General features: G+C 40.9%; 1 protein-coding gene and 1 long non-coding RNA gene across 4 annotated transcripts; one reads left to right on the plus strand and one right to left on the minus strand.

Annotated features, from left to right (window-relative positions):
• Positions 1-216: 216 nt before the first annotated feature.
• On the minus strand, positions 217-46143 carry LOC110304157 (uncharacterized). Of its 3 annotated transcripts, XR_002379021.2 has the most exons (6): positions 45884-46143; positions 42798-43020; positions 26225-26467; positions 23497-23635; positions 19113-19298; positions 217-518 (listed from the first exon to the last, which is right to left on the minus strand). It is a non-coding gene; the product is annotated as an uncharacterized LOC110304157 (long non-coding RNA). The 3 variants fall into 3 exon arrangements; XR_015045528.1 differs by lacking the exon at positions 23497-23635; XR_002379020.2 differs by lacking the exons at positions 23497-23635; positions 42798-43020.
• Positions 46144-66721: 20578 nt separating this feature from the next.
• On the plus strand, positions 66722-67097 carry LOC110289675 (SKA complex subunit 2). Its single transcript, XM_021156028.2, has one exon. It carries the CDS (start codon positions 66735-66737, stop codon positions 67095-67097), a length of 363 nt encoding a protein of 120 aa, XP_021011687.1. The 5' UTR covers positions 66722-66734.
• The last annotated feature ends 4992 nt before the right edge of the window (positions 67098-72089 follow it).

Consider the following 72089-nt stretch of genomic DNA (forward strand, 5'->3'; position numbering starts at 1 on the left):
AGAGTTTAGCATAACAGTATCTGTGTATTGATCTCTCAGTGCAAGTTAGCTTTCATCGTCATTGTTACACTAATTTATTGACTGAAACAACAAATCTCTCAAGGCAAAGAGAGTTAACAGATGGTCATCTAGCAAAGTGTTAGATGCGGTGTCATATTCCTGGACAGATCACACCAAGGCTGCACAGTTCTCACATGAGAGGTTTTCATTGACAGAGGCGCCCTGAAGAGGGGGTGAGGGAAAGAAGTGAGACGAGAGAGCTATGGATCAGGTCCATGTCTTTTATCCGGGCCGTGACGTAGGTAACGCAGGTGATGGCAGGTAAGTAATACAGGTGACTCGCAGGTGATACAAGTAAAGCATGCGCAGAAGGTGCCATGGCAACAGACACAGGAGGGTCGTTGTCGTTCAGGGCTGACCGTCATCACTGGGTTCAGAAGCTGACTGTAAACAGCTTCTGGCTGTCAGTGGATGGTTCTGATGCTAACAGAAAGCATGACATTTTCCCGTGTAAATGGCTGAAAGGGAGAAGAGGGCACAGTCTGGAATCAGAAGGCTGTTATAGTGTATAACATCCTAGCTCCACATCTCTCTCCATCATCTCTGACTCTTGGTCCAAACTTGAATGTGAAGCTCAACTCTTTCAGTGTCAATAACAACAAGATAATCTGTACACATGGCCTTATATAACTATAGTTATCTATATATTTATTTATTTGTGTGTAAGTGTGCAGGTTCATGTGTCAAGGTGAGAAGGTAGAGACCAGATGACAAGGAAGCGACCCATAACTCTCTAGTCTCACTTCTTTCCCTCACTCCCTCTTCAGGGGCGCCTCTGTCAATCAAAAACTCTCACCTGAGAACTGTGTGGCCTTGGTGTGATCTGTCCAGGAATATGACACCTCATATTGCAGGTGATGACTCTTTCCTTTCACCATGTGGGCCCTGGGGTATGAACTCTAGTTGTCAGGTTTGGTGGCAGGCAGCTTTACCCACTGAGCCATGTTACTTGCCCACGTGCAGCATTTTTTTTAAATATCTATGTATTTATTTATTTATTTATTTATTTATTTATTTATTATATGTAAGTACACCGTAGCTGTCTTCAGACACTCCAGAAGAGAGCATCAGATTTCATTACGGATGGTTATGAGCCACCATGTGGTTGCTGGGATTTGAACTTAGGACCTTTGGAAGAGCAGTCGGCGATCTTAACTGCTGAGCCATCTCACCAGTCCAGCATTTTTTATTTTAAGGTTGTGACACTTTTTTCAGGAAATAAAAAGGAGGTTCTTTTGCTCCTTGTGTCAAATCATTACTTTTCTTCTTTATTCTCCATAGCCTTCCCAAATATTCTATGATAATGATTGCTTTTCAATAATCTCTAGTATTATGTCTTTTCAGCTTAACCATTTATTTGCTGTGACTCATGTTAAACAAACAAACAATCTAGAATTTGAAACTATTCCTATTGGCTATCATAAACTTTAAGGTATATTTTAGGCTAATCAGAATAAGAGCCTCTTTAATCACACACTTGCTCTAAGTAGCATGTAAATGGACTATAAACAGTAACTACGCTCTTTGTTATGAAATGAGAAGGTCCTATGAGAAATATGCAAGTGGGTGAAATACACGTCACTCATTATCCTACCTTCTGTGTTTAATCAGGATGAACAGAGAACAGTTTTGTCAGAGCAAGTGTTATGACGCCAGTTAGTTCCCTCCTCACAGCCTTAGTTTGAAATCCTAACCCCCAATAAAATGGTGTTCAGAGATGAGGGCTTTGTGGGTAATTTAGGCCATGAGGGATAGAGCTTTCATGAGTGACAATAGTTCCTTTACCAACGGGAAAGAAATTCCAGGACACTTCAGGCTACGTACTGCCACGACTGTTTGCTTACAGGTGATCCTACTAGGATCCTCTCAGGGACCTAACAATGGCTTGCTTACGTCATTACCTACTGCCTTTATTTCCCACGAGGTGTGGTTGGTGCATGGGTGGCATGTAAAAAGGACTCTTTGCCACCCCATCTCTGTCTCTCTCTGTGTCTCTCTGTCTCTCTGTCTCTCTCTCTGTGTCTCTCTATGTCTCTCTGTCTCTGTCTCTCTCTCTCATGTGCACATGCGCGCTCTTGCTTGCTTACTTGCTCTGTTCTCACATGTTCCTAGTCAGCCTCTCTTTCTGTCCTTCCTGTCCTCCTCTGTCCCCCTTCTCTACCCATCTTTAGAGAAGGCTCTGCTCCCATCTGTCTGCCTCTATCCCTTCTCCAAGACCCCACTACCTTCCCTTCCCCCAAACAAACCTCCCCTATACCGAGTCTGTCAAGTGGTGTGATTTCTCAGGGGATGGCTTGGCCTGGGCCCGCTAGGTACCCCACTACCTGCAGACCAGCCGCATTGTGTCTCATAATGACAAGAAGGCAGCTGACATCTGGAATTAGTCCCTCCCTGCATTAGCTGTGTCATGAATTACAACCTTTAATTATGTTGCAGAAATCTACAAGAATTATTTTTGAGAACAATTACCATAGTCTAATTAGTATGGAAATGAAAAACGAAAAACAAAACAAAGAAACTCTACCACACCACCACAAAAAACCAAAGCAAACCAAACCAAACCAAAAAAACCAGTAGAACATGAACTGTTTCTTTTCTGGTGAAGTAGAGTGCACCCTTGAGATAAAATTGAAAAGCATTTCTGTCTCCAATGAGTAATTTTATGAAGTGATTGTGGCAACTGGAAAAAAAGAGGAAGAATGGAAAATTTTTTTCTTGAATCAATCTGAGTAGTGCTGTCTCTCAGCCTCACCATCCAAAACTGAAGACTTCCACATTCGGGAAATCTCAGTGTTACTCTGAGAGACTACGCCGTTAGCACACCACAAGGCACTGCTGTTTCCAGTACCAATTATCCCTTTTTCTTGAGGATGGGGTGCAGTCAAGTCTTATCAGGTCTGTGCTTATCACGTCTGTGGGCTCAGAAGCAGAGGCCACTTTCTAACACAGAAGAAAGAAGGGACTGGACAGATTCTTAGAACCAGTGTTCTATGGGAAGTCTTTCAGGCAGTCTCCTTTGGTCTTCATCTTAAAAGAACTTCTCTCATGGTTCAGCAAGTTGAGATAAAAGAGCAGACAGAGAGATAGGGAAAATTAAGGGACATGGCAGATCAAATAAACCCCTTCCTCTGACTAAGAATGTACAGCATTGGTTCTCAACCTGTGGGCTGCAAACCCATGGGGCTTGCAGAGCAGATATTTACATTATCATTCATAACAGTAGCAAAAGCACAGTTATAAAGTAGCAATCAAATAGTTTTAGGTTGGGAAGTCACCACAACATGAGGATTAAAAGATTAAAGGGTTGCAGCAATAGGTTGAAATGACTGACTCATAGCTTTAACATAACGGCAAGAAGTTGAAATTGCCTATAAAGACAGTGCTGGGCTTCTTGAAGGCATTCCAAAGATGAGGGAAATAATATGCTGCTTATGATACCCTGCCCCTCATGAAGTCACCTAAATATTTAATTTACAAGAGAAAATTCCTCAATAAAAATGAACCAGTTTGTAATTTTTTTAAACTTAAGCTTTAACTTTTAACTAAAATTAACAGACTTTAGTTAAATATAACATAAACATATTAGCATAAACAGACCTTTAGCATCCCTAATCCAATGGCTAAGAATGTCTTCAGAAAGATCTGAGGCCTGCAGCAGAGATATCCCCGTGTGTGGTAATCTACTTACCTGGAGAACTGACCAACCGCACTCTTGAAACTGCGTTGCTTTGCAAATTTGTTCCATTTCTATGAAACACTGATCTGATGATACATTGAAATGTGGCATTTGGCGTACCGTAAGTCTGTGTTCTTGGACAATGCTCATTCACATTTGGTTCCAGAATAAACTATTATTTCCTTTGAGGTGAGGTCTGGGAGTTTGCATTAATGACAGCCTCCTAAGAGCATTCCTCTCTCTCAACACACTTAAATCTGAACTCACTTTTCTGTTAGTAACCTCACTATTTTTGCTTCCGTCAGCTTGTCCAGAAATTCTTCTGTGCCAGGGAATCAAGGACTAGGCAGAGTGGGGGAAGGGAAGGGCCTCAGGTTGCTGTACCAGCAACTGCCTTTCCCCACTACTTCTTACAGGATGGTCACCATTGTGTGCTGAGAAAGAAATAGCTCCCATACAGAGTCCTAAGATAAAAACTGCAAACACCTAAAAATTCTAAAACAAAAGGTTCTCTGTAAAGAGTCCTGTGATGAAAGGATGAACCATTTAGAGACTGCTGTATCCAGGGATCCGTCCCATAATCAGCTTCTAAACGCTGACACCATTGCATACACTAGCAAGATTTTGCTGAAAGGACCCAAATATAGCTGTCTCTTGTGAGACGATGCCGGGGCCTAGCAAACACAGGAGTGGATGTTCACAGTCAGCTATTGGATGTATCACAGGGCTCCCAATGGAGAAGCTAGAGAAAGTACCCAAGGAGCTAAAGGGATCTGCAACCCTATTGTTGGAACAACATGATGTACTAACCAGAACCCTGGAGCTCTTGTCTCTAGCTGCATATGTATCGAAAGATGGCCTAGTCGGCCATCAATGGAAAGAGAGGCCCATTGGACTTGCAAACTTTATATGCCCCAATATAGGGGAATGCCAGGGCCAAAAGAATGGGAATGGGTGGGTAGGGAAGTGGGGGGCGCTATGGGGGACTTTTGGGATAGTATTGGAAATGTAATTGAGGAAAATATGTAATAAAAATATATATAAAAAAAAAAGAATACATACGCATTAAAACAGATCTCTTCCTAAAGCTTCGCCTTTCAATCACATCCAATGAGAGTGGATAGAGCAAGTAACAAGATCACTATTAACACCCTGAGTTTATGGCACTCGCACCTACCTTAAGAACTGGGACTTTTCCTGCAGTGCTGCCCTGTGCTATGCAGAATCTCATGTACTTCCTTTTGCTGCATATACCACTAGAAACTTCCCTTCTCAGACAGAAGAGGAAATTCCCCTGGAAAGAACCCTTGGAATTATATGACTTGTGAACAGTTAGGCACCAGGCCAGTAAGTGCTAACAAAGCACTGTATGTTGATTAGTTTTGTCTGAACCTACCTTTGGAATGGAATACACACTTCTTGAAGAGGGTATATGCTCTGGTAAGGATCCAGATGCCATTGTAAAGTTAAGCAAAAAAAAAAAAAAAAAAAAATCCAGAATCTCTAACTCTAGGATGTAAAACTTGAAGGACCTAGGGAAAAGGTTGCTTCAAAAAATTGAAAGTGCTGAGTCTGCAGTATGAAGATCTGAAGGAAAAGGCATGGGAAATGTTCCTGATGCATCATAAAGTATCATTCATCTCTCAAGCATTTCAGCCTGGATGCTTCCTGATCAAGCTGTCCCTGGGAAGATGCTCTAAGCAGATTTGGATAAGTTTCACAGAGACTGAGGAGTGTGTCTGCTTAGGACAATGGGAATGTGGAGTCTACAAGAGCATCCGCCCCTGCAGAAGTGAGGAGGGGAAGACCAGAAGATACAGAGGAGAAGAAGCAAAAGTAAGGGACAGAACACAAAGAACTTACAGATGAAGATATTAAAGCCAAAGGAGCACAGTACACCAACAGGGACTAGGGTATAAGTCAGCAGCAAAGGCAGGCCTAGAGTTAACACTGCTGGGAGGGCACCCTTGCTCACAGTGGCCCGTGAAGATCACAAAGACGGCAAGGACCAAAGAACAGGTGAGGGTGTACTGGTCCAAGACAAGGCGTGTGGCAGATGTCAAGTCTACTTATCTCCAGAGATAGAGGGCTTCAACGAGGCTATTTAAGGCAAGAAGAACTTGGAACTGAAGTGGAAAACTTGACTGTATGATGGGAACAAGAGGAGAAAAACAACCTCCACTGCAGATGAGTGGCCTTCACCAGTGCCCAGCTGAGAGGACATCTCTCAAGTCCAACTTGGTTACCAACTCCCCTTTGCTTTCAAAAACATGGTAGTGAACTACATGGACTTTTATAAGAGTCAATTCTTGTTTTCTAAGCTTCTCAAGCCCATTCTGGATTGAGAGGTAACCCCACTCTCCCCCTCCCCCTTTTCCCTTCTCCCTCTCCCTCTCCTTTTCTCCCATCCTTCCATACTAGTTTTCGGGGGCTTTAGCCAATGTTAGCAATGGCCAATTAATCAATGAATGATGATTCATCCTAATGAAACAAATAATCAATATCCTAAAGGCAATCTCACTGCTCAGTTCACAGTGTGATTGGCCAACCAGGAAAAGATTTGCTGTGATACTGGCAGAAAAAAAAAAATGGAGTGATTTAACTACTCTAGGCTTTGTTTTTCTCTGAAAAAGAATGATGGTAGTAAATTCTTCATATCATTAAAAAAAAAAAAAAAAAAAGAGTCCTGCATGCCCCCTTTGTCCTCTAAAAGGTCTTCCAAATTGTGGAGAACTTCGGGACCTTCTGGCTCATCTCTTGTGTATCCACTCTCCTTTTCACACCCTCTGCACTGGAAAGCCGATTTCTCCAGTTCTCCACACCCTTTCTCAGTGCCACTGCTCTCTGTAGCTGTTCCCTTCTCACAGTTGGATTTTTTTCCTGTTTGTTCATGACTTGTTAGCTGAGCAAAGGTTCCATGAGGCAGCTGATTGATGAAGGGAATGGTGCATTGAAAGGATTCAAGTACTATGACCTTTGCAGCCTCCACTTAGATGTCCAGTCCACCTGGAAGCCATCTGCTGAGTGGATTCATCCACGCACTGCCAGAGACCTATGCCAACACCTTCCAGTGACTACACTTTATTCCTCAAGTTCAGCTCCAGCTCTGGTCACACCACACCTCACACTAACACACATACACTAAAACACACACACACAAACACACACACACAGACACTCACACACACAGACACTCTCACACACCTACACTTGTATATATATGCTCACACACACATACACTAAAACACACTAATATCCACACTAAAAACACACTCACACACACATACATACACTCACACACACTAATACCCACACAAAAACCAAGACTAACACACACACACAAACACACACACTAACATTCACACTAATATACACACTCAAAACACACACACTAACACATACATACATTCATACACATGCACTCACACACATGCACACACACACACACACACACACACACACACACACACACACACAATACCAGAGATTCCTGATAACTGAGTCCAAACTTGTTCATCCTTATAACTTGTCAAGTCCTAGTGCTCAGGAATTTGCCAAGTAGCTGAAGGAGTCTACCACAATCACGAAAATAAATACTGAAAACCACCCCACCCTCCTAGTCTGCTCCAGCCTGAATATTACATTTTTATGACTTTTTGGATTTTTAGTGTTGCTGTTGATAGTCATTTAAAACATTTCTTCTATATTAGGTTGCACAATAAAATGTAATACATGCTTAATTATAGTCAACTAATTTATATTTTGTGTGCTTGAGTGTGTAGGCATTTATAAAGTGCTCCAGTGAGCTCGTGGGGGTCAGAGGACAGCTAGAGGTAGTCCATCTATTATATATGTATCTACTTAGTATGGGCACATTTTGATAGACAGGTTAAAATCTATTACTGTTTATGCTCATTGCCATTGACTTGAGGCTAAAATCAGTATCTTAATTTTGTACATCCACAGTGACAGCCACAGGGTTGGCATAGTAGAAGCTCAACAAAATACTTGCTGTATTGTAAAATATGCCAAGTGGGGGAGGAAACAAGCTCTTCCACAGGGAAAGATTGCCAAGCCATCTGGCTTCTTCAGACACCAGAGCACTTTACCATATCCTAGTAAAGGTGGTGCAGGCAGATGTGGCCTACATAAAGGCCAATAGCAATCAAGCAAAGCACGGACCGTGGCTACCTGAATACATTAATGAAATAGAGAATATGAGTCAATTTTCTTTTCTTTTTCTTTTTTTCATTAGATATTTTCTTTATTTACATTTCAAATGTTATCCCCTTTCCGAGTTTCACCTCCAACAATCCCCTATCTCCTTCCCCCCTCACCCTGCTCACCAACCCACCCACTCCCACTTACTGGCCCTGGCATTTCCCTACACTGGGGCATAGAGCCTTCACAGGACCAAGGGCCTCTCCTCCCGTTGGTGACTGACTAGGCCATTCTCTACTACATATGCAGCTGGAGCCATGAGTCCCACCACGTGTACTCTTTGGTTTGTGGTTTAGGGAGCTCTGGGGGGTACTGGTTAGTGCATATTGTTGTTCCTCCTTGGAACTGCAAACCCCTTCAGTTTCTTGGGTCCTTTCTCTAGCTCCTTCATTGGGGACCTTGTGCTTCGTCCAATGGATGGCTGTGAGCATCCACTTCTGTATTTGTCAGGCACTGGCAGAATCTCTCAGGAGACAGCTGTATCAGGCTGCTGTCAGCAAGCACTTGTTGGCATCCACAATAGTGTCTGGGTTTGGTGACTGTATATGGGATGGATCCCCAGGTGGGGCAGTCTCTGGATGGCCTTTCCTTTAGTCTCTGCTCTACACCTTGTCTCTGTAACTCCTTCCATGGATATTTTGAGCCAACTTTTCTTTCCAGATTATTCTAAAAAAAAAAAAATTAAAATGATAATATAAACTGAAAGTGAAATGTGGTACAAAACCTCCAAAAATAGACAATGTAATAGAAATAATGTCAGTAGTAAAAGGGTGTAACTTATTACCTACACCTTTGCTGAGAACAGAAAGTAGAATTGTTTAATAGAAGGTGATTATGATGCAGTAATGGAACCAGGTTTGCTCATTTCTTCAGGGTCAGCTTCTGATGGGTTTCAAGCTTGAGACCAAAGGAGCAAGTTTCTCTCTCTCTTTCTCTCTCTCCCTTTTTCTTTCTTTCTTTCTTTCTTTCTTTCTTTCTTTCTTTCTTTCTTTCTTTCTTTCTTTCTTTCTTTCTTCTTTCTTTCTTTCTTTCTTTCTTTCTCTTTCTTTCCTTCCTTCTTTCTCTCTCTCTTTTTTTCTTTCTTTCTTTCTTTTCATGTACCCTGTAATTATCAGAAACTCTGCTTTTAAATAGATTTCTTAATTTTGAGCATGCATTTGGAGTGGAAAGGGTGAATGATATATAATAAAAAATAGCGTGGGTTGAGACAAATAGAAGTTTCCACTCTTGTCTTCCTTTGGCCCTTTTAAAATATTGCTAATGACCTCAGCACCAGTGCCAGCTTCTCAGTCTATGCCAGTGCTTTCTGGTTTCACTCTCATTTCCGGTTTTCTATTATGACAAACAGTCTAATATCAAGCCCTTCTACGGGGAAAGATTGTCAAGCTATCCGGGCTTTTCCAAAGACCAGAGCATTTTACCACATCCTATTAAAGGTAGTGCAGGCAGATGTGGCCTACATAAAGGCCAATAGTATCCTACCAAAGCAAGAAGAGAACACAGATGATCCTTTGGACGTGAAACGCTCTGTTTAAAGAAAAATCGCATTTGGCTTCTTTACAGCAAGGGTGTTGTACCTCCTGGAATTCAGTGAGCTGCCTTGAGTGTGTTGCGATGTCCTGTTGCTGCTCTGAATTCTTTCGTCCTCATTGTCGTCCTTTGTGGCACACTCACGTGGGCATTTTCTGCCTGCTTAATGGACAATATGACTTTTCCAAAAGCAGAATGGTATGGAAGCACTTCCAAGGAATGCTGGGATGTGTCCAGCTCTCAAACATTAGCATGCATCCTGGTCACCTGAAGGCTTAAAATCCTATCTGCTGTCCCACTCTGGAGTGAAACCCAAGGAGGGACTGAAGTCTAAGTCTCATTTACATTGAATCCATTGTTGCCCCTGCTATTTAACCCTGATTAGAACTTTCAGGAGTATAGACTAAGTGAAATTCTCCAGTCTCATGCTTGTTTATTCTAGAAATGATGTGGTTATGGCAATGCCCATTTCTAACTATAGAGAAACATGGGTTTACAGTATTCTGTTGCTTCAAATTGTGTCCCATTTATAATTTTTGCCTTAGTCTTCTCTCCTAATGGGCTTGGACATCTGATTTATTTTATTTTATTTTATTTTATTTTATATTTTTTAGCTTATTTATTTATTTATTAGAGACAGCGTCTCACCATGTACTGTCCTGTATATACCAGGCTACCCTTGAACTCACAGAAATCTACCTGCCTTCTGTCCCCAAGTGCTGAGATTAAATGCATGCACCATGATGCCCATGTACTTTTTATTTTAATTTTTTATATACTAGCATATAATTTTACTCACTGATAGCTTCCCCTCTGGCACTTTTATGTAACTTTAATTTTTCAAACCTTATTTTTAATGATGGCTCTTAAAATGCTTTAACCTTCCTTGTAGCCTACCATCCACCAGTGGAAAAGAAAGGATATGGGGGAAGTGAACCTGTTTAGAAAGGTTCCTTAAAGTAACTCCAGTCTGGAAATCTGCAGTTTAGTTCACAGGTTAGCAGGTAGCGGCAGCTCTAGCCACTTGCAACCATTTCACTGATACACTTGTAGTCCAGTGTGGTAGATTCAGGTTAGCAACAGCAGTTATGCAACCTAGCAGAGACAGCCAGGCCTCAGCCTTGGCTCATGTCAATAGGGGGTGCGAACAGGAGTGCCAGGAAAAGTTCTTAGACAGGATTTCTCTGTGTAGTCCTGGCTGTCCTGGAACTCACTTTGTAGACCAGGCTGGCCTTGAACTCAGAAATCCGCCTGTCTCTGCCTCCCAAGTGCTGGGATTAAAGGCGGGCACCACCACTGCCCGGCTGCCAGGAAAAGTTCTTATCCGTATCTCTCTCTCAGGGAAATGAAGATCAGTGAAGACCAGATACCCACATGTTTTGTACCAGCAAGCCAAGCTCTGTCTCTGTTTCTCCATGGAGTCCTATTTATTACCCCCCACCCCCCAAACATCATGTGTCCTCCATGTGCCTTTCCTCAGCACGGGTCTTGCCCCACATGTCTTGCTCTGGCGCATGCATCTAATCAGCCAGAGTCCATGGAAGCAGCAAGAAACTGCAGCACATTACCAGAAATGTTTTGGTGCGTTTCTCTCTATGGAGTCCCAACAAATGCAGCTCAACTACATAATGCAAGGTGGACCAATGCATGCGTACAGTTAGCAAAGAATCCTTCACCACATTCTCCTCTCAATCCCATGCCCTATTCAATTCCATTGCTCTATGTCTGGTTTTATGCCAATATCACGCTATTTTGTTACTATGACTCTGTAGGTTTTTTTTTTTTTTTTTTTTTTTTTTTTGGTTTTTCAAGACAGGGTTTCTCTGTATAGCCCTGGCTGTCCTGGAACTCACTTTGTAGACCAGGCTGGCCTCGAACTCAGAAATCCGCCTGCCTCTGCCTCCCAAGTGCTGGGATTAAAGGCGTGCGCCACCACCGCCCGGCGACTCTGTAGTTTTAACCTGAAGTAAGGTTTTGGGATACCTCCAGCATTGCTCATTCTGTTTAAGATTTCTTTGGTTATGAAGATCTTTTCTGATTTAGTTCAAGATGTTTTATAGTTTTATGATATTTGCCAATGATATTTTGATGGTATTTCATTGAAGGATCACCTCTAGTAACATGACTGTTGTAAGGATACCTACTCCACTGACTTTCAACTTCTGTCTTCAGTGTCCAGTAGTTTTCACAGTAGAGGACTTTCTCCTTCTGGGCTAGGTTTTATTCTCTTTGAGCTATCATGAGTGAGATTGCTTTCCCGATTTCTTTCTCATGGAGTTCATTATTGGGATATAGGGAAGCTACTGACCTTTGTGTGTTGGTTTGTATCCTTTTGCTTTGATGAATTTGTTTACCAAGCTTAAGGACCTTTTGGTAGATTCCCTAGAATCTCCTAGTTATAGTATCATGCCACTTGCAAATAGGAGTTGCCAAACTTCATCCTTCCCTATTTATATCCCTTTCATTTCCTTCCTTTGCCTTATTACTTCAATTAAAGTTTCAAGTGACATGTTGGATAAAAGTGACAAGAGCAGATCTCTTTGTGCTATTTGTGATTTTAGATAAAAAGCTCTCATGTTCTTCTCATTCAGTATGATGTTGATGATGGTTTTGTGGTCTTTTATCATAAAGTACGTTGAATTTTGTTTTTGTTTGTCTGCTTTTTTTATTAATTAGTTTTATATCCCAATCAAAGCTCCCCTCTCCTCCTAGTTCCTCCCTCACATAGCTCCTCACTCTCTGCCCTCTCTTCTCCTCTGAGACCAGGAAGGCCCACCAGGGTATCACCCCATCCTGGCACATCAAGTCACTGTAGGACTAAGCTCATCCTCTCCCAGTGATAGCTAGTTAGAGGGGCAGGGTCCACAGGTGGGCAACAGATTCAGGGACAGCTCCTGCTCCAGTTGTTGGGGGACCCACATGAAGACCAAGCTGCACACCTGCTACATACGTGGAGTGAGGTGGCTAGATCCACCCATGTTTGCCCTTTGGTTGGTAGATCAGTTTCTGGAAGCCACCATGGGCCCAGGTTAGTTGGCCCTGTTGGTCTTCTTATGGAGTCCCTATCCCCTCTAGGTCCCTTAGTTCTTCTCCAAACTCTTCTACAAAAGACCCGGAGCTCCATCTAATGTTTGGCTCTGCATTTCTTTCCATTGGCTGCTTGCTTGTCCCTTGTAACTAAATACCTGATAAAGGCAATGTAGGGAAGGAGAGTTTATTTTGGTTCACCTTCAACACATAATCAATCTAACCTGGTGGGAAGATATTGCAGCAGGAGACAAGGCATCTGGTCACATTGTATCTGCGATGCAGAAACAGAGGGAGTTGAATGCTAGCATTCAGTTTACTTTCTCCCTTTCATCCGGTCCAGGATCCCAGCGCATGCAATGATGCTGCCCACATTCAAGGTAAGCCTTCCTGCTTTAGTCAATCTAATGTAGCTAATTTGTCAAAGCCATGACTAGAGGTAATCCTAATTTAGACCATTTTTCCCAGGCATGCCTTCAAGGCTTGTCTCCTATGTAATTATAGATTCTGTCAAATAGACAATTGATATTGATCACCACATCCATTTCCTTCAGGATACCCTTGAATAAATCTGATTTCCCTTCTACTAACAGTTATTTCCTACTGTCAGATTGAGCCACAAGTAGCTCAGACCTGGGTTGGGTAAAAATTATGGTATTTTTATCTTTTTCACTGCAGAGGTGGCAGAGCCCATTCTATGGTTGTGTTTGTTTATATAGTCTTTGTTGAACATTCTGGCTTCCATGTTTTGGCTAGAATGAGTAATGCTACTGTGAGAAATCAGAGACAAATTTTTTTGGATTTTTTTGTTGTTGATGATCGTGTCTGTGTGTGTGTGTGTGTGTGTGTGTGTGTGTGTGAGTGATATACATACAGGTGCCCAGGGAGTCCGGAAGAGTGCATTGGCTTCCCTAGAGTGAGAGACAGTGTGTCTAGCATGGGGACTAAGAATGGAACTCAGGTCCTCTGGAAGAGAGACAAGTATTTCTTCCTGCTGAGCCATCTTTCCAGCCCGCAAAGACAATTGTGTGTATGTGTGTGCAAATAATTGAACCCAGGGTCTCACACATGGGGGACAAATATTCTGTTTCAGAGATGCACGCCAGCCTATTTTGTTACACCAGCAGTTTATACCAGCAGTGTGTGTTGCTCAGCTGTCCAACCCTGTACAACTTGTTAATATGCATCCACCTCACTAAATAGACCTGGGTGCCGTTTTATTATGGTGTTGGTTTATTATGGTGTTGGTTTATTATGGTGTTGGTTTATTATGGTGTTGGTTTATTATGGTGTTGGTTTTTCTTTCCCTGAAAATGATGATTTGTTGACATTTTTCCTGTTCTTTTCTGTGATCTTCTTGAATGGATAAATTAATAGACAAAAACATTTATCTGTTTTAAAATTGAGTTATCTGCCTTTATTACTATTGTTCATAATCATTTTTCATAAATGTCTTTCTAGTTAACTTACAGTGTTCTGGAAAAGTCTATTTTTACAGTTTTGGCCAGTATTTTAACAACTTTTATAGAGGATCTGATTTTCCAAGTCTCTCTGCTGGTACAGAAACACTTTCCAGGGCAGAGTTTATAGATTATAGAAGCTTAGAAGCTTTCATTTCTTTCAAATACTTTTTTGTTTTGTTTTGTTTTTTTGGAGACAGGGTTTCTCTGTGTAGCTCTGGCTGTCCTCTAACTCACTTTGTAGACCAGGCTGGCCTCGAACTCAAGAAATTTGCCTGCCTCTGCCTCCCAAGTGATGGGATTAAAGGCGTGTGCCGCCACCACCCGGCATCAAATACTTTTTGAACTATGGAATTGTGGCTTTATTCTGAAAGTCAATCATGGTATTGTTTGCCTTTTTTTTTTTTTTTTTTTTTTTTTTGACTTTTCAAGACAGGGTTTCTCTGTGTAGCCTTGACTGTGCTGGAACTTGCTCTGTAGCCCAGGCTGGCCTCAAACTGAGATCTGCCTGCCTCTGCCTCCTGAGTGCTTGGATTAAAAGGATGTGTCACCATTGCCTAGCTTGGCATTACTTGCCTTTAGCTAACTTACTTTTCAGTGAACACAGGATTTGGATAAAGATGATGACAAAATCATCCAGTGAAAATATAACTTCTTCAGCTTACAGTGGAGCTATTGACCAGGAGGAAAGAGTTAAACAGAAGTCCCATGTTTTTGTGTTGATAGTAGGAAATATGTTTATTATAATGCTACCCTCATGAAAAGGAAAAACATCAGTACTATTATGTATTTATTTGAAAATATGAAACACTTTCTCATTTTTATAACAACAAGCCAAAAAACAAATGTCTTGGTTTTTTGCTTGTTTGTTTTTTGCATAGAGTAAAAGCAATATGAAATTTTAATAAAGGTTATAATTCTCCTATAAATTTACAAGTTCCACTATAATTAATTACCCTGTTTGGGTATTTTCTGCCCTTTAGAAGTATATGATTTTAAAAGCTGACCCAATTGGTTTTACTTAAGAAAATCTGTTGAGACGCCATTAGTAGGCCATTGGCCTTAAGCAGTCATGGTTTGCTTATAGAACTTACAGATAATTGGAAAGACACTATAGTCGAGCTTGCTGACATAGGTTGGGGAAAGATTACTTCCCTCTGTCCTTCAAGGTCTTTACAAAGATGTTTGTTTTGTTTTTTTGTGGGTTTTGGGGGATGGGGAGACATCGAGGCTATAAACAAAATGAACCTAAGATAGATTGAGAAAAGAAAAATATTTACTTACGTATATATACATGTAACTAAGTCTCTATTATAGAATTAATAAATTTCCCTTGTAAGGGGTCTGGGCCACTCTTCCACTTAAAGTATGAAAATCAAAGAGCCTTTCTTTGGAAAATCAGGGGAAAGTGGAAAGGCCTAACCTCACTTGCTTTTAGTTAGCTGCCTTCATCTCTGCTCTTAGGAGTTACTTAACTAAACAGTGAAGTAATGGGTCCATGCTTGTTTTACAATAAACACCTCCAACACTTGATCTGCTCAGTGATCAGCTGTTTTTCTTAGAAATTTGGAGACAACATTTTCTAGCTCGAACTGGATGAAGCCTCCAACTGTTTCTCATGACCAGAACAGACAGCCCTTTCAAGTCAAAGGACCAAATCGCCACCATGTTTTGGGGGTCATAGGTCTGACGGGGGGGGGGGGGGGGGGGCTGCGGTTGGGGCTCTCAATATATAAGATTTCGGTCTGAGCTTGATAGTCTAATCAGAGAAACGATGCATCGAATCAGAAAGGATTGAATTTGCACTGTGGTTACACTCAACAAAGGGCAGAACTAGTGACTACCTTTAAAAAGTTGCCTCTGAGATGTCTTTAGCCCTAGCCACAGGGCTGTGGCGTGGAGGCACGAAAGTAAGGAAGCATGGATATGTGGAATGAAACAGTATCGACCAAACTGAGGTTGTATTAGTCAGTATCTCAAGTCCTGATCTATAGGGTTCTGCTGGTGCTGTGGAAACCATTGATTGACAGGGAAAAGATCCAGAGGTGGAGAATAGAAAAGTAAAATGAAGTGAGTCAGAACAATGACTGTGTCCTCCTTCAGACTTAGGGAAATGACAAATGATTGGGGCTTCTAGGTGTCAGCACTGCTCCGTAACACGACAGACTCAAAGATGCTGGCTATAATGTTTGTGTAAGTCTTAAAAACATCTTACTCTCTCGTTGATGTCTTTAGTCTGAAGTGGGAGGAGGAAGATTAGAACACTTAGTACTGGCTTACAAACAATGCCACTAGACTCCTCCTAGGAACCTAGCAACCGTGGCCTAACAGCATCACCTGCTGTACTCTCCCCTTCTTTACACTCTTTTTGTCCACCTCTCTTCCTTTTTTCCTCTTCTCCTTTCTCTCTTTCTGCCCCCCCCTTCCTGGTCCCCTTCTTTCCCCGCAATAAACTTCCTTTATACTAGGCCTGTCACATGGCCTGATTGTTGAGGGGGATACCTCAGCCCCGCCCCGTGCTCATTATTCTGCATTATAAAACAACACTTAGGATAATCAACAACTTACTACCAGTCTTATAGTCCTTAAATAATTAACATACTATTCACTAGGCCAAGGAATATGGCCTAAAGTTTACAGGAATAAAAGAGACAGATGCAATTTTAAGACAGAAATGCAAAGCTCTTATTCTGTTTCTTGGGGTAAGTGAAGTCACAGCTTTTATCAAATGTTACTTCCACTGATCTTCCTTCCTTCCTTCCTTCCTTCCTTCCTTCCTTCCTTCCTTCCTTCCTTCCTTCCTTCCTTCCTTCCTTCCTTCCTTCCTTCTTTCTTTCTTTCTTTCTTTCTTTCTTTCTTTCTTTCTTTCTTTCTTTCTTTCTTTCAGCACATGTCCTATGAAAAGCCACAAAGTATATGAATTTGAAGACCACTGATGGCCTTACCTTTCCTTACCTACAATCACCCTTTCTCACACTTCTGTCTAACCTGTTCCTCTATCCTCTATCCTTTATCCTCTATCCTCTATCCTCTCAATACCCAATCTCTAAATGTGAGGTCAAATTCCTGTAAGAAAACGAAACTGAAACAACCTTTTACCAGTGTACACTGTGTTAATCAGGCTTTTCATCAATGTGACAAACACCAGAGAGACACCACTTAAAAGAGGAAGGATTTATTCTGTATTATCGTTTCAGAGGTCTACAAGTTGTCTGGTTCCATTGCTTAGGTCTAAGGCGAAGAAGCATCACGGCAGAATAGGAGTTATGGAGCAGAGAATTGGACCTCACAGCAGCTGTGAGCCAGAGGCAGAGGGTACTTCCTTCTTGGGAGGCTCTACCCTCAAGTTTCCACCAACCCCTAAAACATCCCTGTCAGATGAGCATCCAACTTCCAGACAGCTTGTAGGAAAACTTTCATATGCAAATGATGGCAAATGTTCTTTACTGATGTAAATTTTTCTTGCAGAAAGAGGTTACTGGACTGAAAGAGGATGTCTAGGCTCCAGCTTTCTTTAGATTTTCTTGAGAAATACAGTGTGGGGTGGAGTAAGCTCAGGATTGGGCTGCTATAGTTGACTCCTACTGGCTCTGGGCTATAGGTCTTCTCTCTCCTCCTGGTACCTGGTTCTAGCAAGAATTTTACTATTCCTATGAGTGGACTATCACTGGGAGGAGCTGTCTCTCAATCAATCAAGATTTTAAGATTAAAAAAGAAAACATGATGAAACATAGAAAACTTAAAAAAGGAACCGTGACCAATGCAAGCAAGCCAATCAGTTACTTTTAGTTTTAAGTTGGTTGTAACATGGTTGGCCTCAACACTCATTGTCAATGGCCAGGGTTCTTTAATGATGCTCCTTACACAAAGAAACCCCAGCAATTCCAAAAGAAATCTTTAAAGTTCTTTTTTTGTCTAAAAATATTTTGGGGGTGGGAACGGAGGTGGAGGGCAACTCTTTTTAAATCTGTAACTTTAAAGATATAATTAAAGCAAGGTTTATAGCAGTTGGACAATGTTTCTAAGATCAATAAAGAAAAATTTTGTCTGATTATAAACTTCATATTTTGTATTTCTAAAATTCACCCCATTCCCTTTCTTAAACAACACAGGCTTAAATAAGTCCCATGTTTTTAGAGGAATGTTCTTCTGGCTGGTTGTGCAATCAATGGTGTCATCTAGTGGCAATTCACTTCAATTTCAACTAGATGTCCCAGAGGGCTGTGCCAAATCACTAGAGTATGACTAAGCAAAACTGTCGAATTTAATGATTGTCAAATGACAGTGAGCAACTTTTGAAATAATCATAGACCTAAAGGACATTTTAAGATAATATTATGGAGAGGAATAACTAGCACTAAGGACACTTTGAAAAGTCATGTGGAAATATATAGAAACTTCTTTTAAAAATATATAGACATATGCATATATATGAATTTATATAAAGAGTTTAAATGGAGTTATCCTATAACAAGAAACAATATCCTATTTGGATATTATATGATACTAGCAAATCCTCATACCAGGAATGGGTGACTGCTTTTAAATTGTTGGCCACAGCCCTCTAGAATTTGACAGTAAGACCCTATTGCTAAAGTTACAACATACTTGAAGAAATCACGAAGAAAGCACAATCATGAGGAAAACATGAAGAAATCAAGCTGTCACTCATGCGGAAGCTTAATCCCTATTGGCTAGCTTTCATAATCCAGGAAGGTGCTATGCAGGCTCATGGAAGATAAAAGTAATCATCTGTCTCACCCAGCCACAAACCCTTTGACATACAGTAGTTATTGTCTGACAAGATATGCCTGATAATGCCATAGTGGTACAATTGTTATGGAGTCAACCACCCATAATGCCATAGTGGTACAACTGTTATGGGGACAACCACCCATACTCTAATTTGATCTAAGGACTGCTCCATGAGATGGAATCCATACCTTTCACTATTAAAAGGGCTAAGAACCTCTGGCTAAATAGGTCATTGGCTCCAAGGGAGAATCTACTACTATTAGTTTGTTAAATGGATGTGATAATAGAATGACTCCTAGTGACTTATTGCTATACTATGGACCACTGTATCCTTCAGCCCTCATTAGAGAACTTCTTGCTGTAGATGATGATTAACAACAGACCTCTCAACTGGTCAGTGTGCAGAGATGATAGACTAGGATGGTCGTGTTGATAAAGATGTTCCATCTACAGCTGAGTACTCAGTCTTCTCATCTCTTCTAAGCATTTCATCCACAGTCCATTTCTTCATTGACATCTGTCCATTTCAAGACGTAGTTACGATGACCAAGCTCGAGAGTAGCTCAGGTCTATGGGTATAAATATAAACACTTACAAGGCAGTTTGAAAACATGACTATTGAACAAAATAACAATAGGTTGTACCTTGTGGTCTATGACTTCTCTAGTCATGGGCTTCTGACCAGCATTATAATACAATGCATACAGTGCATACTGGGTAGCAGGCCTCAAATCCACTCAGAAAGTAGTTAGTTGTTGGGAGCTATTAAGACAACTCTTGATCTCTGAATTGGGCCTCTCCCCCCCAGAAGAAAAAGGGGTCAAAAGCGGGCCACCGACACATGGATTCCAAGAACAACCACGGGATGTTCCAGCCCTAAGTCATCGCTGATGTCCTGACCACACCCTGATACCACCAAGTTCCTGCTTCCCCGCGTAGCTGCCAAAAGAAAGAATTTCTATTGCCCCCCTCCCATAAGTACTTCTCCTTTTGCTTGTATTGCCCTACCCCTCCCACTGATAAGTATCTGTACTTCCCCTTTTGCTTGTGCATTTAAGCCTTGGGCCTTTCTCAATACATTTGGGGCTTTGATGCACTCCAGAATGGTTTCGTGTCGTTATTCGCACAAGGCCCCCATCTCTCTCTACCCCCCATTTGGTTCTTAGGAGAAGGTCCCCTCGAGACCCTCGAATAACTGGACCTGCTGGACGGGTCAGTTAGTTACCCCATAGTAGTTATGACACGTTTCATTAGTAGGCAGATACTGTCTGTAAGGTCAGTATTGTAGCACGCAAGTTCCCACACTTGTTAAGATCATTAAGTCTTTTTAGCACTAGAAGCCTGCATAGAACCTGCTGTGCCATGAACACTAGGGAAGAATTTCTCAGATTTGAGACTTATTTTGGCTGCTGTGTGCCCTGCAGCCAAAGTCTGTGGTATCCTCAGCAACGGGGTGTCAGCATGTAGTTATGATGAGTGACAAAGAATGATGGCAATAGCCTGTGTTGTTTTGTGACCCTCCCTGACCAATACTTTGTACTATGATCTTCCTAGTCTGGGACCAACACTGTTCACCCATGAGGAAAGGCAATTCTGTTTGAGCCTTTTGTTTTTAAAAAATTTATATTTTGAAGTTAGCTTACTAACTGGTAGGTAAGTGTGAGTAAATCCTTCTCGGACATTAGTTTTGATTAACCCATCCATCCCTACCACCTCCTTTTCTCAGTTTCCATACCACATCCCTGCTTGGTCCTTTAACCCTCTGTATGTTTCCCCTCTTCTTCATATCACATGCATTTTACTATCAGTATTTTTTAATTGGATAGAGAGTCAGTAGGCTTCCATGTGACTTTTATACACTTTTTCTTTATCCCCTTCCCCCTGGAGTTCGCTCACACTCCCACACCCTTCTTTGCTTGAAGGTTTCCACACCCAGTATTCCACCATTCTATTTTGGTTTTACTGATAATCTACTCTCTCCCTCCCCAATTGGCATGGCCCCTGCCCCCACCACCTCCACCTTTATGGCTTCCATTTGTCCTGCAATTAAACACACAGATTTGGAGTTAGGATCTGCATATGAGAGGGAAGAGATAGCATGTGTCTTTCATTTTTTGTAATTTTATTGTTGCAAGAAGTTGTAAAAAAAATAAAATCACGTAGCATATGACTGTTTGAGTCAGTAGTATAATTTCCTAAAGACTCATAGATGTTTCCAATAAGTTCACTGGCTTATGTTTGTCTGTTTACTTGCATTTTAGTCTAGGGAGCTTCCCTTGTTATGAATGTACTGCTATGTCTTTGATTACTTGTTGAAATATTTCAGGTTTATTTTCCTTTTCCCTAATTTAAACAAACATCCTATTACAACATTATGATTGTTTTCTGATGTTTCCATTTTCCAGGAGCAAATGCCTAAACATATTCTCATTGGATCATATAACAAATTATATTACATTGTTTCTTTTTTTCAAGAAATTGTCAAATTATTTTCCAGATTGACTATATGATTTAATTTTTTGCAAACATTCTCCAAGCAATCCAGTTTTTCCTGTGTCTTCACCAGCATTTTATCTTGTCACTAATTTTTTAACTTTTATGGTAGGCATATATAGATAGTTCACTGCGGCTAGAATTTGTGATTCTCTAATACCCAATAATGTTGAAAATCTTTCCACATGTTTGCTTGTTATTTACATATCTAAAACTAGCTAAGGCCTAGGCAGACCAACAATAACAATAATAAGGGCTTCAGTGTTTCTCAGAAGTTCCCGCAGAATCTGCTAATGATGACTTGAAGTCAGATTTCATCAATAAAAAGAATGCTCAGTAGCAGCCAGCATGTATGACTGATGACCGTTTGGAGTCAAAAGCTCAAAATTCTGTACAGAAGGCAGTAAGTCCCTGAAAAGGAGGACATGCCACATGCAGAGAGACAATGAGCATCAGACATGTGGGGGAAACCCATCAAACCCCCTCTTTATGTCAGCACGCAGCTTCTGTTCCATCTCCCTTTCTATAAATGCTTCCTGTGTGCCCATCTACTGATCAGAAAAGTGGCTTTGAGCCTCTGCACTCTCCATGCGGTCTGCTCAGCAATTCCATCCTTTAAAACAATAACAACAACAAATGATACCCACAGTGCGACTTCATTGCACATCAGGGAGTGAGCTTTTGCTCAGCATCTTATCCTCTTCAAGAAAATAGATCTTCTTGTCTTTGGTTATTTTCTAATGGATTAATGTTTGCTGTTGCATTTTGAGAATTATTTTTATTTATATTGTTAATAATTTTTTTCCTCTGCCTGGCACTGGCTATTCTGGAACTTGCTCTGAAGACCAGATTGGCTTTGAACTCAGAGATCCACCTGCCTCTGCCTCTCATTGCCTGCTGGAAGTGCTGCCACCACTTCTGAGATGAGAAAAATTTTTTATTATATGTTTATCTATTGTGTGTTTGTGTGGGAGCACTTACATGTCACATATGGACACAAAGGACAACTTTCAGGAGTTTTTCCAGAATTAAACACATGCTAGCAAGCTTGGTGATAAGCACTTTTGTTGGGTGAGCCGTCTTGAGCGCTTTGAGGATTCTTTGTATATTCTAAGCATGAATCTTTTGTAAGATTTGTGGTCTATGGATATTTTCCACCTGTACAGCATCCCTATCCCCTCGATGCAGATGACTGCCATGTCAGATTCACTCAACTATGGGGTTAATGAGACAGAGAATCACAAGAGAAAACTATTATTTCCTTTATATTCTGGTAACCATGAATTAACTTTCCACACTTTGTCGAAACACCATCTGAATCATAATAGGTAAAGGTGTTCTATTTTTCTACAATTTATGCAGGTTTTTGAGTTCAGTTGTCTTCAGAGGAACTCCTGGTCTGGTATTCCTAAAAGCACAGATCTATATCATAAACTTTTAAAAAATATTTAAAATAAATTAAATTGATGCATACTATATGTACCGTGGTGTGGAATTATGTACCTACATATGTACTTATGTATGTACTTATATACAATATTATATAAACAGAACAAGGTAACTGACATATTCATCACCTTAAACACTTGGAATTTTGAGCCAGGAATGGTGGTGCACACCTTTAATCCCAGCACTTGGGAGGCAGAAGCAGGTGGATCTCTATGAGTTCTGGGCCAGCCTGGTCTACATAGCGAGTTCTGGGACAGCCAGGGCTAATCAGGAAAAAAAACCTGTCTCAAACAAACAAGAAAGAAAACAACATTCTAAAACCCACAGGACACAGTGAAAGCAATCCTTTCTCAGAAACAAACAAACAAACAAACAAACAAACACTTGTAATTTCCTTGTGTTGGGAACATGAAGTTCTCTTTACTAGCTGTTCTGAAATACATTGTTAATTGTTAATCACACATTATTATTTTACAAAGCTAGTTATATCTTATTATCTTTAGAGTTGTCACTTAGAGTTGTCACATGACATTAGTAACTTAAATATGCCTCAAGCTTGTCATCCATAGGAATGAGTTGTCATCTAATGTCTCACCTCCTGAGAATTGGATGGAAAGTCAAAGCCATCAACTCTTCACATTTCCTTTTACAGATAGTCTCCCATCTCAGGGCTTCACACCTCAACTTGGCCAGCTCCGGTTTCTCCTATATCAGTCTTTAATTTAGAATGCGCTTCTTAACTTCTTAATTAATCAGACATCCAGGTCCACATGGGAAGAAAGGCCAGTCATAAACCACCCCAAGCTGCAATACCAAGTTACTCACTTAGTCTTTGTTTTCCCAAGCCTTGTCATCAAGGAAGGTAGAGTGTTAGTGGTAACACTGGAGACATTACTTCATTACAAATGGAAGTGAGGCAGTAATTGACTTCCGTTTCCTAAACCCTGTGTACCACCGCACACATCTGTGAAAAGAAGGGCTGTTTACAGAATCAATGTCATTTTGCCATTACAAAATCCTCAAATAGGCAACAGCAGACCCTTCCAAATTTCAGATGAAAAATAATTTTCTTTACCAATTGGACCCTGAAATGAATTTAAATTTAAAGTAAGCTAACCACGGTTGAGAGTTTGAAGGGAAATCTCATTTGGAACCATGGCACTGATGTAGCAAAGCTGGAATATTTCCAATCTGAAACCATTTTATAGTGTGATTTCATGATGACAAAACAGGACTTCCCAGAAAGATGTAATTATCATTCCTCTTGCCACAAGTGTTTCTCCAACTTGAATTGTGGGTACTTCTGAATCTAGACCAATATCAGGAAGTATCCTAAAAATATGTGGGTTTTTTCCAGTGATTGTTTCTTGATAAAGACAAAACATAAAAGATTAAAACTAAGCACAATGTTTCTTTAAACAGAAAAGGGACACACTTTAAGAGTGTTAGAGAGACGTGTTATTAATTGGAATGTTCACAGCCATCTTACTGACTGAGCAAACAGAATGGACGACATGTTCTGGATAATATTAACTAAGGCCGTTAACCATGGGTATTTATTTAAAAAGTAAATGAGAAACAGGAAAGAAGCAGTGGATACTTAACATGTTAAAGTTTGAACTGTGTCTGTAGTTGGTCTAAACTTCATGAAGGAAAAATAACTCCCAATTCTATGTTTCTTCCTGTGTTTTCTTCAATAGCCAAGGCATGGGTTATCCTTGATACCCACCAGGAAATGAATGAAGAAAGAAAGGCTGGCATATATACATAATGGAGTATTATTTATCTGTGAAAGAACAAAATCTTTAGTAGCATTTGCAGCAGAAAGAATAAAACTATATCTGGATGGTCCATCTTTTCATCTCAGCTCCATTCTTTGTCTCTGTAACTCCTTCCATGGGTGTTTTGTTCCCAATTCTAAGAAGGGGCACAGTGTCCACACTTTTTTTTTTTTTTTTTTTTTTTTTTTTTTTGCTCTTCGTTCTTCTTGAGTTTCATGTGTTTTGCAGATTGTATCTTGTATCTTGGGTATTCTAAGTTTCTGGGCTGGGATCCATCCCATAATCAGCCTCCAAAAGCTGACATCATTGCATATGCCAGCAAGAATTTGCTGAAAGGACCATGATATAGCTGTCTCTTGTGAGGCTATGCCAGTGCCTAGCAAACACAGAAGTGGATGCTCACAGTCAGCTAGGGCCCCCAATGGAGGAGCTAGAGAAAGTACCCAAGGAGCTAAAGGGGTCTGCAACCCTATAGGTGGAACAACAGTATGAACTAACCAGTACCCCCAAAGCTCGTATCTCTAGCTGCATACGTAGCAGAAGATGGCCTAGTTGGCCATCACTGAGAAGAGAGACCCCTTGGTCTTGCAAACTTTATATGCCTCAGTACTGGGGAACTCCAGGGCCAAGAAGTGGGAGTGGGTGGGGACGGGGTGGGGGTGTGGAGGGCTTTTGCGATAGCATTTGAAATGTAAATGAAGAAAATACCTAACTTGAAAAAAGTTTAAAAAAAAGACTAAAACTGTATACTAAGACAAATAGTATACTAAGTAAATGACAGTATACTAAGAAAAATAAGGTAGGCACAGGCAGACAAACCCCACAGGATTCCTTCCATACACAGAAGTAAAAACGTTGATTGCAAAGTAGAAGATAGTGAACAGTAATCGTTAGAAACTGGGATGGAGTAGAAGGCTGGGTAAGATGTAACGAATGATTCTGGGTAGGAGGACTGAGTTCTAGTGTTCTCTAGTACAGCAAAGCAACTATCACACGATAAGTCATTAATCCCTGTTATACGGAGAAGTAGAGGAAGGGGGTTTAAAAGCCTCAAAGAAGTAATTAGGCACAAGAAGTGCCAATTTCTCTTTTTATAATCAGTATGCATTTGTACACGTGTACTGAAATACCACACCAGACATCACAAGTACATAAAATTATTATGTACTAATTGATGAGAGAAAGAAAAGAAAAAGACAGAGCATATGGGCTTCAGAGCAGGAAGACCACGTGACTGGAGATTGCGGCTCCCTGCTCTCTTCTCTTCCTGGGAGGAGTCCTTTGGTGAGCACGGGAGCGGACAAGGGCAGCCTCTGGGGGGTTTTTCTAAGAAGCCGGTGGGGGAATTACAAGACTGACTTTTCTGGTGGTGTCCTTGTGAACAACATCATCATATATTCAAAAAGGCCCCTTAAAACTCTGAAGTGAATCTATTTTAGTAAAGATGCACCAGCCTTGCATAAAAGGAGAAAGGAAAATGCTTATGATTTTTTTTTAGCACTTTTATATATTTATGAAAAATTCTTCCTAGCCTTATGTAAGGACCCTGACATTTAGTATTACGTGTTTACTTAAAAGGCATGTGACTCTGACTCATGGATGTACTCACTACAAGTTAGTGATCTTCCACAGTCACCCCAAACCACACGGAGGTCCATTTTCACACTGTCTCGGTGGTTAGGTGAATTAATGAAGCTACTCTCAAATAGCACAGATGGTGCTTTGGGGCACTATCATTGGTGTGACAAGACATTCTAAAATGCAACACTTACCACCACACCCTTTGATGGCTGGGTGTCTGCAGTGCGTCCTGCATCGCTCAAGGTACCAGCTGAATGTATTCATCTTAGAGGCTGCGAGGGAATCCTTTCCTTCCTCTTCTTGTTTTTGGAGATGGCCTACATTCCTTGTCTGGTTCCTGCATCACTCCAACCTTTGTTTCTATCACCCCGTTTTTCTCTCTTGGGATTTCCATTCTCCTCTTAGATGGCCTGTGCAGTTTTTTATTGGCCCCACTGCCAAAAAGTAAACACAGTTGGACGTTAGTCAAAATGTTGAAGGCAGATTTTACTGAGTAACTACTGGATACAGGAAAGAGCCCAATTCAATTCTAATTCTAACACGTGCAGAAGCATCTCTGTATTCCTGAGGAAGATTGAGGGAGAGAAGAGTGTGGATGGTGAGGGCTTGACCAGAAAGTGGAAGACACAGATGTACCTAAAGTGGTGATGGGGCAGGGGAAAGCAACCATGAGGGTCATTAGGTAAAGGAGCTCCTGAAGTTTGCTGTGAAATATGACCGTCAATAGGAAGAACAATACCCATGGACCAGACGGGGAAGGCTTTCCTGTGCAGGAAGACAGCAGACGACAGGGACCAAATTATTATTACGCCTCACAGGTATTGTTGGCAGTTTTCTTTATTTGAATCTTAGGAGTGTAGATGATTTTCCAAGGCATGTATGTGTGTAAATATGGCATGCCAATTTAGTGTTGATAAACCAGAATAAACTGTCATTTAATAACATCATATCAAGCTTGAGTAACTGGCAAACAGTATGAAGGCGATATCCAAACATTTGGAGATGGTTGCTTATTGAAATAGTCTCCAAAGTGAAAGGAGTGTGGTTAGTTCACCATCCAGGCATGGGTACTGACTGTGAAGAGACTCCTCAGAAGCCTCCATGCTTATTTTACATCTTAGGCATGCTAAGAGATTCAAACCTGAAACTGAAAGGGACCATGGAATTTCAGAAACCTTCAATATTCAGTCCTTTTTGGGAGGTGATGGTAAATAATACATAACCAATTAAGCTCTTTGTTTTTTGTTTTTCATGAAGATTCTCCCTTTTTCAGTGCTTGGAGAGAAATGGAGAACTAATCATATTTTACAGTCTTTTTCAGCCACGAACCAGAAGCACTTGTCCTGTGTGTACTCCACATTTCTGGCTTAAACAATAACTTCTCAATGCATCCACCTCAATTGAAACATGTTCTTCCTCTTGAATAAATGACATCATACTCTCAGCCGCCCAGACCACGCTGAATCTTTGCTTCCTTTCACTGTCCAAATCCAAACTCTTGGGGATTTTTTTTTCTTGTTTATTTTCTGTCTGCTGTCCTTGAATGTAAGCTCTGAGAAAGCAGAGATCAAGCCAGTCCCGTGTATAAACACATCCTAGTGTCTAGACAGAGTAGGTATTAGCCATGTATTTATTAAGTCAATAAAATATAAGAAATATAATTTTATATACAAGTGTAGGCTTATACATGAAATTTTTCTCCTTTTATTAAGCATAGATTCTTTTCTAACAAAGTGTAACTTGAATACAATTTCCCCTCCCTCTACTCCTTCCAGTCTACCCCCCCCTTCCCCAATCTGGATCCACTCCCTTTCTGTCTCTCATTAGAGAAGAATATATAAACATCTTATTAGACTATTTTGAAGAGTTTTCAAGCCAAAGAAACATTGAGAAGGAAATAAAGATTTTTAAAAAATGCACCTTCTTTTTGGTTGCTTTTAAGTTTTTGTAGTTAGGAATGAATCAGAAATAAATAGCCACATTCAGTCTTTTTTAGGGCACTTTTTATTTTCAGCTACTTTGTGTAAAATACCAAGAAGCTCACTGTTTGGTTTGGGTTACATTTTTAAGATTTACTTTATTATCTTAAGTATAGGAATATTTTGCCCATTTTATTAGCTTATGTGTATGAGTGTTTTGTCTGCATGTGTGTATATGTACCACCTCCATGCTTAGTTCCCACCGAGGCCCAAAGAGGATGTCTGATCTCCTGAGATCGGAGTTAGAGATGTGAGCTGTCATATGGGTACCGGGTCCTCTTCAAGAGCAACAAGTGCTCCTAAGTGCTGAGCCAACAGAAACCACCACCCTAGTGTCTTCAGTGACTGAACTGCCCTGTGCTTCCATCAGCCTCTGCCAAAGCTTCCTCTGTTTCAGGCAGGTGGTATGGGTTTTTGTTCTTAAGTTTGACCATTCTAATAGCCTGCTTTTATTTGCGTTACCCTACTATGGCACAGAGTCTCTTCTGATGCTCATTTACCTTGAGTCCTTCTATTTCTTAGAATATAGTGTCTGATATGATCTCTTTTGGCCTGTTTGTTTAAATTGGGTGGTGTGTTTCCTTATTCTTTGTTAGAGGAGGTCTTCAAGCACACAGAAAAGTGTGAAAATAAAGCTTTTAATGATTTGTGATCATTGAACTCAAAATCAACATCAAAACTCTGACACATTCTTTGTAGAAAAAAAAAAACAAAGAGAAAACATTGTCATACACTCTGCAATAGATTTCTGAAAGATGATATAGAACATTAAGGGAGAAATGAGGTTTTTAATATGATTGGAACATTGTGCAGCTTTTGAGGTCTCCTTCATCCACATTGTTCTTATGTGGGATCTTACTGAAGACCAAAGTGAATGCAAATTATGAGTAACAAAATATAAACGTAAGTGTTTTATTAAATTAACATGCACATGAAGATCTTTACAAGGGTGTAAAGTCCAAAGAAACAACCAAGGCATGATCATAAATACTTTATGTTTTGATGTGTTTTATGTATATGTTCATGAGTGTGTGCACATGTAAATACTAATTCATGATGGATTTTATTTTTTATGTAACCGTCATTTGCTTTTGTTCATTGTCTTAAAACAACAACCTCAACACCTGCTGTACACCCCTCAATGTGTGCACTTCTCCATATACCTCTCCCTTAAAAGCATCAGGGAGCCAGGCAGTGGGTGGTTCAGGCTTCCAGCACTCAAGAGGCAGAGGCAGGCAGATCTCTGAACTTAAGGCCAACCTGCTCTACAGAGCAAGTTCCAGGACAGCCAAGCTTAGGCAGTGAAGGTATTGAAAACAAGAAGCTGGGTGTAGCTGTCCAGAAGCTTTGGCCAAACTGGGTACCTGAAAGGGAGGCTGGAAATGAAAAAGGACAGGCAGGGGAGAGAAGGATGAAGCCAAGACAAAGGTTTATGATCAAGGCTCAAAGTTTAATTTTCAGCTCTGTGTTTATATAGGCAAATCCCACAGACCCATCCTTTGTTTCAGTTGGATGAGTTGCAAAGCAAGCTCCGTAAGGCACTCAACTCTCAAAGCTCCCATAGGAACTTGCAAATATAGCAAGGCCAGGTGACTCCTGCTAGGGGGTTGTTAGCCTACTCAAGGCTGGGGGAAGGTCATAGCTGGGGAAGATGCAATTTAACAAGTGGGTCTTGTTCCACCCCAGCTAGCAGCAGGATTGGAAAACAAGATCACAGGACTAAGAGTTGTATCTAAAAGAAGCTGGCCAGTAGCTGAAAGATTCCTGATAGCAAAAGATGCTACCACCAAGATCAATAGGTATCATCAATGGTTATAAGATAGCAATGGGGTAGCAGTAGCAATGTATTGAAGCACACTGGACATACTTGCACTCATCATGATGCCCATGCACAAAACAACAGCCCAGCACTTAACTTTGGGAGTGTTTGTGAACTCTTCCCATCAAGGGGGTGTTTCTCAGGGTGGACCCAGGGATGGCTCAGCACATAAAGGCCCCTGCTGCCTAGTCTGATCATCTGAGTTTGACCACAAGGAACCACATGGTAGAAGGTGAGTACTGACTCCTTCATGCTGTCCTCTGACCTCCATACACATGCCATGGTATCCCTCTCCACCAAGAAAGAAAGATATCAAAAGATTGAAAAATGAGAAAGAAGGGAAAAGATTAAGCGAAGGTGAACCCATAAGTTAGAAGCAACTAGAAAATCATATTCGTTGAATGTTTTTTTTCAGTGGCGACTTAGATCTTGTTTTAAATTTGGCAAAGCAGGGCAAGGTGACACCAGCTCATCACCTTTCCCCTCCCCCTCCCCCCATCCCCACCTTTGGGAGGCTGAGGCAGAAGGACTGTTGTCAGTTCCAGAGCACCAGGACCTTGCCATGGCCCCACCCTTTGTAAGAAGTATGTGAATAAGTAAATATTTGTGAAATAACCAAATACGCTTTAAGTCTATTGATTTTTAGAAATATGGAGATATTTATAGATAAAACAACATGCATAATTTGCCTAGAAATCATCAGGAGGTCAGAGGAAAACGTTCATGGGTGTGGAGGGTGCAGATTAGCTCAGGAGATGACAAAGGATGAAATCAGATGATGCTCAACCATTTAGCTCTACTCTGTTGTGGAAGGTACTTAAATTTTCTGTAACAATGTAAAAAGAAAAAAAAATCCAAAAGCAAGCAAGCAAACAGCAATGCCTAAAGCCCAGGTCGGTCTCCACCTTAGATGAACCAGACCAAGGCTGTATCTGACCTTGAGAACAATGAAATCTTTAGGCAAAGCTAAACAAGAATTCCAAGAATCTAGGAAGTCCCAGCTCTGCTAGGTGGAGTAGACTGGACCTCTTCTGAGCTCTGAGAAGAAGCAGGATGGGGGAGGGTGGAAGGGGGGTTGGGGTGTCCGGAGAACCACATTCTAGATTCCCTAAACTTAGTCCTTCCCTAACCCATTGGGTACAACTAGGCTTTGACACTGTACCATGATGAGTCTTAGCTGCTTCATCTGTAAGGCCTGGTTTAATTTATGTCACTTTTGAAAGTCTTTCCAAATTCTGCAGTTTGTGAGAGGACTGAATAAATGTCCAGTATGCCGGAACAACCTCTTTCTATATATATTATTTATATTTATTAATTAATTAACTAGTTAATTATTTTATTTGGAGACAGAGTTTCTCTGTGTAGCCATGTCCTGTAACACCAGGCAGGCCTGGAACTTAGATATCTGCTTGCCTCTGCCTCCCGAGTTCTGGAATTAAAGGCATGTGCCACCATTGCCGAGTTTGGGACACCAAATCTTATATTGCATCTTGTGAGTTTTTTTTTTTCCTTCCAACCAAATAATTCCTTCAACTGCCGGGTGAAATATGTTTGCTTCTCAGTGATACGTGAGCTGACTGACATCCTCAGATTGCCTGCCTCTCCAGAGAGCTCAGCTAACAATACCTGAGTGAGTACCTTGTTTATAGGACACGTAGTTAAGGAAATCTACTATAAATTGAAATAATATTTTTGCTGTTGTTGTTTAAGTCACTAGAGGAGAACCTATTACTTATATTCTTCTAAATAGACATGACGTTAAACTGACTCCTAATAACTTACTATTATACCCATAAGTTAATGAATCTCTCAGTTCTCCATAGAGGAGCTCCTATTTGCAGTAGATGCTAACTACTACAGAGACCCACACTGGCCACAGTCCAGAGAATAAGAGATTCCAGAATGCTTATTCCTAATGGGAAGTCTATCTCTTCCTCTCCAGGCTCAGGGATCTTCATGGAAGAGGGATCAGTAAAACTGTCAGAGCCAGAGGCAATGTGTGATTACAAGGAAACAGTGTCCTTCAGACATGACCGGGACACTGCTTATATGAGCTCACAGTAATTGTGACAGCATGCAAAACCCTGTACAATCTCATCCTGGAAAAGGGAGGGAGATAGCAAATTCTACCCCTAGCCAAGGAGCTATTGACAATTAGACCTGCTGAGAGGGGTAAGAATCAGCTTTCTTTAAGAATTTTGCCACCCAGGTTCAATTCCCAGTGCCTACACAGAAGCTCACAACTGTCTGTAACTCCAATTCCATGACACTAGGCATGCATGTGGTGTGTGTGTGTGTGTGTAATACATATACACACAAAATAAAAATAAATCTTTAAAAAAAGAATGTTGCCTCTGGTAAGTCGACTACACCCCAGTGGAAGACCATATAGCCAAGAATATATAGGTAACATAAAGATGTTTTGGGTGAAAAAAAATACACAGAAATGGATGGGTAGGGAATAAGGGCAGATCTGGGAGGGCTTGGGGATGGTTGTGAAAAATGAGTGGAAAAAATCTGTTCTGTTAGCAACAAACAAGCAAACAAAACCCTTTCATAGTCTTTCACCCTTCCAGAATTCCGAATTACAAAATAGTGCCTATATAAACATACATGCCTTTCAGTGAAGTGGATGTGTAGTGTGTATAAGTCGTGGATACTTGGGTCAGTGGGAGGTATCAGGATTCCTGATCCACAGGAAAAGGGCAGGTAACTTCTTCCATACATTTGAAGTCATCACCGTGGCAACAGCAGCTGTGCTAGTGATCTAGAGAAAGATGCTGTGAGTGATACCTCACTCTGTTACGTGTGAAGAAGTGAATTCCCTTTTCCGTGCCTCAAATTCCTCAGTGTAAAGTGGGGGTCCCTGTAGTCCCTTCGCCCACAAGGCTGTTGTGAGGATTCAGTTAGTAAATGCAAACACTTACAGCAGTGCCGGATTCAGCATAAGCACCGGAATTTTTCTTAAATTACAGCATAGGGTGCTTTTGGTAGCATCCATTTTGAGGATACTAATTCTGCATGCAACATGAACACTATGAGGAGACATGGCCTTCCTTTATGAAGAATTACAAACTGAAGAGAATGTGCAAAGCAAAATAATTCTGAGGAAAAAAAACCAACCAAAACAAATGGTGATAATTATAAAAATACTTCTGGAGGGAATTCACATTACATTGAAAATGATGATGAGTAATTTAATTTGACATGTTTTAATCAAATATCCTGAATTAGAAATCACAGCTAAATATACCCATGATGCAATCTTGTCAGCTGGAAATGCACACATATATTATCATAGAAAAACAGGCATTTTTCTTTATTTTCCAAGACAGATGTCCTGAGTTTTGAAATTATTTGTGCCTATATACAACTCGAGAAGATTGAAATTGTCGTTCTTCACATGAATGGAAATCTTGTCACTGGAGAATTATGCCTTCCTGCCGTATTTGGAAGGGCACTCTCAAATGGCTAGATCTTGAAAACATGAGACACATCTCAGAAGGTTAAATATTGCCCTAATTAAATCATGGTCACCACATTCTCTGCCAATCATAACAATAACATGTGGCAAAATATTTGCAATGGAGAGCAAATGTATTCCTGGGAGGCCTTGAAGTTCCCATGGGATCATAGAAGTGGCATTTTAAAGGGAAGTGTGTGTTCTTTGGCTCCTATTGGATGATTGAAACTTTAATGATATTAAATAAATCAGAGGGTGGGTAGTGGTATGCCATTTTAGATATGTAGAATTGATATGTCTTATAAACACTTTATACTTACGTATTTGTACATAGGAAAATTTAAAGGACAGTGTTGAACATGGGCAGACACTCGCTCATGAAGGCAAGTGTAGAAAGAGGCTATTCCTTTATTCACAATAGCTTTCTTGCCTCCCATTTTCTCTCTTCCTCCTTCAATTCTCTTTCAATTTTAATTTAAAAAATGCATGAATCATAAGGAAGACGATTTCAGGATTGTATTGAACATTTAGAATACAGTCATCTGTCATTTGTGATTTCTTGACTTAGCAACATGAATTTTAATGATTTGTTTCTGAAAACACAAGCTCCCTCTCCCATCCCTTCCCTAGTCTCTAGAGGATTTTTACCACAGAAGAACATCTTGTACTTTATTACTGCAGGGGAAGATGGCTTTAAAATTACAGATGATCTGTATCTTGTGTATTTTTTCCCTTCTAATGTCCTCTCACCCCAAGCAATAATGTTTCTACAGAAACTGGAAGAATTTGGTATGACTCAGAGGGTGCTATAGAATGTCTCCAAACTTCTCACCAGAGACTATGAAAGCTAGAAGATCCTGGGTAGATGTTATACAGACCCTAAGAGAACACAAATGCCATCCCAGGCTACTATACCCAGGAAAAACTCTCAATTAACATAGATGGAGAAACTAAGATATTCATGACGAAACCAAATTTCCACAATTTCCACAAATCCAGCTCTACAAAGGATAATAGATAGAAAGTGCCAACACAAGGATGGAAATTACACCTAGAAAATGCAAGAAAGTAATCTTCTTTCAACAAACACAAAAGAAGGTAACCACACAAACATAAAAATAACATCAAAAATAACAGGAAGCAACAATCATTATTACTTAATATCTCTTAACATCAATGGACTCAATTCCCAAATAAAAAGACATAGACTAACAGACTGGATAACAGATCCAGCATTTTGCTGCATACAGGAAATGCACCTCAGTGTCAAAGAAAGACACTACCTTAGAGTAAAGGGCTGGAAAACAATTTCCCAAGGAAATGGTCCCAAACCACAAGCTCAAGTTGTCATTCTGATATTGAATAAAAGCAACTTTCAACCAAAAGTTATCAAAAAGGATAAAGAAGGACACTTCATGCTCATCAAAGGAAAAAAAAACTACCAAGAAGAATTCTCAATTCTGAATATCTATGCTCCAAATGCAAGGGTACACACATTCATAAAAAAACTCTATTGAAGTTCAAATTACACATTGCACCTCACTCAATAATAGTGGGAGACTTCAACACCCCATTCTCATCAATGGACAGATCTTGGAAAAACAAACTAAACACAGGGAAACTAATAGAAGTTATGAACCAAATGGATTTAACAAGTATCTATAGAACATTTCATCCTAAAACAAAAGAATATACCGTTTACACAGCACTTCATGATACCTTCTCCAAAATTGACCATATAATCGGTCACCAAACAGGCTTCAACAGATACAAGAAGATTGAAATAATCCCATGCATCCTATCAGATCACCACAGCCTAAGGCTGGTCTTCAATAGCAACAAAACAACAGAAAGCCCACATACACATGGAAGATGAACAACATCCTACTCAATGATAACTTGGTCAAGGAAGAAATAAAGAAATTAAAGACTTTTTTTTTAATTTATTTTTTGGGGGGAGGAAATGGTTTATTAGGCTTAAACTTCCACATTGCTGTTCATCCATGAAGGATGTCAGGACTGGAACTCAAGCAGGTCAGAAAGCAGGAGCTGATGCAGAGGCCATGGAGAGATGTTCTTGACGGGCTTGCATCCCCTGGCTTGCTCAGCCTGCTCTCCATGACTACCAGCCCAGAGATGGTCCCACCCAGAGGGGCCCTTTCCCCCTTGATCACTAATTGAGAAAATGCTTTACAGCTGGATCTCGTGGAGGCATCTCCCCAACTGTAACTCCTTTCTCTGTGATAACTCCAGCCTGTGTCAAGTTGACGCACAAAACCAGCCAGAACACATCCCAAGGATCTTCTAGCTTTCATAGTCTCTGGTGAGAAGTAAAGACTTTTTTAATTTAATGAAAATGAAGGCACAACATATCCAAACTTATGGGACACAATGAAAGCAGTACTAAGAGGAAAACTCAGCTCTGAGTGCCTCCAAAAAGGAGCTGGAGAGAGCATACACTAGCAGCTTAACAGCACGGCTGAAAGCTCTAGAACAAAAGTAAGCACATATGCCCAAGATGAGCAGACAGCAGGAAATAATAAAACTCAGGGCTGAAATCATTAAGTAGAAACAAAAGAACTATACAAAGAATCAACAAAACCAGGAGTTGGTTCTTTGACAAAATCATCAAGATAGATAAACCCTTAGCCAGACTAACCAGAGGGCATAGAGACAGTATCCAAATTAACAAAATCAAAAATGAAAAGGGAGACATAACAGAAACTGAGGAAATTTTAAAAATCATCAGATACTACTACAAAAGGCTATACTCAACAAAACTGGAAAATATGAATGAAATGGACAAATTTCTAGAGAGATACCAAATACCTAAGTTAAATCAGGATCAGATAAACCATCTAAACAGTCCCATAACCCCTAAAGAAATAGAAGCAGCCATTAATAGTCTCCCAACCAAAAAATGCCCAGGATCAGATGGTTTTATTGCAGAATTCTACCAGACCTTCAAAGAAGACCTAATACCAATACTCTTCATACTATTCCACAAAATAGAAACAGAAGGAAAACTACCCAGTTCATTTTATGAATCCATAGTTATGCTAAGTATTCTCCCTTGGAGATCAAACAGTTTCAGTCTAATCAGAAACTTTCCACAATTTCCTTTCATAGAGGACTTCATAAAATAAAATTTTCTACTTCTATCATGTTTAATGTTCCAAATAGCTTGTAAAAACTGGTTAAGTACATATTACTTTTAGTTATCGTGTATATTTAAGAGGCGTTTAACTATTATAAATCATTTTGATGACTTAAAAATGTCAATACTGAGTTGTATATTTTAAAATATTTTTTTTAGTTTAATAAAAAATAAAAATAAGCTGGACGTGGTGGCGCACGCCTTTAATCCCAGTACTCAGGAGGCAGAGGCAAGTGAATTTCTGAGTTCAAGGCCAGCCTGGTCTACAGAGTGAGTTCCAGGACAGCCAGGGCTATACAGAGAAACCCTGACTTGAAAAACCAAAAAAAATTTTTTTAAATTAAAAATTAAAATATATTTAAAAAATTGTGTAAAAATTGTCTTAGGAACATGATATAGAAAACCAACGTGTCTTGTTATAGAACAAACCAGAAAGTAAATTCTGAGTCTGACCTTAATTTGTTGCATCTTGGGCAGGAAAACTCATGGTTTTATGCCTGAGTTTCTGCAGGTGTAGAATAGTAAGCATAATGTGTTTGTTCTCCCTTCCTCCCTTCCTCCCTTCCTCCCTTCCTCCCTTCCTCCCTTCCTCCCTTCCTCCCTTCCTCCCTTCCTCCCTTCCTCCCTTCCTCCCTTCCTCCCTTCCTCCCTTCCTCCCTTCCTCCCTTCCTCCCTTCCTCCCTTCCTCCAAGGATGGTAGTGAAAAGGATGGGGGATAATGTAGGGGCTGGGGAGACAGCTCACTAAATAAATTAATAAAGCACACCTAGGAGGTATTTCCAGAAGAATTTGATCATCAGGGCTTTGACCTAATAATAAGTGAATTAATCTCTTCCTTGATTTGCACTTGATGGATTTTAGTGAAAGGAAAGGTGGGAGGTGATGTTTGCTCAGTCAGAATGGGTCACTGGGGTGAGCCCTTGGCAGCTGTGTCTTGCCCCGCCCCCTCCTTCATACTGCTTTGCTTGCTTCAGGCTGCCCTGATGTGAGCAGCTCTTTTCCACCACATGACTAATACACACACTGCTGTGATGTTCTCCAGCACAAGGGGACAAGAGCTGATAAAAAACAAACAAACAAAATAAAAAACAAAACAAAACAAAACAAAACAAAACAAAAAAAACTACTGTTTTTTCACAGAAAAGACAGATATGTATAAGTCATGTGGATCAAAACTGAATATGCACATCTGTTCATGTTCACAGGAAGTGACAAATCACAGTCCGTCTCTAGTTGGTTCTATCCTTATCCTTTATGAATTGGTTCTTTTCTTCCACTTTTGTGGGGATTCAGAAGATCGAGCAGAGTTTGCTAGGCTTGTTCTGCAGGCTCCTTTACCTGAGCCATCTCACCAGCCACTTTTGTAAAGAAACATCTCTCCCCTTAAAGGAAGAATCCATTACTATTAATTATGTGTGCTACATAAACATGAGGGCCTGAGTTTGGATGGAAGGTATGGCAGTACACACATGTAATCCCAGCTATGGAGAAATGACCAAGCCAGCTCAGTCAGTCAACAGGTTCTCCAGGCAGGAGTGAGGATTAAAAAGAAAAGAGACAATTAGACAACATTGTAGCATGACCCCAGCCAGGTCTAAGGCTGAGGCTGGTTTATTTTTCCCAATCTGCTTTTGTACTACTTTAATTACATGAAAGTAATAAAGTTAATTCTAGGTTGAGGAACAAGCAAGACAATAAATACAAACAGTCCTGAGCCTACTTCTCTGTCCTAGCCCAAAGTCATATTCTTGCCTGAAGCCTACTTCTTTGTTCTAACCCCAAATCAGATTCCTACCTGAAGCCTACTTCCTGTCCTGGCCCAATGTCAAATAACCGCTAAGCGGCCCCAAAAGTTCTCCACAGGGAAACAGTCAAGGGGATCCCTGGTACTTGCTGGCCTGCCAGCCTAGGTGATTTAGTGAGCTCTGGATTCAGAGATAGAGATAGAGGGAGAGGGGTAGGGGTAGGGGAGGGGAGAGAGAGAGCAAGAGCGAGAGCGAGAGCGAGAGCGAGAGAGAGAGAGAGAGAGAGAGAGAGAGAGAGAGAGAGAGAGACACCTTGTCTAAAACAGATGGAGAGTGGAAGAAGATGCCGAACATTAACCTCTGGCCCCACATGAATGCACACACACATGCATGTGCATCCTCCCATCCACGAACAGAACACACATGAACATGTATACACTCATAAGAACATGCATACACACAGAGGAGAGTAAAGAAAGTGAAACCATCTGCTATACTACCTACAATATGGCAGGTATTTAACAAACTATTACATGCTCACAACAAATTAAAAACTAAAAATAAGTAACCATCTTTTTTTATTTCCCTGACACAATATATTGAAGTATTTCAACAACTAGAGAAGTTGTCTAGTTGTTTGAAATTATAAAATTTAGATCTTGCTTTTGTATCATTCTGTATCATTAGACTGTTGGGTACTTTGTCTAAATTCTTCTTTAGTGCTTCTTTCTAAATAAAAAAAAAAGTGACTGTGTTCTGCAGAAACAGTATAGAGGTTTCTCAAAAAACAAAACAAAACAAAAAAAAGCTAAATAGAACTACCATCTAATCCAGCAATGACATTTCTGGGCATATACCTAAAGGTCTCTATATCCTTTATATACACATGTATCTGCAGGGCCATCTTTATTGCTGCGCTATTCACAATAGACATCCATCAACAGATAGATAGACAAAATGTGGTACATGTGCACACTGGAATTTTATTTATAAACATGGGTGGAAATGGAAATCACCATGTTAAATAAAAGTAAGTCAGATCAAGAAAGATAAATATAATTTTCTCCCCAATGTAGATGTTAATTTAAATGCATATGTACATATTTGTAGAATGTTAAAATAAAAGGGAAAGCATTAAAGCACAGACATGGGTGTAGAGGGGAGGAGTGAGAAACAAGAGACAGTATGGAATATATAGGTCACGAGAGCAGAAAAAGGATCTGGGAGCTAGGAAGGGTGGGGGAAGGGATTTGGGGACAGGGACAAATAGGAACAAAATATAGGTTGTCTGTGTGTGTGTGTGTGTGTGCGCGCGCGCGCGCGTAAAACAGGTGAATCAATGCAAATATGTTTCATGTCCTAATTCCTGGTCTTGGAAATATGTTCCTTTGTACGGTAAAGCAAACTTCGTGAATGGATTATGGATTAAGTAAAAGGTTTTTGAGTTGGGAAAGTTATCCAGATTATAGGCATGTGTGTGTGTTTATGTGTGTGTGTATGTGTGTGTGTGTAAAGTACACATATCTCACTTCTTTATGTTTTAAACAAGACATTCATTTTTTTTTTAAATGGGAAAAAGTTAAGTAGATTGGATATGGTGGCATTTAAAAGGCAAAGATGGGAAGATGTTAGCTTATGGCCAACCTGAGTTACATAGCCTAGGCTGTGCTGTAAGACTCATTCTCAAAAATATATAGAGAGAAAAATAGAGAGATAGGGAGAGGACAAATGAGAGCCATAGGAAAAAAATGGGAAGAAGAAAGAGGGATAGAAAGAGGGAGGAAAAGGAGAGGGGAGAAAAAGCAAAGAAAGGAAGATGGGAAGGGAAAGGTAAAAACGATAATTATTCTTGAAAATTCCTTCCTGGCACATCACAGTATCCACTGTTGTTCTTAGCTTTGGTAGCATCCTCTTGGTAGGATCAGGGCTTCTATAAGTGATATCCTCTCCACTGGCCTCAAACCCCATCCTATCCCTTCATGGCCTATTATAATTCAAGAGCATCTTGTGCGCTCGTATATCTGGGTTTCCTCCCACCAACCTGGCTGGCTGTGTACATTACTAATGTGCCAGTGCACCAATACTTTACGGTCTGTCTTCACACAGCCACACGAAACTCAGGGAAATCTCAGGAAACAGAGGTGATATGTAATATGCAATGAACAGCGGTAAATCTGACAGTCTTAATTTCCATGATTCTAATATTTTTAGAAAGTTCCTGTTTCAGGTGAATCAGTGCAAAGATGTTTATGTCCTAATTCCTGGACCAGAAATGTGTGCCTTTATATGGGAAGGGAAACATCATGAGTGGGTTAAGTAACAGATTTTGAATTGGAAAGTTATTCAGAATTATCCCAGTGAGTTCACTGAAATCATGTGAAAAGTACATACGAGGAAGAGAGAAGAATTAGAAATACAAGGATCTCACAATGTTAATGACTTTGAAGATAAACACATAGATGTAAAACAACTAATATAAGAGACTTCTAGAAGCTGAGAAGGATGAGGGATTAATTCACCCACAAAGTCCTAAAGAGGTTTGTGGGACTGACAGCAACTTGGTTTTATCTCAGTAAAACCCACTTCAGTTCAACTTCAGAACTGTAATAAAATAAAATTATGTTTCAAGCCACTAGACTTGTGGTGACTTCTTACACTACATACTGGAAGGTATTGCAGCTATTATATTTAATATTTGCAACTTGATTTTCTTTTTTGGAGAAATGGTGTCCTTGCAGCGTCGATGGATTTAGGAAGTAGAAATATGAAGCATATGGTTACTTAAATTTCATGTAAATCATAAATATCCACTACTGTTAACACATATCATCTCCTACTTGGGGCATCCTAAGAATGCATTAATCTTTTTATTCATAACTCATTTAACTGGATAGCCTGTGTTTTATCCTGGAACCTGATATCTGTACATTATTATCTGAGTAAAGTGCATGTTCCTCTTGGCTGCAGCGTGCAATTTTCAAGCTTTGAAGTCTCTACCTAGAAGCAGCATGCAGATATTCAGAGGTCAAACTTAACCTTAGTTCCCCTTCTAGTCACCTTGGGCTAGATGTTTTCTTTCCACATCTTCATAATGAAGTTTTACTTATAACCACATGCAAGCCCCCTGGTCCTTACTATCTGATTCCTTGGCCTTGGCTCACTGTGTGAAATTCATATGAGACAGGGCAACTATATGTGAAAGACCCTGTAGAAAGACTATGAAGATGCAGCACATAAGTGTGGTATGTTCTGTGTGTCCCTATTACACAGTATATCTCTACCGCTGTGACCCAGACTTCAAACAGGATCAAAATAAAGTTCATCATATTCCCTTCCTACCTCTACCATATTCACATTCTTTTCTTCTAACTTTCACCCATTGATCATCCATCCATCCGTCCGTCCGTCCGTCCTCCCACCCATCTATCTACCTACTGCCCAAAGTGTTCTAAGCCTGCCCTGTCTTGTTTCACTTCCTTTACTAAAAAGAGAATGTATTGCTTGTCTGTTTGTATCCAACCTGTAACAGAATCAAGTCCAGCTTAGACCTGCTTGCCCTTATGGAAAAATGAAAGATAGTTGTGAAAAGACACTGACATTTTGGGTTTGCTATTTTGAAAGAAAAAAATAGCTAAAACATCTTGTAAATAATATTTAATCTTCATTCTGACTGAGTAGGAAAAGACAAATTCCTATTGTTGATGTTTCCTTTGCAAAGATCTTGGCAGTCTTACCTGGGGTCCAGAGCGCTCTGATTACCAGCACACAGGAATCACTGATGATAAGTTCCCATGAAAGCATTGTTCTTTAAGTTGAGAGTGTCAGGGCTCCAATGCCAAATGTGCACCCTATGGTTCTGAGGCTGACCATTTGGGCCAATCTCACTCCTCCTCCTCCCAGGCACACGCACCATTGCATTCATCCTGTATTAAGTCACATTCAGCCATGTCTATTAGTGGGAGCTCTCCTTAAATGACAAATATAATCTGAAGAGGTTTTATTATAAGAAATTGACACACAATCATAGAGGCTGGGTAGCCCAAGGACTGCAGGGACTGTATCCCAGTTTGGGTCTGAAAATCAGTCAGCCGCTGAAGAACCAGTAAGGCTCAATGTCCCAGTTCTGAGGCCACTAATCAGGAAGTCGTAATACTTCAGTTCAAAGGCTAACAAGCAGAAGAAATCTCTTACTTGAAGAAGAGTCCACCATCTTATCTATTTGGGTCTTTGAGTGATTAAATGAGATCCATCTACATTTTGAACCACCTGCTTTGCTTAGTAGATTTATCTAGATGTTAACCTCACCCAAAAAAACTTCAGATAAACACTAAGAGTAAACTTTGAGCAACTATCTAAACACCCAGTGGCCCAGACAAGGTAACACATATCATATAAGCAGCATATCATGTAACTGGACCCCCACCAATATAAAAAGCCAATATAAAAAAACATAGGAAAGAAATGTACCACTTTCAAACTTCGAATGCCCCCTCACATAATCCTGCAGCTGCTTTAACTATCCAGGGAGAACTTATGCTAATTAGATGCGATAACTGATATGTCTTCATTTTTCAAATGTTAAATGCCAATGTTTATTCTACCTTTCTTCCAGAAGTTGCTCTTGGTTATTCCAAGTGTTGCTCCAGCTATTCCAAAGTGGCTGTTGTTCTGTCCTGTGCCATTCCTTATGCATAGGCATAAAAACAAGATCCAGAAAGAGACTGTGAAATGACTCCTAAGGTCACAGTTGCATTCAGGAGCAAAAAAGAACATCGCTGGCTGGTGTCAAGGAAAGCAACACCCTTATCCTTAAACTCCAGTCATCTGCAAGTGATATTAGGAAGTTATTACACAATCCAGGTTAAAAAGAAAAGGCAAAAAGAAAATTATTTTCAATCATGTTGCAGTGTGTGTATGTGTGTGTGTGTGTGTGTGTGTGTGTGAGAGAGAGAGAGAGAGAGAGAGAGGTGAGGATGGATGGATATATGTATATATGCTTGTGTATACAGGTGCACTTGTGTGGAGGCAGGAGGTCTATCTGGGTGTACTAGCTGGTTTTGTTTGTCAACTTGACACAGGCTGGAGTTATCACAGAGAAAGGAGCTTCAGTTGAGGAAATGCCTCCATGAGATCCAACTGTAAGGCATGTTCTCAATTAGTGATCAAGGGGGAGGGCCCCTTGTGGGTGGTGCCATCCCTGGGCTGGTAGTCTTAGATTCTATAAAACAGCAAGCTGAGCAAGCCATGGGAAGCAAGCCAGTAAGTAACATCCCTCCATGGCCTCTGCATCAGTTCCCTGTTTCCTGACCTGCTTGAGTTCCATCCTGACTTCCTTTAGTGATGAACAGCAGTGTGGAAGTGTTAGCTGAATAAACCCTCTCCCCCCCCCCCCCAACTTGCTTCTTGGTCATGACGTTTGTGCAGGAATGGAAACCCTGACTAAGACACTGGGTGTCTACATCTACAGCTCTCCATATATTTTATGTTCCTCTGGCTTTTACAGTCTTTCTGCCTCATCTTCCACAATGATCTCTGAGCCCTAGGTTCGGGAGTTGTGCTGAATATGCATTGGTTGGAACTGGCCTTCACACTCTTCACTTTCATTGTGATTTTTCTGCATTCTCTGTCTATTTCAAAAGAAGTTTCTTTAATGAGGGGTGACAACTACACTTATCTGGGTATATAATGACAAACGTCCAGAATGTGGTTGGGAAGTGGCTTAGTGAGAGTTTTATTGCTGTGAAGAGACATCATTACCAAGGCAACTCTTATGAAGGAAATCATTTAATTGTCCTGGTTTACAGGTTCAGAGAGTTAGTCCATTATCATCATGGTGGGGAGCATGACAGCATACAGTCAGACATGGTGTTGAGAAGGAGCTGAGAGTTCTATATCTTGATTCACAGGCAGCAGAAGGGGACTCTGTGCCACACATAGGAGACCTCAAAGCCCACCCCCATAGTGACACTTGTCCTCCAACAAAGCCACACCTCCTAATAGTGCCACTATTAGGCCAAGTATTCAAGCACATGAGTGTAAGGGGTCATACCCATTCCAACCACCACCGGAAGTATGTTCATTGAGTAAAGTGGCAGTTGTAGTTTTCCTCCAAGATCCATGATTGCACTAGGTCAGGGCAGCTGGGTAGGTTTCCAAAGTCATGTGTGAGTTCCCTCTTGTTGAGTGGGCCTTAAGTCCAACTAGAGAGCTGTTAGCTACTGCCAAGGTATGTGTGCCACTATTGTAACACTTAGGGCTGTCTTGCTATGCAGAGTGTAGCTCATACATGTCACAGCTGGGTAGAACTGTTGCTTGCTTCCCTCCTGTCGAAACTTGTATAGTACTTTTTGGTACCAGGAGAGCAAGTTCTCTGAGAAGAATCTATCTCAAGTTCTCTGAGCCCTGTGTTCAGAGTACATAAATTCTTCAGAGATAAGGACTTGCCTCCTACTGGGGATAGGGGGCAACCACCTACAACAATAGCTTAAGATTGTGTGGTATCGGTCCTCTTCAGATCCTATCCTGGGCTCCCATTTTCACAAACACTTGGCTGCTAAACTTAGATCTGTCTGCTTTTATATGTTACTTGAACTTTTCCCCTTACTGCTTTTAATATTCTTTCTTTGTTTTGTACATTTGGTGTTTTGGCTATTATATGATGGAAGGAATTTCTTTTATGGTCCAATCTATTTGGAGTTCTGTAGGCATCTTGTATGTTTATGGGCATCTTTTTCTTTAGGTTAGGGAAGTTTTCTTCTATAATTTTGTTGAAAATATTTACTGGCCCTTTAAGTTGGAAATCTTCCCTCTCTTCTATACCTATTTTTCTTATGTTTGGTCTTCTCATTGTGTCTTGGACTTCCTTGATGTTTTGAGTAAGAATCTTTTTGCATTTTTCATTTTCTTTGATTGTTGTGTCAATGTTTTCTATGGAATCTTCTGCACCTGAGATTCTCTCTTCTATTTCTTGTATTCTATTAGTGATGCTGACATCTATGACTCCTGATCTTTTTCTTAGGTTTTCTAACTCCAGGGTTCTCTCCCTTTGTGATTTCTTTATTTCCATTTTTATTTCTGTTTGTGTTTCTAATATCTCTCCCTTTGTGTTTCTATTTCCATTTTTATATCCTGGATTGTTTTGTTCAATTCCTTCACCTATTTGATTGTGTTTACCTGCAATTCTTTAATGGATTTTTGTGTTTCCTCTTTAAGGGCTTCAAACTGTTTGCGTGTGCTCTCCTGAATTTCTTTAAGAGAGTTATTTATGACCGTCTTAAAGTTCTCTATCATCATCATGAGAAGTGATTTTAAATTTGAATCTTGCTTTTCTGGTGTGTTGGGCTCACTGTGGTGGGAGTACTGGGTTCTGATAATGACAAGTAGCCTTGGTTTCTGTTGCTTATGTTCTTGCCTTCCTTCTCGTCATCTGGTTATATCTGGTGTTAGCTGGTCTTGCTGTCTCTGACTGTGGCTTGTCCCTTCTGCAAGCCTGTGTGTCAGAACTCCTGGAAAACCAGTTCTCTCTGGGAGGAATTTGTGTATGGACAACTGTGGCCCAAGGTCAGCTTTGGGATACAGAGAGAAATCTGAAGGATCCTGTCTCCGGCTGTTCCTTGGTTCCTGTGTCCTGATGGCTTAGGGAACGTCCCTCTTGGGCTAGGAATTTGAGCATAAGTGGTGATCTTACCTGTGCTCACAGGTGAGTCAGCACTCCTGAGAGACCAGCTCTGTTCTGATGGTATTTGGGTATGGAGCACTGTGGCACAGGATCTGCTCTGGGTGCAAACAGAAACTGGAAGGATCCTGTCCCAGGCTGTTCCTAGGTTCCTGTGACCTGAGGGCTCTGAGCAGGTCCCTCTGAGTGGAAGTGGTGGTCTTACTGTGCTCACAGGCTTGTCAGCACTCCTGGGAGACCTGCTCTCTCCCAGCGGTATTTGGATAAGGAGTGCTGTGGCACAGGATCAGCTCTGGGTGCAGACCTTACACAATGTTTTAAAAGCTCTAATTTGTTAAGTCAAACTGGGTGTGGTGGTACACATCATAATCCCTGAACATTGGATGCAGAGACAGGAGAGCCTTGAGTTTCACAGTAAGAGCTTGCTTTAAACAAGAAAGGCTGGGGTGCCAGCTAGACATGTTTTCATTCATTGGTTGTCCTCTGTTCTCCTGTAGATGACAGTCTTGTTGGTCACCTGTGAATTTCCTTCAGCTGTGAGACAATAACTAGGCAGCAATTGCCTAACAAGGAAAACAATGTCCCTCTTTAGAGGAACATGGCCACTTTGCTTTCCATTCTCTTTGTAGACCATCTTCTCCTTCATCCATGTAGCTTGGTTTTATGAGAAATTTATTCTGAGGTAATACAGTCTGAATGTTGAGGAATGTTTTTGACTTTGTTGGACTCTGACCCTTTTCAGTATTCTTTTGTTTTTAGTATAGTAAAGCTCTGATGGTGTTTTTCTTTCCTCCTTCCCCGCCTCCAACCCCCCAAATCAGGGTCTCACTTCCTGAGACATCCAAGAATTGGAATTTCAAGCTACTGGCCAGCAAGAGAGAGGCGTTGACCCTTGGTTAGACCCAACCCAATGACGTAAACCATAAGGCCATCACTGCTCTGCTTCAAATATGTTTTTTTCTGAACATGCCCAGGTCCCCAAGACTTTGATTTTCATTTGGCCTTTCAAGCATCAATTTTGTTAAATAACAGGGGATTACAGAATGAAGCCAGCAGAGATTTCCAAAAGCGTTTCTAGCTGGGGGCCAAGTTTCTACTTAGGACTCTGAGCTGCAGTGTCTTTGTGTGTTTGTATGTTGTTATAACAACGTGCCAGAGGCTAAGTACTTTGTAAGCAGAGGTTTATCACGAGGTTGTGCTCATGATTCCACTGGGTAAAACTTCTGATTGGTGTGCTGGCTGCATCACAAAATGGAAAAGAGGCAAAAAGGGAACAGCTTATGTGGGTGAATAGGGCACTTATATGGGCAAGTGAGTAAGAGAGTCAGGAGTGCCAGGCTCATTTTTTTAAACATAATTCTCATTTTTAAAAACATTTATTATTTGGAAATTTTCCATAATGCATCCCAATCACCTTCACTTCCCAGTCCTCCTAGGTCCACACCCCCTATCCTTGTGACCAACCCCAAAACAAAAGAAGAAGAAAAAAGAAAAAAAATACGAAGTCCAGTCTTTGTTACCCATATACTCATTGAAGCATGGTCAAGCTCCCAGTGGCCAACCCCTTAAAACTGAATCCTTCCCAACCTGCAACCCTGCCAGATACGATAAACTGTGAAGAGCTATACATCAGCAACCCTATCAAAAAAATTTAAGAGTTCTCTTCAATGAATTTCTGTCTAGATTGTTTTCATAATGGATTTCTGTCTAGACTGTTTCCATTTATGTGTGTGTGTGTGTGTGTGTGTGTGTGTGTGTGTAGGGGGTGGCACAGAAGCCTTTCATGTCTCTCATTCTCAACTGTGACTCTGCAGTCTTTGATACAACTGAAAAACAATTTTTTTCTAGACATTTATAGTCAGTGGCAACATGTATCATGGACTTCTACATGGTTTCTGGCTATAACATGGGCTATGGGCATCAACCTGGCTTCAGGTGGCAGCACAGACCACATACATCACCATGGTCTCTAGTGGCAGTATGGCGCAGGATCATTCTTTTTATAACACGTAATCCATTCATACCAGTCCCGATATACTCCCAGGAGACAGAGTTAGTCCATTCCAAAAGGTGAGACTTTAACCTATTTACCATCCACTAGCAACATCTTAAAGGAGTCATGGTGCAACTTCCCTGCCAGAGGAGAGCATGTGTAGAGAAAGTATCTGACCCTGGAACTCAGGTGAGATTACCATTTTCTCTCTGGTAACTCTCTAAGGTGGGTCCACTCAGGAGTGCACAGGCAGAAGTGGCACAGCAGCTGGAACAGGGTCCTATTGGCCTATATCTGCAGCCAGGAGTTGGGGCTGTTCTACAGCCCTCTGCACACTGGTCTTGCCAGGAGAGAGCTGGTCTGCCAGGAGTGCTGACATAGATTTAGAGACTCACAGGAAGAACAAGCTCCAGCCAGAGACATCAAGAACATCTAACACCAGAGATTACCATATGGTGAAAGGCAAATAATGCAAGAATCTTACCAACAGACACCAAGACTACTTGGCATCATCAGAACCCAGTACTTCCACCACAGCAAGAAGTTCTGGATACACCAGAAAAGCAAGATTTATATTTAAACTCATATCTCATGACATTGGTAGAGAATTTTAAAAATGACATTAATAACCCCCTTAAAGAAGTACAGGAGAACACAGCTAAACAGGTAGAAGCCCTTAAAGAAAAAACACAAAAATCCCTTAAAGAATTACAGGAAAACACAACCAAACAGGTGAAGAAGTTGAACTAAACAATTCAGGATCTAAAAATGGAGGTAGAAACAATAAAGAGATCACAAAGGGGGACAATTCTGGATATAGAAAACCTAGGAAAGAAATCAGGAGCTATAGATGCAAACATCACCAACAGAATACAAGAGATGGAAGAGAGAATCTCAGGTGCAGAAGAGTCCATAGAGAACATTGGCACAACAATCAAAGAAAATGCAAAATGCCAAAAGCTCCTAACCCAAAACATTCAGGAAATCCAGGACACAATGAGAAGACCAAACATAAGGATAATAGGTATAGATGAAAATGAAGATTTTCAACTTAAAGGGCCAGTAAACATCTTCAACAAAATTATAGAAGAAAACTTCCCTAACCTAAAGAAAGAGATGCTCATGAACATACAAGAAGCCTACAGAATTCCAAATAGACTGGACCAGAAAAGAAATTCCTCCCGGCACATAATAATCAGAACAACAAATGCACTAAATAAAGATAGACTATTAAAAGCAGTAAGGGAAAAATGTCAAGTAACATATAAAGGCAGACTGGAGAGAGCATACACTAGCAGCTTGACAGCACACCTATCTAGAACAAAAGGAAGCAAATTCACTCAGGAGGAGTAGATGGCAGAAAATAATCAAACTCAGGGTTGAAATCAACTAAATGAAAACAAAAAGATCTATACAAAGAATCAACAAAACTCAGAGCTGGTTCTTTGAGAAATTCAAAAAAATACATAAACCCTTAGCCAGACTAACTAGAGAACACAGGAACAGTATCCTAATTAACAAAATCAGAAATGAAAAGGGAGACACAACAACATAATCTGAGGAAATCCAAAAAATCACCAGATCTTACTACAAAAGCCTATATTCAACGAAACTGGAAAACCTGGATGAAATGGACAATTTTCTAGACAGATATCAGGTACCAAAGTTAAATCAGGATCAGATAAACCATCTAAACAGTCCCATATCCCCTAAAGAAATAGAAAGTCATTAATAGTCTCCCAATTAAAAAAAAATCCAGAACCAGATGGGTTTAGTGCAGAGTTCTATCAGACCTTCAAAGAAGACATAATACCAATACTCCTCAAACTATTCCACAAAATAGAAACAGAAGGTGCTCTACCCAGTTTGTTCTATGAAGCCACAATTACTCAGATACCTTAACCACACAATGACCCAACAAAGAAAGAGAACTTCATACCAATATTCCAGTAGGAAACATCCCTCTATGGCCTTTGCATCAGCTCCTGTTTCCTGACCTGCTTGAGTTCCATCCTGACTTCCTTTAGTGATGAACAGCAACATGAAAGTGTAAGCCGAATAAACCCTTTCCTCCCCAACTTGCTTCTTGGTCAAGATGTTTGTGCAGGAATAGAAACCCTGACTAAGACACAGCCTTTATGACTTGCCTTTTGAAATATCTATGGCTTCTGTTATTCTTAAATCTCAAGCAATCCCACTCACATCTTCATTGACACACAATTCTAGTCCTAATAGTTAAGAGAACCACAATTTTGGTGTTAGAAGTTTGGAAACCCAGACAGGAAGGACCTTGAAAAAACTGGGGGTGATAGTCATCTCACTGCTGTGGCGGCGCCTGCAGACAGCCCAACGGGCCAAGATGATTCCTACAGAAGCACTGGGCATTTAGAAGCCAGTGTCACTTTATGCCTTTTGTCTTCTTAGGGGTTGAAAACTAAAGCCCAAGTCAAATCACAATGCATGCTGATTATCTAAGAGTGTAGAGACCCAGGCCAACCAGCTTAGGCAAAGGTGTGGTTAAAAGAGTCACTCTGGGATATTCCAGTGTTGCAATTGGTTAGCACATGGTACTTACAGAACAGAGTCACTCAGCGGCTTGCTCCGTCTGCAATGTTAGTGTTCCTTCTAACAGATGGGTCACTTGTATACTGACTTGTAATTAGATTACAGTTTTACTTCTGACTGACTCTGAGAAGTTCACTGAACCTTCCAAATCTTACCTTTTTTTAAATTTTAACCTCTGGCTGAAATGGGTCATTGTGATGATTAAAAGAAATAAGACACAGAAAGAATAAAAAGAAAGAGAAAGATAATGAGAAAGAAAGAAGGGTGGTCAGGGAGGGAGAAAGGAAAGTGCCACACCCACTCCAGTAGTGACTCGAGTGACAGGCCAAAAGCTTGGATGCAGTCCTGAGACGAAAAGTTCAAGGAAACTTAGTCTCCTGGAACAGTGGCATCCTGTATAATGGATGCTCCAAACTTCTTGCAAATGGATTTGTGTGCTCTCTTTCAGTATTGTTTTATTATAGGTACCTTCAAGCAATGACTTTCCAAATACCTTAGCAAAATCGAACTTTGCTTCCTGGCCTTCACCAATGCCCTAGATAGTCCTTGAGCTGACGTTGGGCTTGGAATTCAGTAAGAATGTTGCCTATTCAGTGACATTCAGAATTACCTCTAGTATTATAAGAGAGATAGTGAAAGAAATCAGGCATTGTTATCTACTACATAGAGTTAGAAATCTCAGGGCAAGCTTAGCAAAGTAAGTTTAGAATTCGTATTATAGTTATGTATGGCAGACTACATATTAGTAGAAAGTCCCCCCACACTATCACTTAGAATAAAAGCCAAGTTGCTCCCATATACAGGAATTTACAATGGTTTAGGAAGTATATCGGGCTGTGGTTTTAGAGTATTGCATTATTCATGAGAAGGTTAGCTAGAGCGGAACTCCCTAATTAGAACCATTGCTTGGGCATGAAAGCTCTTGTCCCAGGAGTGTAAAGACCTCACACCTGGCTTCTAAGAATATAGCTGACCTGAGATAGAGCTGACTTTGTCTCAGTTGTTTTATTGCCCAGTTCCTGCCAGTGTTTATGTTTGAATTCCTCTGTTTTGTGTAAGAGTCATTAAGCATCCGGTAACCTCATTATACCTTGGCTGATGTGTCACCTAACTTCCTTGTTTTCTTTTGTATTAAAAATCTGATACTTGCTTTGAGAAATTACATTCAGATACAGCACACTCCCTGGTGTTCGTGTCTGTTTGTCACACTTTTCACCGACTCCCTGCCCACCTGTACCAGGACCCTGATTTCTCCCACAGATTGAGGGGGGCCAACTGAGGCCGGTCCGCGACAGAAAGAAGGAACGATGGAAGGGTAGTAGGGAGGGAAGAAGGAGGAGAGACGTGAGAGAGGGGCAGTAGAAGGAAGGGAAAAAGAGAGAGAGAAGGAAGGGGGGGGGAAGAAAGTTGGCGTGTGCTCTGGTCCATTGTGCGTCTTTCAATTCCCATCTTTGCATCAGTAGTCACTGCTTGTCTCTGAATTCTTTGAACTGCTCAGTCGACTGGTATCGGGGAGCCTTTTATTTAGCCTGGAGTAGACTTCCTTCTATCTTTGCATGGCTTCCTCTTTTAGTGTGGCCTTATTGAACTTTCCTATATAACGGGATATTCACCAATCTCTCTTTTGAACTTGATTTCATTTTCTTTATAGCCTCCGTTCTGGAAAGTGATTATGTAACTCATGCTTTTATGTCTTGCTTCGATGACCCTCCTGGTAGGCTGAAGGATCTGAGCGGTTATAGCTTTTAGTTGGTTTCCAGGGCTAGATTCGTGCAGTGTAGAGCACACTTGGCACACGGTGAAGAGCCATTAAATATGTTTGTATGAGAAAGTAAATGAATGAATAGCACTAATGTGCTTAGGCTCAAAGGGAATCTTATAAAAATATTAGCTGCTTTCCGTTCTGAGGTCCCATGAAAGACTACCCACAGGTTTTTTTTAGTTCAGCTGCTTTTCCAAGAATATGCACACTTAAAAAGAGGTTGTCAGGAGTGACATTTCCATGAGCCGATGAGGAGAGTGACTGCCAGTAATTGGCAGTTTCATCTGGTGTCCTGTAACTGGTGCCTACTCTTTCCATGGGGATGCTTACCCTTGTCCTTATCCGTTAGCTATTTAGATGTGACCAGGTAAAACATGGTCAAATGCATTGGTAATGCTGAATGTTACCCTATCTTCTGAAACAACGAATGTTAAGAAACCCTTCCCCTCTGTACACACGTACCTTAAAAACTATCTTTCTCCCCGTGCCTCTTGTAACCTTCATAAATAGTTTCCTTGTTTACTCGTGGGAAGCTCAGATCTACTGTCTCTGAACTCTCTTCTTTGTAAGCAGTTAGCAGAACTTTTGGCCTTTGTCGATCAATGAGATGGAAGTGGTTTTGTGACCTCCACTTTGGTCTATGCTCTCTCTTCTCTCCAAGCTCCATAAAGTTTGCCTCATTTACTCCCGTGTCCCACTCCTCCTGAGAATAAGTCAGCCTTAGAGTAAAACATTCTCTGGTCTTCCAGCTACCGAGGCCACCCTGCATCCCGCTTTCTCACACCTGGTTTTTCCTATAAAATAACCCTTACTAAAGAGCCTTGTAAGGCTTAGCGTCCCAATGGTCTCCTTACTGTAAAAATTTCCATCCTTCGGTGGCAGCAAGCTCTCCTGTCCTTTGTGTCAGAATACCCATAGCATACACACATTTTCTCCCTGCCATCCCTAGATTTGTTTTTATGTAGGAAAAAAAAGAGAGAGAGAGAGAAAGATGGCTCTAAGTGGGTTGCTTGGGATGGACACTCACTAGTCATAATCCTACCTTTGGGTATATTTTCCCCTTTTGGGTATATTTTCTACTTCTTTATTCCTGCTGTCATTGTCCTTCAAAGGCGCTTGCCATGCTTCTGCTCTTGCCTGGGTCACTGCCCTGACCTTCTTGTGTTTGTATTTGTTTCTCCACAGTTTCCATGCTGCGAGGAAAGCAGGGATCCTAAAAAGCAAGCTGGAGCAGGTCCTTGCACAAAGCCCCGCTGTGTTGTGCGGGGGGGGGGGGGGGGGGGGGGGGGGGAGACGACGACGACACTCAGACTTGAACTCTGTGTGTTTTTCCTTTTCCTTTAATCCACTTGAGAGCTCTGCTTTCCCCTGCTTCATGGGGGGTAGGGGGGGGAAGGTGCGGGAAGAGGGGCAGAGGGTAGTTTGTGTCCGGGCTCCCGGTATTTTTTGTTTTTTATTTTTCTAAAAGTCCGGTAGAGAAGATTCTGTGAGGCCTCCTGGCAGTTCTGAGAACAGGGGGAGTGTCAGTGAGGGAACTTGGCAGTGGACTGTGCCCCTGGGGACAAATAAAATACAGTAAAAGGCTCTGTCTGGGAGAGGTGACAGTGTTCTGAGGATTCCAATGTCCTCAGGGTATCTGAAATGGACTACACACCACGGGCTGGGGCCAATCAAGCACCTGAGCAAAGCCGAGGCCAGAAGTCCGCCATGTGCGGGGACAAAGAGCAAAATGAAGTCCTGCAAACAGCAGGGACCTAGGAGACCTGCGACAGACTCACTCTTTCCTTTCCACTTGGCTCTAACAGAGTCATTTCACCTCTGAGCTTCAATTTTCTTACAACATAGAGGTCGTGCTAAAGAAAAAGTCTTGTTGTGAGAAAAATACACAACTTGGCGCTTACTGAGCACGAGTTTCCCTTTGTTGAGAGGACAAGCTGTAATTTAAACGCAGATGAGCTTGGTTGTGGTGAGAGTCAGGCATGTCAAAGGCTGTGGTAGCTAAGAAAAGCACTAAGATAAGCACTAAGTCTCCACTTGGGGCCCAGACTCTGTGTGAAGCAATTTGTTTTCAGTCCTCAAAAGAGGTGCCCATTGGAAAAATAACCCCATAAAATACCCCAGAACACAGGCATTCCATCTTGTTGGTGCCCAGCCTCCACCACACTTTCCTTTCTTGGGAGTCCTACTGGGATCACGTGCCTATTTGTCTAAGGCTCTACATGCTCTACATCCCTCAATTTTCAATACTTTTTAGATCTTTAGGTATGAATTTTGGTCACATCTTAGCATGATTCATCCAACATGTTATTTTTTTTAAATTATGGTTTAGACTGGAAGGTTGCTCTGTGTGTCCTGCAAACACACACTTTCTGCACAGAGGATCCTATTGGTTAATCAGAACAATGCCTTGTAGGTTCATAAGCAGTACAGCTGCTTGGCTTGGCAATTCACTCATAGAATGTTATACAATAATCATGTATTCCTTTTTTTCTTTGTGTATAGTACTGTACTCATCAATGGCCTTCATTCTAGTATTTTATATATGTATACAACCTATTTTCATAGTATTTGTACCATCTCTGAGAATAGATTCTGATTTTTCAGGATTCCTTTCCTATCATTAGTGGTTTCACAGTGGAATAAAGATTGCTGCTTTATTTAGTCTCATACACCTAGCATAGATTACTGTGCACAGATTCTGAAATAGCAAATCCAATATTTTGAGTAGATTCCGAAGCAATCAGAATTAACTTATAAGGCAGACTATCTTAAATGTATCAATTCAGAGTACACAAAAGGCTACGAAGCCACCAACCTAATTAAATCTTGATCATACACAGATGCACATAGTGGGTTTCAGTGTATGTAGTGGGCTTAACAGAATTTTTTTCTTGGCTTTCCATTGGTCTCCCATTCACTGCAGTATACAATTACTGAAGAGTATGCTATCTCGTTACTTTAAATAGTCACACAGTTACAGATGGTTGATAGTTTAGTTTTTAATCTGTCATGTGATATATTCTGGAAGCAGGCATTGAACTTGGGAATATAATAGAATTTGATAACCTCAGACTTTTAATTAAATACTCAGTGGCCAGAACACTATATAACTAGTGCCTAAATTTATGCTAAAATGAAATTAAAGTTGTGCTTGGGTGAACATTTTTTTGTGGAAATCCAGCTGTATTTGATTAACCCGTTAAGGGTTATTATTTGATCCCTTGACTCTGTGAAGGGTTTTGAAGGAGTTGGCTGGGAAGGAATGCCTTGTAAAGACCAGAGACACATTTCTGGGCTGCTAGGGTCCTGCCTAAAACTCTGCTGGGGAGAATCTCCTTAACGTCCCAAACCTTCAAGATCCTTTGCTTCAGTAGCTGTCTCAGTCTTACCGAAGCAGGATGGGTGCGAAGGCCTGCTCAGGGCCACCAGGTCCTTACCATGTGTGAGTGTAGCCCCAGTTTCCAGCTATAGACTCATTGGCTTACTGAATCTCATGTGGGCAATAGTTGGCTTTTTAAAAAAAGACTAGCTGTCCAGCATTGATCTTTAGTTGGAGATTAAAATTACTTGCGTCTTGGCTATGATGACATAGGGAGAATTCAGGTGAACACTTGAGCTATTGGAGAATTTGGGGATTTCCTTAGAATGCGTGAGATGTTCGTCTCCATTTCTCCACCAGATTATCTTTACTAGGCAAAATACAACAAGATATTTATTCAGTTGTGTATAAATGAAGGCTCATTTCCTTAGCTAATATCTGGCTACTAGATTAGAATTGATGTAATAGTTTAAGTAAGTCAAGATTAGCTTTAGCTTAATGAAAAATAAAAGATTCATTTCAAAGACAGTTTCCTCTACGTGTATTGTATGTGTATAGCAATTTATTTAAACTAGACTACATTTCCCAATTTTCTTCAACGAATAGTTCCAGGTTAGTATGGGCCACCAAAGATACTTTGTAGACAGTTTGGAAGATATACAACAGTTTGGAATATAAACAACAGCCACAATATTGTTCCGCTTGGATGGCCAGGCAGCCTACACACATGGTCCTGGGTCTGTCTGCTCATCTTGGCAGTGGCTACTGGACATCATTAACCCCTTGGTTTCTACACCTGCACCAAATGCACTGTTAGCTGGATGATGAAGGATGAGCCTGTTCTGTAGGCTGTTAACTCTGATGCAGTTCCACAGGAGGCTGGAGGGGACCAACATCGATCACTGCTCTTTTTAAATCCACAACCACCTTTCCCTCTCCAATGTATCACCTACTGACCTCAAACACAGCAACAGATGTTGAAAAAAAATGGAAAAAACTTAATTGTGTTTTTCCAGTGCCTACAATTACATGTAACCAAATCTTTACAATGCACTCCTATTGAAAAGCTGACCACAGCTGGATTCACTTTTCTGAAGAAAATGTCACTCATACAATTGGTATGTATTTGGGTGCCAGAATTCCTTCTTCTAAGGGAGTTTAGCTCACAAGGTACCAACTAAGGGTCTATACTGACACAGAAAGACTGCTGATAAATGAAGCAACAGGAAAATAAAAAGAATCTGAACAGAAACAATCAATGCTTTCCTAATTTCGGTGACTTTCAAGGGTCCTTTTGCTATGGAGTTTATTGTTTGATACGAATTTTGGGAACAGGAGCTTTCAAATGGCTTTGTGATAGAGATATATTTTAACATTTTGACTAATTAATAATGTGAAATGTATGTTTATTTGTGTGTGTGTGTGTGTGTGTGTGTGTGTACACGCATGTGTGACCAATGATCTATATGTGCAACATGTATGTACAGGTGTCCTCAGGGACAAAAAAAAAAAAAAAAAAAAGGTATCAGAGTCTTTGGAACTGGTGATGCAAATGGTCATGAGCTGCCCAATGTAGGTGCTGGGAGCCAAACCCAGTTCTCTGGGAGAGCAGCAAGTACTCTTAACCCCTGAGACATCTCTCTAGGCTTAGATATCTTTCTGAAATACGAAGACCTGGACAAGCAGCATGGATCGCTCTGAAACTCTGAGCTGTGCTGGTGGGTTACACTGGGTGGTGGCGTACACCTGCACATTGGATTCAAGCCAAGTTGGATCCAGAAAGTTATTGTTACAGAACCCTGTACAAGTCTCTTACTCTCTCTGAGCCTTCAATTGGTTTGTTTGCTTTGGTTTTGGTTTTGTTTGTGAGACAGCTGTATAGCCCTGGATGTTCTGAAACTGGCTTTGTCCAACAGGCTGGACTTGAACCCAAAGAATTGCCTGTTTTTTTGTTTTTGTTTTTGTTTTTGTTTTTTGTTTGTTTTGTCTCTCCTGGTTGGCTTTAAACTTTGGATTTTTGTTGTATCAAGTTCAGACAAGTATAGACCTGAAAGCAGAATTTGTCGTGTACCACTATTGGCAAGTACTACCTTTTTTTTTCATCTTTTTGTTTGTTTGTTTGTTTGTTTGAAAGTGTTCTTGAGGGTGGGACCATGATCTTGTCTTCATTTTCCTAGTATTGTGTGAAGCCTTCATGATGAATAGTATTTGTGACACATATGCCTACATGAAGACTCAGAGGCATGTTTTCCTTACTTACATAACATATCTAGGTTTAGTCTTCACCATAATCTCTCTTCTGGTATTCATAATAGGCAATCTGCCTGTGATGTACAGAAATATTGTGCTACTGCATGAGCACAATGTTTGGTCCAATGTTCAGGTTAAGAATTTCTCATCTGCAGCTCTCGGGTCTGATACACAAAGGTGTGTTAATCACCAGTAGATGTCGCCATCAGAACACACAAACGACTCTGGCCTGCTCTGCTGAAGCCTGCCCTCCTTCCACAGCCTTTCATTGCTCTCCTGGAGATGGTGAAGTGAGGTTGGTCTCCAGATGACATTCCTCAGCACAGAGCTTTGATGGCTACATTTGCATCCAAGAGTAGAAAGAAATTTTGGAAAGCTCCAGAAAGCATGCTTTTATCTATGGGAATGGTGGTCTTCGATTGAAGGGATTTGGAAAATTAAAAAAAATCATTAAAAAATGTTGCTTGACTGTTCTCTATCTCTAGGAAGAAAAGCAGGGGGCTGATCAGGAATGGGAAGGATAGTGACTTCTTGCTTTTGTATGTGTCATTTGTAGGTTTTTCTTTTCTTTTTTCTTCATTAGCAAATAACCAATTCCAAAGAAGAGATTAAACTGTTGTCTGGCAACATCTTGACAGTGTATTTTCCCCTTGAATGATTTGTTTTGTTACTGATTAATGAAATTTCTATTTTTTTTAAATGATGATACTGTTGCCTTTTATTCTCCAGAAGGTCTCTCACCCATTAATTCAGATTCATTAATTTGAATATTTATTATCCCACTATGTATTAGAAGTTGCAGAGGTGCTAGTATGGTGTTAAATCCAGTTTACTCTATTTTCTAGAGAGTCCCACAGATGGGAATAGATAAGGAATAGGTTGACTTCAAAATTACCCTTGTTTATTTTCTAGTTTATATGCAAAGCTACAAATATGTACATTTATAATGAAAATACACACATTGTAATTTTATAGGAGTGAAGGTTTACTGAGATATTGTCAAAATCAAGAGCTCCTTTCTTAGTTGTCTAAGTTGCTGTAGACTACTTAGAGCAATGTGTTGATATGTCATTAATTCTACATCTAGGAATCATCTAGGTGACAGAGATGTATGTAAAGAAAGCTTTAGTGAGACCTACTATGTTGGGGAAAAATAAGAAGGAACAAAAAGTAGTTGTCACCCCTTCATAGGAGCTACAGTGGGGCATAGTTACCTTAGTGAATGACCCTGGGACAGCATCCTCCCTGAATCCTGGGGCCTTTACATTGCTTGTGTGACTTGAGTTCTAAGCAAAGTTCCAGAGAGAAAAATTGCTCGAAATGAGTTATCTTCCCTTTGACTTTTGGATTAAGGGTATGGGCACTTTGAAACAACTACCCATAGTGCACTAGGGGAGAGGTTGTGTAGTAGACCCTACGCGGATGGAAGTCTAATCAGGTTGACCCGAAGTTCACTTTTGAGGCAAGAGTGTCATAAAGATCAAAGGATAGCATCATGGCTGTTAAGACACCTTGCCAGGTTAAGTCAGTGATTCAGTCCTGGGATGCTGGCAAAAGTAGCGAATAAACTCAAGTCAGCTGCTGAAGCCTGTGGCAAAGACTTGGAAAGCTGCTGCATGGCTCAGTAGGAGTAAAGATTGCTTCAGTTTTAAGAAAGGTAAAGTAGAGTCTGCCTTTGAATAGAGAGTGAATCCTCTAAACTCAACCTGTTATCAGGTAAGAAGATAAACTAGGCTCCTCCTCCTCCTCCTCCTTTTAATCCTATATTAGCATCCCAAGACAAGATGCCACAAACTGAATGACTTGTGACAATAGAACTCCATCCTCTTCCAGTTCTGGAGGCTTGAAGTTCAAGATCAAAGTGCAAACAAGGCCACACTTCCTTGCAAACCTTCATGGAAGATGCCACCCTTCTAGCCTCTTGAGGGGATGTCACTTCTCAGCTTAGAGCAGCACCACTTCTGCCTCTTGTCACTTGGTGGTCCCCTATGTGTCTTTCTACTCACAGGTTTTTTTATTTCTTATAAGACATCAGTCGTATTATCTGTCAGGGCCCTTCTAATAACATTTAAGTTATATCTGAAAAGACAGTTTCCAAATAAGGTGACACCTCTAAACCAAGGACTAGGATTGCAACTAGAGAGAGTATATTTCCAAGCATGCCAAATACCTTATTTGTTCTTTACATTATCTATTTTTCTCTATAATTTATTCTTTTATTTTCTTTTTTAATTTAAAAAGTATACATTCTAAATATTTATATTTATACTATAGATTTGTGCTACTCTCAGCTTTGTCCAGAGGAAGTTTTTTTTTTTTTTTTTTTTTTTTTTTTTTTTTTTTTTGCAGTGAGTAGTGGTAACTGTGGAGACTTATAACTGGTCAAAGTATCCAGCATAGAAACTGTGAATTCTCACATGCTCCACTATGTTTCATAGCAGCCTTATTTATAATAGCCAGAAGCTGGAAAGAATCCAGATGTCCCTCAACAGAGGAATGGATACAGAAAATGTGGTACATTTACACAGTGGAGTACTACTCAGCAATTAAAAACAATGGATTTATGAAATTCTTGGACATACGGATGTATCTGGAGGATATCATCCTTAGTGAGGTAACCCAATCACAAAAGAAGTCATTAGATATGCACTCACTGATAAGTGGATATTAGCTCAGAAATATAGAACACCCAAGATACAATTTTCAAAATATAAGAAAATCAAGAAGAGGAAAGACCAATGGGAGGATACTTCATTCCTCCTTAGATTGGGAACAAAATACCCATGAAAGGAGTTACAGAGACAAAGTTTGGAGCTAAGACGAAAGGATGGACTATCCAGAGACTACCCCACCCTGGGATCTATCCCATAATCAGCCACCAAACCCAGACAGTATTGTACAATGCCAGATTTTGCTGAAGGGACCCTGTTAGAGCTGTCTTGTATGAGGCTATGCCAGTGCCTGGCAAATACAGAAGTGGATGCTCATAGTCATCTATAAGATGGAACACAGGGCCCCCAGTGGAGAAGCTAGAGAAAGCACCCAAGGAGCTGAAGGGGTCTGCATCCCTATAGGTGGAACAACAACATGAACTAACCGGTACCCCCAGAGCTCATATCTCTAGCTGCATATGTAGCAGAAGATGGCCTAGTCGGCCATCACTGGGAAGAGAGGTCCCTTGGTATTGCAAACTTTATATGTCCCAATACAGGGGAATGCCAGGGCCAAGGTGTGGGAGTGGGTGGGTAGGGGAGCAGGGCGGAGGGAGGGTATAGGGAACTTTCAGGATAGCATTTGAAATGTATATAAAGAAAATATCTAATAAAAGAAAGAAAGAAAGAAAGAAAGAAAGAAAGAAAGAAAGAAAGAAAGAAAAGAAAAGAAAGGAACGGTGAGTTCTCAACTAGGGTGGGTAGTCTATCATCTCAGTCTTATCATCCAAGGCCCAAGGAGCTTCTGAGAGGAGGGGATCAGAAGCAGTAGGTGGAAGAATAGGTGGGTGGTAAGGGGGCTGTGAAATGCTGACGTCTGGACATAACATGACTGACTGCTGCAGGCACCAACTCTCAGGAGCTATGGCTGTTTGCAGGAGACTTCCAAGCCACTCAAACTTCCAGTTTGGATAGGGGAAGGGCTCCTAGGCTTCATCCCTACTGGAGAAGCGCTTGGCGGCTGGTGGCGGCTGCGAGGGAGGCGTGGTCTCCAGTAGGTTGCTCACATCGCATGGATAGCTATATACTCATGTGTACATGGACAGCATTAACTATGATTTTTTTGGGGGGGGGTATTAAAAACCAAAGGAAATAAAAGGAGGATATGAATCTGGGAGGGCTTTAAAGTGGGAATACTAAGGGGGTTTGGAACAAGGTAGCCGTAGATGAATATGATCAATATACAATGTATAAACATATGAAACTTTCAAAAATAAAAGTATTTTAAAGTGTTTTATTACATTTATTGACTGCGTTTGGTTGTGTACATGTGAACGTCAGAGGACAGTCATAGTGGTCAGTTCTCTTTTACTGGTCAGAACAGGGTATTGAACTTGGGTCATTAAACTTTTATCTGTTGAGCCTATCGTCTATTCTTGATTCTGCTCCACTTCGTATATAGCTCTTCTACAGCCACCCTACCTGACCTGTAACTCTTATGACTTCCAATCTCTCTTTAGTGGTGATAGTAGAAACAATTATTTGTTTCCATATGTAGATGACACAATATAGAATTTGATATAGACAAATGAAATAAAAATTGAAAAGGTTTGTGTGCAGCTTAATACAGGACTTAAACACTTGGTGACCTGTCTGTAAATGGCTTCTTCTGCTCAGACCTCAGCTTCCTTGTGTGTAAAATATCTGTACTATGTGGTTTGAAAAAAATCAATAACCCATGTGCATAATCCAGAGGATCCACCAGTTTGGAACCAGAGGAAGAGGGCCAGAGAGCAGGAGAGTGAGAAACAAGCTCTGCCATTAGGCACCCTGGGACTTAAAAACAAACCATGTTGCATCTTTATTTCTCTCTTGGGGTGGACGCACCAACAACCTTCCTGTCATGTTGCTGGCTCACACTTTCCAGTCTGTTCAAACTGACAAGGTCAGTTCAGGACCTTTCTGAAAATTCCACCAGACCCTTCTCCTCTGGAAGGGGAAGGCTAATTAACATTTTGCAGGAAGGACCAGATCTGCAGGTGGGGGAGGCCTAGACCAGGTAAACACAATCTGCTGGATGGACCTGCAGGTGGGAGAGGCCTCTAGACCATATAAACACATTCCACAGGACAGACCCTGCCACCTCATTCCCCAGAGACCAATCAATGTAAAAGTCACACTGCTCTGCCAATCACACCGTGCCTAATGGCTGCTGCTCTGAAAAACTGTATAAAGACTGACCAAACAGGCTGGGGAGTGGGGGTCGCCATCTCTCCTTCAGGTGTAGGAACAATAAATTCCTCTTGCTTTTTGCATAGATTCCAGGCACCCTGTGGTTCACTCGGGGGGGGGGGGGGAGGGGCGGCGGTCCCTGGTAACCTAAGGCTTGCCAGAGTCTTACAAAACCAAGTGTCTCCCAAAGAACAGGGGAGCTGTAGAAGCCACAGTTTAATAGTCTATCAGGCACACAGCCAAGGCCAGTCTCAAGATCCGGTCACTGTTTCCACTGGGTTTCAAAAGTGCCTATTTTTCCATCTCTATACCACATTGCCAAAGAGATAGAAACAGCGAAGTGTTGTTCTGAAGAACACAGAGACACTCCTGGATCAAGTGCTTGCCATTCTTTGATTCAGTGAGCCAGGAGAATGTTATTTTGAAGTCAAGGGAGCAATGAGAGCTGCAGAGGTTGAGCTAGGTGTGTGTCAACATTGGACAGAGGCATGTGCCTGCCTGTCTTAGGCAGAGGATAAGAAGCACCCATTTCATTTGCTTAGAAACCAGATGTGGTACTTGGATTATGGGATTGAAGCTCCAAGGTTTAAAAAAGGTTCAAGAGTCTCTATATTTCTTCACCTTAGTCTGAGAAGTAACACCCTGGTGACAGAGAGCTAAAAGAATGCCTGCAAGGATTGTTCCTTCACTCTCATTGTCTGCTTTGAATGGAAGCTGGCTTCTGTGTTATCCGGGAATAAAGCTACGTGTAATTCTGGGATATGCTTAACTTGATAATGTCAATTAAGGAAGTTCTCCAATGGCTTTTAAGCTCTCAGTAGGAGAGTGTAGGATTTTTACCTGCCAATTACGATGGCTTTCTGAAAGCTGTCAGGCATTCTTTCCTTCTATAATTCTTCTACTATTGTTGGCAGTGTTGGCCTTTGACCAGAAATAAAAGCTTCTATTGAAGACAAACATCCTGTGTATCCACTGGGCAAGGACCATGTTGGCTTTTCAGTAGCCAAGTACAGTCTTTGCCAAGAAGCAGTGGCAGAACAATCTCCATTACTAAGTGGAACCAACCCCCAGAGCTGTGTAGCACAGGTTTGTGGTGCCAGTAATTCTGCTTTTGCATCCCCTAGACCCCTTGGTCAGTCTCTTGTTATAATCACACTTAGGAACAAGGAGACTCAAACCCATCAGATTTTACTGCATAGAATAGCAACAGTCCGTCATTTTGCTTTTTACAGGGAGAGGGGAAAAAAAAACTGTATCAAACCACTAAACTTCCTATTTCTAAGTTTCCTATAACCGCTCAACTGGGGTTGAGCTCATTGAGTTCAGCCTTCTCAGTCTCTTGAAACAAATTCTGTTTCCCATTACCCTGGAAATGTTACAATGCCCTAAAACAATTTATGGGAAGCTTTGTATTTTCTATCTACTTTGTTCTCCAGCATTTAGGCATATGGAACTACTCACTCACCTAGGAGTCTAGCTATTTCTTTAGGGAATGATTGTTTCCATGATCCGTTTGTTTAGCTTGTTCCCCTTCCTTGCTTGGTATGCATCAATCGACCCTCCGTTGCATGGGAGAGCACAAAGACTAAAAGCCAAAGGTGACTGGATTTTATACCAAGACTCTGACATTGTCCTTAGGAAGCTTGAGGAGGTTACATTACTGGTTTTGTGTCACTGTTTATTTGCTGTAAACTGGGGGAGAATTGCAGTACCTGTTTCAAAGACAGATCACGAGCTCACAAAGGTTGTGTATGTAAAGCCTGTATCTGCTCCAGTAAAGATGAATAATATTATTAGGATTCAGGTGTTAGCTTGGCTGCCACATTCCCCATGAACATTTGTCCTGGTTTAGTGCTCTGTGTGGCCTAATTGTACCTTGTTCTTTTCCTTATCATGTCTTTTATCATGCAATGTTGTCATTTGGGAAAGGAGGCTACAGTGACATGAGTTGGACTGACCTGGTTTGTAGGTAGATAGTCCTGTCTCTGAGGAATTTTAGTCCATCACTACCCCCACCTTTTCCTAAGCTTAAAGAAGTCTCTTTAAAGCCTTAAATCAGTAGCCCTTAAAGATACCACATAAATGTTTTGAAATGATGAGATACAAGTCATGTTCGTGGAACATTGTGTTCTCCCCTTTCAGGCTGATGGAACTTCTTCTCCCACACTCGTTCATTACAATGAATGGAAGATGCTCCATTCTGACACAACACATTTTCACATTTTCTCCTCCTCTTTTCTTCATCTTCATCTGCTTCTTCTTCTTCTTTTTCCCTCCTTTCTCCTCTTCTTCCTTCCTTCCTTCCTTCCTTCCTTCCTTCCTTCCTTCCTTCCTTCCTTCCTCCTCTTCCTTGCTTTCTTCTTCTCTTCTTCCTCCTCTCCTTTCTCCTCCTTTTTCTTCTATGCAAAAATATATACGTTTGGCTGAGTTCATTATGATAGAATTTTCTCTCTTTCATAGGCCCCTTTCCATTTCATTCAGTGGTAATTATAGTCAGCTGTATGTACCACGTAGGCAGGCACATCTCTCTTACAATAATCTTTTACTATCACTTCTAATGTCATTAAGCACATATTGGAAATGTCCAAGACTGCATAAACTATATTAGCAGCTATAATCCTTTGGTGCACATAAGTGAGTGCTTCTCTTACCCTCTATGTACTGGCAAGTAAGACTTGAAGAAGCTGGTCTGTGTCTGAACATACAGAAAAAACATAGGAGAAAGCCAAACACTCAGCCCCTCCTCTTTCTGACTCTTTGATACAGGGTTCCATGTTTTCATGTATCCCAGCCTTGCATTGCTGCGTCACAGATGATGACCTTAAGCTTCTGATATTCCTGTGTCCACCCCCTGGATGCAGTCTCTGAGAACAACGTATATTGAATTTTAAATCCCTCACCATCAGAATGTGGCTATTTAGGAGCCAGGCTTTAAAGAGGTGGTTAAGCTACAATAAGGTCCTTGTGTGGGCCTTTTCTAACCTGACTGGAGTCCTCAAAACATGGAGGATTTAAAAGACTTCAGAAATGTGTGGGCTGTGTTAGACAGGGCTGACCTCCAAATCCCATCTACATCAGCAGCTCAAAGGAAGAAAGGTTTAAGTTAGCTTATTGTTTAGAGGTTCATGGTCACTTCATGGTCAGCTTGCTGCACTCTTTCTGGGCTCTGGTGAAGCAGAGCATCATGGCAGAAGAAAACAAAGTTGCTAATCTCATAGTGACCAGGACACAGATAGAGAGAAGGGATGGGAGAGGTGAGAGGAGGTGGGGGGCACCTCCACAGATAGAGAGAAAGGGGCAGAGAGAGACAGAGAGACAGACAGAGACAGAGAGACAGAGAGAGAAACACAGAGAGAGTGTTAAGTTCCATTCTCTTACCTTCTAAAGTTATTAGTATTCCTCAAACTATCTGAGCTATTCAAGAAATAAGTTTTTACCAAATGAATCTGTGGGGGAACATTTTTCATACCAAAGTACAACATACATACAACTTTATGCCCCAGGAAAAGAAGCATGAACCTTGATCTTGAACTTATGGCCTCCAGAAATATATGAAAAAATGATGTTTACACGACCCAATCTGTGCCACTTTGTTATGATCCCTCTAGACAATGAATACAACCATTGGTGAGTACATGGTCAGTCTTCTGTGCCTGTACAGAGAAGGAGAACCTGACCTGCATTGCTCTGGAGATGAGATTTTAAGAAAGACAGAAGGGAATAACTAAGTATTAAAGAATATGCAGCATGTGCTGAGTCCTCCTTACTCATAACCGCTCAACTCTCATGACAGAGGTGGTCCTTTACAGCTGGAACAGTGACAAGGAAGCAAAGAACACTGGTTGCTCTTCCAGAAATCCTGATTTTGATTCCCAGTACTCATATGGTAGCTCACAGCAATATGTAACTCTAGTTCCAGGGATCATGATAACCTCTCCAGGCATCAGGCACACACATGGAGCACAGACATGTGTCTAGACAAAACTCTTACACACATAAAATGAATAAAGATACATCCTAAAAAATATTTTTAAAAAAGAAGTGAGTGAGCTTAAGCGCCTCCGCGGTCTGAGGAATGTCAACTATTCAATATGGAGGCGGAGGTCGATAAGCTGGAACCGATGTTCCAGAAAGCTGATTCTGATCTGGATTACCTTCAATATAGGCTGGAATATGAAGTCAAGACTAATCACCCACATTCAGCAGGAGAGAGAAATGCAGTTACAGTTTTAAAGGAATTATCAGCAAGAAGGTCTCGCTATCAAGCTTTATGTGCACGCTTTAAGGCAGTTTCTGTTGAGCAAAAAGAGACCAAGAGCTGCATCTGTGCTACTTTGAACAAGACAATGACCATGATACAAGAACTACAAAAGCAAACAAACCTGGAGCTAACTCTACTGACTGAAGAAGAGAAAGCTGCAACAGAGCCATTAAAGTCTCACATGCCAGACTGATAAAAAAGAATGTTAAAGAGGAACTCTGGTGGAGAGAAGAGCAATTCCAGAGATTCGGCAAGACCTCTAGAGGCTGGGGCTGATGAGGAAGCCTGATGTTTTCCTTGACTGAGAGGATCGTGTTGCATTTCATAAGAGGAAATTGTAAGAAGCGTAGATGTCATACAACTGAAAACCAAAAGGATGGGATGGGAATAAAGCAATGTAAATTAAAAAAAAGGTGAGCTTTTCACATGTTTGACATATAGTAGGATACTGTGGACCACCTGGTCTATTCTGTAGAAGAGACTTAAAAGAAAGAAATGAACAGAGCCAGAAGCACTAGTCTTTGGATCCAGAGTTTCAACAATTCCCTACACTGTCTGACATTGTGGTATATGTACAAAAAATAGTACAGATCTTTCTAATCCAGTAACTTTTTATATCTGCTAGAAATCAGCTATTTTTCTAAAGTTTGGATTGTGGTCTTTTTCTCTCCCCCCATTGCTGAGTTTTTTCCCATATATATTGACTCCAAATAGCCTGTAGGTTCTGATGCTAAGAGTCCTTCATAAGCATTGATTTGTGTTCCTGTGCCTACACAAATTTTATTACCACATGATGACTGTGTTGTCTGTCCATTGTATTTGCTTGTTATCTTAGTTATTATTCTATTTCCATGAAGAGACATCATGACCAAGGCAGCTTATTAGAGAAAACACTTAATCAGGAGATTGCTTACAGTTTCAGAGGGTTAGTCTGTTATGATCGTGGCAGAATGAGTGGCAGGCAGGAAGGCAGGGAATAGAGCAATAGTTGAGAGCTTTACATCCTGGTCTGTTGTATGTAAAAAGAGGTAGAAAGAGATTGAGACTGTGCCTTGGCAGGAGGGCCACACCCCTCTTCCTCTTGAATCTCTTTTATTTGTTGATTCTTAAAAGATCCTATGTGTCTGTTCATACTGATTTAGCCTGATAAGAGGAAACTGCTGATATGGATGATTAAATGCCCAGATGTTAGTAGATCTTGATTATAGTAATGCAATATTTAGCGCGATGCAGAGAAGAGTTAATGTTGGGTTTGTCTACTTGGCCTCTTTGTACTTTGAACATTCTCCCTTTACAATCATAATCTATCTTGAATTATGAAACATATCCTCCATGTAACTGTGTGATGTACATGGCCTTAGAATAGCTTAGGAAAAGGAGGTAAAATACCCTTTAGTCTCATCTTAGGGAGGACCCGGGTGTTACCCAAACTCTGAATATAAGTTGTACCACTGAGCCTATATGAGTGACTGAGGCAAAACACCCAACTAGTAATAAAGAACACGCATTTGCCTTAACTTTCTAATGCTCTCTCCAGAAGTGGGTTGAGTGGCAAGCAGTTTATTGAAGATGTTGCTAGCTTAGTATCATATTTACATCTTCAACAAGCACTGCTACAGGCCTCAAGGAAAGACAGGTAAATCCTGGCAGAAGATGGGTGTTGGGTGCAGGGCATGCATACTAATGCAGCTAAGGTGAGTGGCCAGTTGCAGGACTGAGGTTATAGAAGGGGCTTGAGGGGGTCTCCTAGAATCCATGATGAAGAACTTGCAGATTCCTAGGCTGCTTCTCTGAGAATAGAAAATTTGAAACAGAGCCTTGGCAGAATGTGGTAGTTGGAAAACTACAGTCACTTTGAGCAGTTACATGCTCTCCTGCTGCTTGCTTGGCAGGGACATTTCTGACTAGGTGGAGAGGTAATCACACTCCGAAAACTTGGCTGCAGCATCCCCACTAAGGACCCCTTGAGCACAGCAGTTACTCAGCAGGCTGGTCACTGAGGGTCACTTGACATTTTGAAAATGTGTTTTAGATACCCTAGCAAGTCTGCTGGTACATTGTTCAGTGTCCCTACAGAGTTGAAGTAGCCTGTGGCCAATGGGCCATGTCATGTACTGCCTGTACACATGGAAATACTTTGTTTAGGAACCTGAGCCAGAGTACGATGAGCTGGTCTCTATCCCACTGTCTGACTCAGAGGTGGAAGTGCCTGGAAACATCAGGACATTGTGGACTAAAAGATTCGCAGACACTGCAGGAGCCCACAAACCAATTGGACAAGGACAAAGGGACTCTGTTAACTGCATGATTAGGATCAGAACATGGGCTCTGAGAGCCCTGGCAAGGTAGCTCAGTCTCCCATCCTTAGTTGGCCCATTAAAGAAAAAAAATTAGTGAAAACCAGAAAAAGGTTGTTATTCAACATGAGCACACTGGGAACAGGAACGAGGAAGTCCATTGGCTCTCCAAGTTTATCTTTGCAGTCCTGATTTGAGGTTCATGTTCAACAGACCATCCATTATCCTTCTCTCCTCTCTATTCACTCCTACAAGTTGGTCAGACAAGTTGTGTGAACTGTGTGGAATCTCTTTCTGGAAGACAAGGTCCTTGCCTGGCTGGAATAAGCTTTCAGCCTTTTCCATCTCTAAGCACAAGCCACCTGGGAAACTGAAGAAGACCAGTGTTCTTATAGAAGAGGAAGACACACCTGAGAAATACAGAAAAGGGGCCAAGTGAAAGCACAGTAGGGACATGGCTACCTACAACTCCGTGAAAGGACTCAGGGGAACCCAGATTTGCCAGGACCTTCATTTGGGACTTGTAGCTTCCAGAACTGTGAGAAACACATTTCTGTTGTTTAAGGTACTTGGCCTATGGTCTTTCATTATGGAACCCCTAGAAGAACAGGTAACACATGTTTTGCTTATCTGTGTATTCTCTCCTACGCTTTCCATTTGATCAACAGTTCTCAACCTGTAGGTCACGAACCCTTTGAAGGTCCAACCACCCTTTCACAGGGGTCACCTAAGGCCATCATACATATCTGATATTAACATCACAATTCATAACAGTATCAAATTTAGTTATGAAGTAGCAACAAAAACAGTTTTATGGTTGGAGGTCACCACAACATGAGGAACTGTATTAAAGGGTCACTGCATTAAGAAGATTGAGAACCACTGCGTTAGATGTGTCCTGTACTCTCCAGCACCTTGCTTTACCGATTTTTCCTAGTTCTCTTATCTTTATCTGTACCCACAGACAACTTTTGGCTGTTTGTCCTGTTACAGGCAAAATGCAACACATAGTGTTTCTTCTATCACCAAACACACTACCATTATATTACAGCTTTTGGAAAAAGAATTCCTGTGGGGAGTGGGAGAAATTCCTCAGTGAATATGTAAAGATTGGATAAAGTCTTGAGTGAATCTATATTATTGGCCTGGGCTTGGCCATGTCAAGCACACCAATGTCTCAACCCATGGGAGTGGCAAAGCCTTCCTATGGCCCAAGTATGATTATTTATGAATTATTGATCTATGTGTACAAACACTAGGTACTGCAGCTTCCTCATCTGGCATGTTGACAAGCCTGGGACTGCTCCCCTACAGAGAACTGTCTTAGTTAGCCAACACTTCCCCTTGTGCTGTACTTATTAAAAGCGCTTGTGTGGCACAAGTTAGTACCACTTTATCAGGGTACACACAACCCATCTGACCCCAGCTTTTCTGTACATTCTGTCCTTTCTTTATTCCCCTGCTTCCCTTAGTCAGGTTTTCAGACTAAGCTGTGCAGGACAAGACAGACCCCCATTCTCACTGTTTCTACTGCTAGTTCTCACCTTTTAGCAGAGATTTCTGCTTCATTTTTTTCATGGTTATATCATGCAGTTCAACTTTTTTTTTTCTTTTGCTTTGTTTTCCTTATAGCTATTAAGTTCAGGACGACAAGACTTAAATGTGTGGGGATGTCTGAAAAATTTCCTCTAATGGAGGGGTGTATCTTTTCCCTCTTTCTTCATCTTGCTATATGAAGTGTATTCTTTCTCTTGCTTCTTCTAATTAGACTCAAGACTACCTTCTCCTGTTTTTCTTGGCACCATGCAGAGACATTTTAATAACCATCACAATGATTTATGATTATATTCAAGTGACTTCTCTCTGGGCTTTTAATGTGTTTATATTTCTCATGTCCTTTAGTGAATTTAACAAAGCAGAAATTTAATACATTGCTTTTGAATGAGTGAATAAGATATGAATGACTGATTGACTTGCATAGGTCTGGTCATTACAAGTCATAGCTTCTGTTTAATCTAAATGCAGTCCTCTGATTGGCCATCATACTTGTATCTAGTATGGTGGGGAGGTCATATAGCAATCGTAGTACTCTGTACTAAGATCAGTGGGGATACATGCCATGAGTGTATTGCCAGAAACATGGATAAACACATCTGTGTCTTTCCACAATGCCAGAATTTGTGGAATAACAGGAAATGCACAAGATAAATCAACTGGAATGTATATCAGGGACTACTGAATTGAGTCTAGATCCAGAGTCAAAAGGACAAAACAAGGTACAGATGGTTGGATGGATGAACAGTAGTCCAATATAGGTGAACCAGAGGATGGGCAAATGGAAATTCAAGTTGGCTATATCCAGAGTGGAATCTAAGCTGAACTGAAAGTCCTGGAACACTTGGGACTTCTCTGCCTGTTGGTCCTTGATCATACTGCGTCACCAAATAGGATGGTACTAGGTGCTTGATAAGGTAGGTCAGGGAGCTATATACTTTCCGTCATATCCCATGTTTAATTCATTTTGGGATCCTGTTTTCTTGGCATAATTTTTATGTACCCATGTATAACAAGAGTCCCAACTCACCCCTATACATTTACCGTGTAATACATTTCTACTCCAGAGAACAGGGCATTTATCAGTCTGTGGGTCAAACTGATGGAGCTGTGCCTGTGTTCACCCAGGTGCAGAATCACCCTCCATCTTCAAAAGTGCCTGTTAAATGGAATCTCTCAGGGAAAAGTACAGCCTGAAAAGCCACTATTTTATCCAGTGTAGAGGAACAAGATAAGTGCATGAGCTATATTACAGTTTTGTAAGCAGAAGAGAGGTGCTTCAGGGCAAGCCTAGAGGAAGGCTGTGTGTGCTCAGAGGTGGGAAGAGGCTCATT

Source organism: Mus caroli, unplaced genomic scaffold (assembly GCF_978045245.1).
Source record: "Mus caroli unplaced genomic scaffold, Mus_caroli_1 scaffold_1, whole genome shotgun sequence".
NCBI classification, from domain to species: Eukaryota; Metazoa; Chordata; class Mammalia; order Rodentia; family Muridae; genus Mus; species Mus caroli.

What these genes read in the sequence shown, in the direction of transcription:
- LOC110289675 (XM_021156028.2), top strand. Translation starts at nt 66,735, where the DNA reads ATGGAGGCGGAGGTCGATAAGCTGGAACCGATGTTCCAGAAAGCTGAT.